Raw genomic sequence first — 70,085 nt, 5'->3', positions numbered from 1 at the left:
CCTCGCACCGCGCCGTCGACTCGAGCGGGCCCCTGCGGCCATTGAACGGGGCGCCCTCCGGACCGGGGCCTGGCTCGTACGTCGGGGAGTAGAACATAGCGTTGGGGTTGAAGCCGCCATGAGGCAGCGCATCCTCGTACCACGGCGACAAGTTTGGCGTCACGCACACGGGAATGGCGGAGGGGCCGTCGTTGTAGAACCCGGATGTCAACGGGGACAACACTCCCAGAATGTACGACGGCATATTCGTACTTCATGGGCTCGCGTTGGTGGCAGCAATACACCCGGCCAGCGCGTGCTGGTGCTGGCACGCCGCCAACGCCTTCTTCTCCAGCTGCGCCGCCCTCCGTCCGCTCCACCGTCGACAACTTCCGGCGCAAACAGTCTTGATGCCACTGATCATCGGTCCAGCCTTCCGGCTTTTTCTTCGGAGCCAGCGCCTTCCGCGGCTTCGCGAAGGGAGCCTTCGCCCCTTTCGTCCCATTACCCGACGGCTTCTTGGTCCCTTTCTTGCTATTTTTTTGGGGGCAGTCGGTGGCGCCATGGATGGGGAGAGGTTGACAGCGGGAGGAACAACGTAGCAACGGCGGGAGGGAGAAATGAATCGGCCGGTGGGATAGGTCAAATGTGTTGGGATGGCAGAAATGCGCGGCGGGAGAGGAGCGATGTGGCGGGAGAGGCGTGATTTGGCGGGAACGGTGGATGAATTTTCTCTGTGCCGCTGACGCGTCGGGCCCGCGTCGTTTCGTTTCGCTTTTCGGTGTGTCCGGCGTCCCTGGAGCGTCTCCTGTGTAGCTGGGACGGGATCAGGGCGCCGGACACCGTATCGGACCATACCGGACAAAAATGAACTTTGGGGGACACGGCTGAAAACATTTATTTGTCCGATGCGCCCGCAGGGGAGACGCTTTGAGGGACGCTCTTACTTACCACATTACTATATTCTGAAAGTGTTCAATGTATGTGTGGCCACGGAAACATAATGATCGGCCTGATAGCTGGTTGACACTGCTGACATGACTTGCAATGTGCTCTGTTCTGCGTGATTCATCTGCCATTCACTGTTTAAACCCGTCTTCAGTTGCACTCATTCCCGCACCTATGACTTGATTCTACAGAGAAACGGTCTACAGAACATGAAACGTTATAGCTGCTAGGTGGATGCAATTCCATTTGGAATTTGCAGTAACCTTTTCGTTTCTTGCTGGAATAGGTCCTTGGTTTGCGAAATGTGCTTTTGGCTTCCGAGGTCCAGTGCTCTTGTCATTTTTTAAAAATTAAAAGGCATTATTGCAAGTTTTAAGAAATCTGAAAATAATTTTGGAAATTGCCAGTGATACATCTCACAATCATGAAAAATCTCAACATAATTTTTTTTTTGCAAGATAAAAATAACAAAATCTGATATATTTTGGACATTTAAAAATGTAATACTCAGATCTACACTTTTATAATTTTTATGTAGCTTAGAATATAAAGTATTTGAAATTGATAATTTGCACGTTTGTGGGATATAATATTGACTATTTGTGGATTTTTTTCAGATTTTTTAAACTCAATTGTGTGTTTATAGTAAGTTATATAAAAAGTAAAAACATTGTGCTTGCCCTCGAGACTGTGTATTTTTGTATCCCAAGCTACATGCAACTTTTTCTCCAAAATTTGAAAATGACATGTCTATAAAAAAATGCAAAACCCTAGATATAGGCCCTATGGTAAAATTCGAACTGAAAATAACTCATATTCGAGGTCATACAAAAATAAAAAATCTAACAGATTTTAAGATTTGAAAATTTTACACTATTCACTACTATTGTGTTCAGATTTGGTTATTTTTCTGTTGCCCAAAATATAAAGTATTTTGAGTTAAAAATATACCCGTTGGTAGAACATAAGATTTCTTATGTCTATTACTTTCTGATTTTTTTGGCACTTTAAAACAAATGGAGATTTGGTGCACATGGACACTAGTAATCACTTTTTTTAAAAATTAAAAACAATTTTTTGATTTTTAAAAAATTCTGAAAAATATCTACACATTGACAATATTGTACCCCACAAACATGCAATATATCAATTTTAAATACTTTATATTCTGACCTACATAAAAATGGCAAAAGTGTGGGTCTGAGTAGTATATTTTCAAATCTTCAAAACATATCAGATTTTGTCATTTTTATCTAGCACTAAACAAAAAACAATTTCAGGTTAAGATTTTATATGATTTTGAGATGTATCATTGATAATCTCCAAAATTATTTTCACATTTGAAATAACATATAAAAATATCTTTTATTTTTTTAAAATGACGCGAGCCAAAAAAACTCTTTAATTTTGAGCCTAGTAAGCTCCAAAATACTAAAATACGGTCTAGTTCTCCACTTCTAGCTCCACATACAGTGTACACAAAAGAAAGGGCAGTTATGCGTCCCCGATACGGTTGTCTCCACACCGGGGTGGGTCCGGCGTTGTCACGTACTCACGTGACGCCCGGTATGGCGGCCTCCCACCTGGCGCGCCGTGAGAGGCCTGCAAGTGGGCCAGCCCACGAGGTGGCACGGCACCCCATCGATCTTATCCCCAGCCGGGCCCACTCTCCCCACCCATCGCTTGCGATCCCCGCAAGGAGACAACCCCGTCCTGGCCCCACGTGCATCCGCACAGGCGTCCATGGACCAGGTCCACGGGGCACGGACCCCCACGGTGCAACGCCCGAGGCCCTATAAATAAGCTCCGGCCCTTATCGCTCCCACTCTTCTCCTTCGCTCCAGATCCGAAAACTTGGGGTAGACTGGTAGTTGGCTAGCTGCTCGGATCGATCCGTCCACCTCAGTGGCACTTCGGTAATTAGCATGGGCCTCCTCGACAAGCTCTGGGACGACACCGTCGCCGGCCCGCAGCCCGACTCCGGCCTCGGCCGCCTCCGCAAGCTCGCCGGCCGCCCCGCCGCAGTCAAGATCAACGGTGACCGTCGCCGCTCAAGAACAGTCAACATATTTGGCCTCGCCAGATGTTTGTCCCGCGGATCTGACTAGATTTTGGTTTTTGTCACGTTCAGATGTGGCTCAGGACGCCGCGACTGTCATCCCGCCGACGACGCCGGCCGGCGGCGAGGACGCGCCGATGAAGGTCACGCGCAGCATCATGATCAAGCGCCCGGCGGGGTACCCCTCGTCGCCCAGGAGCGCGGCCAGCACGCCGCCGGCCTCGCCGCTAGGGTCCACCCCGCCCATCTCCCCGTTCTCCATGTCCCCTTTCGCCGGCGGCGGTGAGTTCCACAATGCTCCCACCCACCTTCTCGCATTAACTTTTTTTATGGGTAAGGGTAGTTCGGTCATTTTCCTGGTCGCGTCCATGTGTGTGACGGGGAACGCCCTGCTGGGTAGCTTTCGCATTATGTGGCTTTTGTCCTGGAGCTCGGAAGCGTCTAGATGGGGCTGGGGACATTTTGGTCATTTCTGGCCAGGCAAGTGCTTGGACCCCCACGTCTCTATCGTGGGTTCATGGCTGGATATCGTCGCGTTGATTATTTGGCAAGTTACCATTTTTACGGTGCCTTCGAAATGTAGCAGCCAGCAGCAACCGGATAAGCGTAGCTATCACTAAGGTTGCCTTCCAAGAGGAAATAGAGACGCGTTTCTATTTGTTGAAGAATAAAAAATGGATACGTTTTGATCTGTATTACGTATGGACCTGCTTGATCTAGTATGGTTGTTAATTGGTTGTGTGCATGAAATGGTCAATAGAGTGTGTTGGCCTAACTGAAGCTAGCTCCCTGGCCCCACTTTGATAACGAAGACATAATCAAGGCAAGACCATAGATCCACCCATACTGAATCCAATCTGTCACCAAGACCAGAACATAGATCCACCAATACTGTTTCCAATTTGCCACCAAGTCTCCAGACTGGACACAAGAGTTCATACTTTTCAGGAACATGTCATGAAAAATCTGATACAGAGATGACTCCATCGTGAATCTGACACAAGAGTTCACACTTTTCAGTTAATTGACTTGATGCATATGTTCTGGTTATACAGAGATGACTCCTTCAAAAAAAAGACTTGATGCATATGTTAGTGTCGTATGTTCTGGTTATACCTTGGCTTACAGGAAAGATTCTTTATGGATTAATAATTTATGAAAACACATACTACTTTGTTGTGGAACCAGATTCTAGTGCCTTATTTGTAGTTCCAGCACTTGAGGCTTAATTTATTAATGATTCAAGTTAGACAGTGATGGGATTGTAGATGAATTCAAAAACAAGGATACTTGTAATATAATGATTGTTTCGCTCTCCAAGTCCACAACTTCATTCTGACTTAGTTCGATATTTTACTTAACACTTCATGAAGCCGTCTCATACACCTCTCCTGTATTGGCAGAATAATTGCATGGAAAAACATGGCTATCTGGCTACCTTGCTATTAGTATATCCATTCATTTATAATGCTATATTCTACAGACATCTCTTGTGGTTTATTAATTGCTCTTGCCTAAACTCGGGGACCGAATTTATAGGTGGTCGCTTCAGAAGGAAATCATCTTCGGACGCATACGAGAGGGCAACACCACCAGGACCATCGACCAGCCACCCTCCCCCGTTTGAAGTGTGACCGCCCGGCGTGCTCATGCTCGTTTTTGCTCCTCGACCGGCATCTACTAAACTGAACGCAAGGCAGAGGTGAATGAAGGGAGGACATATCATAACTGGAGAAATCAAGAAAACGTGAGGGTCTGCCTTACCTCTACTGTGATAATATGTAGATATGTGTGTAGTGTTTTCCTTCTACCATATATGCAGTGCGTGCGGGTATGGTTATGTGTAGAGAAGGTGCTGAAAGTTGTTGCTAGTGTGCTATGTTAGCATGTACCTAGGTCACTTATGGGCTGCGTAGAGCTAGCTTTGGCACATAGCTCCTCGTTTGTGTTTTGTCTACTACTGTTGCGTGCGGGGCTCGTCTCGTCGTTGCTTCGGGTTTGTTTGTGGACCGTGGAGGATGTTGTTATGTAAAGCAGGGGGTGTCTAGTGAGGTACGAGTGTAGTATGTGTAATTTTGTTTGATGGGGTTATCTAGTTTCACAGTGTATTATCTTTGTGTGTTTGCCTGAACTTTTCTGTATTATCTGCGTGTGTTTGCCTTGACCATAAACTGCTACTAGTTTTTTCTCTGAAGTTACTCCCTGCTTTCCTTTATACTAGCCGTCTATTTATTGAATGAATTGATGTAAACAGTAAAGGCATATGATGATTTAATCCCATACCGCACTGAAAAAACATCAGCTGGCGGGAGTATTCCTGGCTGGAGAAACTGGTTTCTCTGCTAAATGCAGTCTACTGCTGCCGTTTAGTCTGAAATAGAGATTTCTGCAGATTCTGCAAATGTGAGAAAAATTTAGTAAAACTTTTGGATAGTCACTAGATCATATAAATGTGATGAGGTGTGCTCCGGTGTCCCCCCAGATGTGTTGCCCTCTCGTAGTCACCTGTCTGCGAGTTTGCTCTGCAGCTAAGGCACATGAATCTTCTGAAGCCATTCTGCTCCGACACTTGGAACCAGATGGACCTGGCAGTTGGACATTGCAACATGAGGTGATCTAGGGTCTCTGCATGTTGATCGCAGAGGAGACATCGTGCAGGACCAGACAATCCCTTTCTGCTTAGTCGGTCTCCAGTCCAACAGGGGCAACCAGAAGAACAGCTTCTCTTTCAAGGGAGCCCAGCAACCCCAAAGAAGATCTCCATACTCTGCTTGAATCGAGCGCCCATGAAAAAGTCCCTGTAAGCTGACTTAGCTGAATAGATCCCATTTGCTGTCAGTTTCCATGGAAAACGATCAGGTTCATCAGTAAGTTGTGGAGCAGCATGAACGGCCTGCGACGGATGAATAAATTGCACGATTGCCGGGACTATGAGCATGCCTTGAATTTTGCTAATCCAGCAGTCATGTGGCCTTGCTTGTGCAACGGTCATTGGGAGGGCGCCTTGTGGTTTGATGAAGGGAATTAGATCAGGAACAAAGTCTTTGGCACTCTGCCCATCAAGCCATCTATCGTGCCAAAAACAGTGAGCTCACCTTTACCTATCGAGCATCCAGTAGCAGTCAAGAACATCTCCTCGGCACCTGGGGATAACACTGAGACTACTCCATGCCCTCAACGGACTCGCTTTTTATAGTCATCGCCAGCGTATATGGAGATCATCATTCAGATCTTTGATTGTCTTGATAACCCATGGAGGAAGGCAAACACATATCTTGTTGATTGTCTTGATAACCTATTGGCCACCTAATTTATCATTGGTTTTCTCAGAATCTACTTGAAAACATATACTCGCTCCACCTCGAAAAAGATATCACAAATTTGTTTAATTTAGATGTATCTATGTACTATTTAGTGTCTAGATATATTCAAATTTAGACAATCTTCGGTATGTTTTTGGGGATGGAGGGAGTACCATGAAACTTGCATCTATGAAGCTTGGGCAAAAAAATTAAGCTCGTGATTAGGAGGCAAATGGGGCGAGCATTAATTCTGAATGTTGCCACCTCTTCCTTTTTAGGAAGTGAGTGATAATCCCGAATTTCAGATAGAACAAGGGGTAACTCCCGTGTTGCATTTTATCAAAGAGGCATGATATCATCTTCAATACCAATCCATTTTTTTTGTTAAACTGCACGAAAAACTATCTGGCCCCTAAGCCTAATTATGCTCCGTTAGAGAAATCGCTTTTGGTTCTTTGTGAAGTCGGCAACCCTCACATGAGTCACATCTACCATGGAGTACAAATCTCGTCATTTAATCATTCTTCACAAAAATAATCAGGATAACATTTTACACTGTGTAAGGATATTGAACGTTTAGGTGAAGAACGTAACTAGGTTTTTTCATACTTTTGGTAACATGCATCATACATCAACGGTTGAATTTAGGCGTGACCAGGATGCCCAATTTTCATGCTTGCACCTAGGGCATGTACATTAGTTTAGACGGCCACCGTATGTAATTCGCATTCATGTCCTTTACAGACTCCGCTAAAGAACCCTGGTTTGTCTATGTAGCTTCTACAATTCCAGGCAACTCATTCTTCAGCAGTTAATCAATCACGATTAAAAGGGCAGAAGTAGAGCAAAGCTAATCAATTATCCGTCGCATCTTCTTCCTGAAAAGATGCAGCAGGACTCCCAGATCAAACAAACTAACAAACACCATAGCTAGAGAAAGGACTGGAACGGAGAGGACCTTGATCTGCTTCGCAACAGCGGAGGAGCACTTGCTCCATAATCCGCTATGGCACCGAGCAGGTCGTGTCATCGTCCGTTAGCCGCCACTGCCGTGAATGGATTGATACACACTCCTTGCAAATCAGCAAAGTTTACCCCTTCGCTCGTGAGGGCCTCACGCGTTTAGGTTTCCTCGGCCTCCCGTTGGTGGCCGCCTCCGATCTGGCCGTTTATGTGGCCTTAGGGTTATGGAGGTGCGGCGGATCATGGCTCTCGTCGGCGAGAGAGCTCCGTTTTCCAGTTTTAGGGTCTTCGTTCCCCGTAATTAGGGTTTTTATTTGTAGGGGCGACCCTCAGGTGGTGGTGGCGGCGCCTCTGTGCTCAAATTCTTTATTTCTTTCCATATGCTTTTATTGTTGTGAAGATGATCTTGGATATATTCTCAAACTACCATAGGAAAGTATTTCCTAAATATCAGTTGTTCTTGGACAACTGGTAATATATTATATGGTATATTTTTGGATCATCTTTACATTTGGCTCGCGTGCTCAATTGATTTATTTCTTGCCAAGAATTTATTTTGTGGGTCTGACTCCCATGCGTTTTCCTTTGATTCTTATGGACCCTTTTTGTTTTACTTCAACCTTCTTAGTGTTTTGATACATATCGGTAGAGTGATGATCCCACCTGTTGTGCATTTTGTACTCAAATGCAAAATTCTAAATAGTGCACTAATTTTGGAGGATTAATAATGTCTCCCCGGGTTAAACCCCATCTAGACGGTGGTGTCGAAAAGCTTGTGGATAAGGTGTGGTCTTCGAGGATTTCGTCTGGCTGTTCGGATCGTCAAGGAGCTTCATCGGCAGGTCATCCTATACTTCTTCGTCTCCGGGACGAATGTGGTCTTTTCGGCCCATTCGGCGACTTCCCGTCCGGAACCAACAATGTCAGGCCGACTTAGGGAGGAGCGGCAGCGGCGGCGCGCCATCGACACGGTCTGGAGGTTGAAGATGAATGGTTTCTCAAGGATCTCATTGCAATTTTCGTTTTTCTTGGGCTGCTTTGTACTGTTCGATGTTTCTTTTAATGATAGTGTCCTATTCACAAAAAAATGGTAGAATAAAGTTAATACAACGGAATTGGCATGAATAGTTGATTTGCCGGCTAAAAGTTTTGTTTTGCTCCGCCCCCTCTGGTTTTGGTCACTCTACGCCACTGGTTGGACAAACCAGAGGTGATTTGTGGTTGGACCAACGAACTCCCAACGACCAGTTTCCGCAGAAGACGGCAATCCGACCCACGACAAGCGACGCCCTCCACGCAACGCGGATAGTCCGTCGTTAGGCAGATATTTTCACGGGATTAGACCATCTTTATTTCTACCAACGGACTGTGTCATTATTTGTTTTCTGCCTCTCCCACGATCAGCAAATTTTCTATGTGGACTATATTACAAACGGCTGAGTAGGTACCGTTGTACAACTGACACTGGTGAAAACCGTTTCGAATCGGTTAGTGGAAATAGTTCATTTGTTTTTACAAATCTAATCTTCACTTTCAATTTAGTCGCAGAATTATTATAGGGAATGCTGCTTTACTTTGGAATTTATGAAAAACAAAAAACTATGCTTGTTTTCAAAGGAAAATGCCTAATAACCCTACTAATGTTATTTTCTCAATGTGTTATCATATCTTCTGAAGGATTGGAACATTATACAGAAAGAAAAAATTAGAAGAACCGTGGTGCATGTTTCTGATCGGATTGGATGGAGGTGTTCGGAAGAAGTAAATGAATGAGCACCTGTGACCAGAAGAATCTGCGACAGTTGAAGGACTTCAACTATGTGTCCACAGAAAACTTGTTGGTACCAAGTGTGTGAGGTTTGATAGTTGTTTGTCCGCTTCCTGGAGTTTGTAATAAGATCAGATCAATGAAGTCCTTAGTTGTCTCGAGATGGTGTTCTAAGTGGAGTTAACGGTTTAGATGGTTTCGCTTGAGGGTTTCGATGGTAGAGGTTCTCTTTTATTAATACTTTTTCGTTTTGCTTTCCGACGTAACCAAACTTCAATTTCTTCAATAAAATTGGGGGCCATGTGGCCCCTACAATAAAAAAAACTTTCAATTTAATAGAAAAATGAAGTAAACTCACACCATGCTAAACCGTGATCCCGTTTTCCCCCACCCCTACCTGCACCATTGGCCTTGCACACTTACTTTAGGGTGCGTTTGGTAGCCTGCAGATGAGTTATTTGCATGGGCTGGGTCTTGGAATGAGCCGTTTGGTTGCCTGTAGACCGCCACGTTCTTGATGGAACCGGGTTTTAAAGCACCCCCGGGACAGGTCCTGGAGGAACGTCCGGAATGGCAGTTTCTCTCGGGTCAGGCCCGTCGCGGCCAGAAGGCTGCACCCGTGGGGAAGGGAGGCGGAAACACCGCGTCCCTTCGGGAACACGTGCCATAATTAGGCTCACCGCTCCCCTCTCCTTCCTCCCACTCGTGACCGCACTCTCACCTCCCCCAAACTGTCACATCACCTAGCGGTTCCCCTCCCGCCGACCAATTCGCCAGACCGCCGCACGGAGGAGCACCGGTACCGGAGGAGGAGACGTCCGCGAGCAGCACCATGACATCAGCCGCAACCTGCTCAGCAGTCTTCATCGGCATCTCGAGTTCGCCCGCGACCTCGAACTCGTCCTCGGTCGGAACAATGGCGGTAACGACCTCTCCTTCTCACCTTCGTACTCGTTCTGCCAGAACATGCCATGATCGGGCATTTGCGACGACATTCACATTAGATCTGCTAGGGTTTCCATTAGGCTAGGGTTCGGATTGATGTTTGCAAAGGTGTTCATCCCCATTGGTTGTTGTTCTTGTCCAGTTCTTGCTGCTCATGGTCTCGATTTGCTTAGATCTGTTACTCTAATCTCCAATCGTGGTAGATCCTTCCTACATCGGACTGTGGATTGCTGAAACTGCCAAATTTTACTGTGCATGCAGCGAGGGGAAGGGTTTTTTGTGCTCGGGTTTAGCATGTTCAGATTGTTGTGCGGAATGAGTTGCGCTAGTTTGTTCTAGATTGTGTTGTTTCTGATTAAACTAGTCCGATGATTGTAACCGGAAATCATGCTGTGAGGAGATGATCGATCAGAACCTATGGCATGACTGAACATGACCATGCCATTGGTTCTGATCAAACATCTCCTCCATATGTCCTCATTGTATGTGGCCTATGCTATCTTGCTTTCCATGTTTGTACTTCTTCAGTTCTGCAATAGCCAATGATTTAACTATGGCACAACGGAAGGCAGGGTGCTGCCCTCAAACTTAGTCATGTGTGCTTTGTTTTCTACAAGGAAGAATCACATGTTTTCAATGTTCGTTTTCATCTATATACTTGTGAGCAGGCACACCTCTAATGCCATTTGTTCTTGTGGCAGACTGAGAAGCTCAAGCTAGCGTCACCTGAGACCCGTGAGGAGGGACCTTCGAAGAAGCGAAGGGTGGCTAATGTCGACCACTTCCAGCCGGACGTAGGTCCGGACCAGTTCCTGCACATCGTCTTCAGGCCCACCTTCAGCCGGCTTCAGATCCCTCAAGATTTCGTCAGGTGGTTCGGACAAATCCCTTCGAACATCATCGTCCCACCCACACTGGCTGCAACTGGAGGATGACTATGGCGAGATAAGGTGATGACGCATACATCGACCAGAGGTGGGCGGGCTTTGCCGTCGCTTATCAGCTGCAGGTAGGCCAGTTCCTCATCTTCAAGAAGGTGTCCTCTTTCGAGTACAGTGTGGTCATCTTCGACCACACCTGCACTGAGGTGAAGACCATGTGTCGTTACCATGGCGATGCCACCAGGTGTGTCATCTTCGAAAGTCATATCTGAATCTTACCTGATTATGTGTCGTTGCTACCATGTCTGTGTCTAGTTGTTGTTTCTGTCGTGTGTTGAACTATGATCGTCTCTGTTGTGTCGTGAACTATGATCGTCCTGTATTGTGAACTATGTCCGTGTTGAACTATGATCAGTGCTAAGTTTGCCTGAACTGTGATTGTGTTCTTTCTTCTGTTGTTGATCGCTGATAACCTCACCATTGAAGGGAAGAGGTAAGCAGAAGCAGATTATGGGTTGCAACCAAAGAACATGGACGCTGTTCTAGGCTACTAGTAGGCCTGAAAACCGACGGCAGAGTTTAAATCTCGGCGGGATCAAAAAAACTCTATGTAGGCCACCAAACAACGTGGCTTTTTGGCCCATGGCCCGTCTGCGATGCGCAGGAGATTTCTTCCCACTATGCCAGTGATGCAGAAAACTCATGCAGGCTACCAAACGCGCCCTTAACCATTGTGCTGGTCGGTCGCGCATGGGCTTTGTGAAGTGCGAGCATCACTCTCGCTAGCCGCTTGCAAGCTTGTTTGTTCCCACAAACCCAAGCACAACCCAACATCTCAATTTCTGAACGCATGCGCAGCCGCGTGAGCTTATACGGTGTATGTATCATGAGGCGATTTACACAAAAATAACCCTTTGTGGAAAAAAGGCACGAAATGACCCTCTGGCTAAACTATTTCACGCCTCTAACTCTTTTGTGTGGCATCCTTGCGAAGGACGTCGCACCTATCTATGTAGCGCTCGTGGAAGCGACGGCACATATTGTCGACTGGCGGCTCGAGCCGCCACGTATGACAGAATGTTTGGCATTCTTGCGAAAGGAGCCACACAGAAGTGTGTGGCGCCTTTGTGAAGGGCGTCACACAGAAGAGTGTGGCGTCCTTGCGAAAGGAGCCACACAAAAGGGTTAGAAGCGTGAAATAGTTTAACCGGAAGGTCATTTCGTGCAATTCTTACATAAAAATGTTATTTTTGTGTAAATCGCCGTATCATGATGAAGCATGTTCAACCGATGCATACTTGAATCATATTTTTGCCAATATGGGAAGCCTGAAAAATTGAAATTATAGCTAACCTTAGCCACTGAATGGCAGTACAATTATTCGCTAGAAAAAAAAAGGAAAGAAAGGGTATACTTTTTTTTGAGGAAACATTTTAAACATAAGGCTCAAAGAGCCCGATTTTGAATTAATAAAGCCCTCAACCGGCCAGGATTACAACACGCCTCGAGCACACACACACGCACACCACTAGGGTTACCAGCTTTACAATGCCAGCACAGGGCAGAGCAAAACGACTCCTACACAAGAAGAGAACGACTACACTAAACAAAGAACTTGAGGCTTTGGGGTCGTCGTCTCGAACAAACGAAGAACAGAGGAAGCCGCCGGCGAACACCACCGGAATCCCCACCAACTGACTACCGAAGTGCAAACGCCAGGCACATGTGACCACATAATGGGAAGCAAGAGAACGCCGAAGTCTCAGAAGCAACGCCTCCAGGAAGGGGAGTGACACCATGGTGACACCGTTGCTCGATCCATCAAGGGTCAAGGTTTTCACATAGAGACATACAGCCGTGATGGGGCCAGAGCAGAGGCTCAGTGAAGACGCCTCCAAGGAGGAAAATGGCGCCCACGGGCGTCACCGTCATCGGCTCCGGATAAACCGGCCATGGCTTTCGCCCGAGCCGTCGACTACAAACCCACCCCAGCCACTCCACGAGCGGGGACATCAATGCCCACCCACCGTGATACCACAACACCGGAGAAGCACCGGAAGCCCGAAAGTTGGGACCTTTTCCTCGCAGGACCAAAGAGAGCCGTATGCGGGACGAGTGGAGGTTAGGACAGCGCAGCCACTCGGCGACGCCGGTGAGAGCAGCCATGGGAGAGAAGAGGAGGACCGAGGGAGCCCCTGCTCCGGTCCTGGCGGCAGCGAGTCACCCTAGACTGCGCTGGCACAACCCTTCTTCCCAAACCCTCCCAAGCCAGCGCACAAGGAAGCAGCCGCGCCGCCGGACATCACAAGAACCCAACACAACAGCACCGTTGGTCCAAGCCGGCCGAACCTACCTCCCATCGGCCCCAGATCTGACCATCTGCGCACGCCGAGGTGGCCTCTCCAGCAGCAGGCCGAGCCACACCGGTCGGATCTCGGATGGAGCCGCCAGATCCGCCGTCGTCCTCGCTCCCCTGCCGGCGCCCACGGCCAGGCCGGCCAGCAGCCACCCCCTGGGAAGGACAAACGTACACCACACGCAGGGACCCTTACCGCCGGAGCGGCCCGTAGAAGCCGACAAGACGCAGCCGACGCCCGTGAGGAGGCGACCGCGCCGCCGAGCTCCGCCGCCTCGACCTCGAGGAAGCGCCTCGCCACGGCGCGCCGGCCCGCCGCACAAGGTGCCGTCGCTTCCTCGTAGAGGATGTCCACCGCCCACGGGAGAGGCCCCGCGCCACCTCCACACGAGCAAGATCCAGGAGCCCGCCACCGCCGGCACCGCCAGGGCTTTGCCCGGCGGCTGACGCCGCCGGCGGCGGCGGGGGGAGTGGGGAGGAGGGAGCTGGGGCTAGGGTTTGGGGAATCGCCCGCCCGTCGCCCGCGGGGAGCGATAGGTCGGGCCGAATCGTTTCAGTTTGGGCACCTGTCGAGAGAGTGCTCTTTTTGAGGAAACATAAAGGGCACAAGAAATTTAGAAATATTAACCAAAAGCATTAACCTATCTCACAAGAATAGCTAGTAGTTATAAGAAATAAACATATGTGCAAAACGGAGGCTCACACTAGGTTATTCGGAACACTTGGTATTGAATAGGACACTACGGACTACAGATTGTTCACTAAGAATTGTCTAGTATTATGTGATCATTCGATGTGGAAGATGTGCTACACCCATCTCCCATGCATATGTCGCTTACTTAGTACCTGGAATCCAAATAAAAAGCAAGAATGAGTACAGAAATACTCAGCAAGTACATATGGAACCGTAAGAACAACAATCAATGAGCATCATTAGAATTTCACCGAGAAACACTAGATTTGTTTGAAACGGGAATATGGGTTTTGGCAGTACTGGCTCAGAATTTACCAGCGTGTTGGCTCGGAGTTTACCAACCTGCGGCAGAGCTGGCTCGGAATTTACCAACCTGCAGTAGTATTGGTTCGGAATTTACCAACCTACGACCCTGAAATTTTTGAATGAAATACCGAATCGGAGGAAGAACCAATCAAGAACCAAAGCGCACCGGAAATACAATCAATAGCACAACCAAGAATTAAGAAGCGAGGTTCGTCATGCACTTGCCTTAACCACGACGCTCGATGGAAGAATTAAGATCGGCACCGAGAATCCCACACCTGTGGAAGAAACCGCGCTCAGATTTACAATACCACGATAATGTAAACAGCAGTACCTTTAAGTCATATGTGTTTATCGTGCCACCGTGAGTTAATTACTAGGACTTATGCACGTATTCTTATTTATAGGCAGAACGGGTTGCAAAAATAAATTTTGAGCAGCAGGCAACCACAACTACTATAGACTATGCCAACTCGAGAGTGCATTATCAGAACCCGGCGGCATGTGAACTCGTCGGAACTCCAAATTTTATTGGTCCATGTAAGAAGTAGGCCCAATCTGGTGGCAGTGTATTTCTATTGTTAATTTGAGTATTGATTGATAGGTACAGTAGATGGAGCCCATGGTGTATTAATTCTCTGCCGTGAGCATGTGACCCTCGTCCTCTCCCTCTCCCACCTACCTCTCTCTCTCACCGCCCGCCCATGGAGCTCGGGACTGGCACACCTTTGGCTAGTACCTGCGCAACCACCACTCGGCCCTGCTCCGTGCTCGCTCCGCCAGGCCAGGGGCAGCCTCGACGCGCTCGTCGGCCGCCTTCGAGGAACATGGTGGGAGGCCCGAGGCTAACCACTTCGGCGCGCGCCGTGCAACTATACTTCCGCGCGACTCTCAGGCCAAGGCCGACCGTGTCCCGCTGCATGCGGTCGCCGCAAGCACGCACACCATGGTCGCCACGTCGTCGCCGCGCCATTTGCGAGCACGCCTGCGCGCGTCAGAGTGTCAGACACGGCGCCCCTCCCGGCGCGCCCGCCAGGACCGCCATGGCCGCGCCTTTCACGAGCACGCCCGCGCTCTTCCGTCGCGCGGCCGACGCGTCGTCGTCGCTGCGCCGTTTGCGAGCATTCCCGCGACGCACGCCATGGCCGCCGCGTCGTCGCCGTCGCCGCCACGCCGTTTGCGAGCACGCCCGCGCGCGTACGCCACGTCAGCATCCGCCACGCCGCCCCTCCCGCGCGCTTCCGCCACGCAGGCACGTCCGCCACACCGGCGCACCCACCACGGCCGTGGGAGGAGCCCTGCTGCCGCGGTCGGCGTCGCTGTGCCTCCGCGAGGTCCTCCTCGTGCTGCAGCGATTCAAGGCCGTCGTGGTCGACTGCGCCACGCGCAGCCGCATGCGCCTGCTGCTGCAGTCCGACGAGGTCGCGGCCCGGGTGCGCGAGCTGCAGCGCGACCTCGCCACGGTCCTCGACATCATCCCCCTCGCCGAGATCGGGCTCAACGACGACGTGGACGACCTGCTCGGGCTCACCGGCCGGTGGACTCCAAGCAGGCGGATCTTGACGAAGTCGACGACGCCGCCGAGCCTCCCGCGCCGCCCTCGACCTGATGCGCGACCAGGTGGTGTCCTCCAGCGGGAAACATAGGACCGCGAGTCCATCACGCATTCACAGTTTATCACGCATTAACTGCGGGGCCACAGATGGTACTACGTATTCTAGTTCGTATTCACAGTTTTGATTAAAACTAGGCTTGTTTCTCGGCTGGTCCACAAAGTACACAGACCAATAGGAGGCCGAGTTCTGGCCGGAGCAAATGCCTGCCGGTTCAACAGCGAGTTTTCCATGCCAACTCCATGGTTTGTGCGTGCGTAACGTATTCTAGACAGGACAATCATCAAGGAATTTTAAGTGTAGACTATCATGTTCAGTTAGGAATATAACTAATTACAACTTCTTTGCATTGATTAGCACTACTAGCTTTGTAAACCAAAGACCATTATGAATCACGAATCTACTAGGAAGTTTGCGGCGCGGCGCACGCCGCGCCCGTGTTGCCTACGTTGCGGCATTCTTTTAAAAAAACAGCGTTTTTTCATGTTTAAGAGTGCGGGATTCCTTTTCAAAAACAGTTGAAGAAACATCTAACACTTGACCGCGCTCTTGGTATCAAAATCGTTGATTATAATTTTGTAGAAATAATACAATATTTGAGTTGTTGAAGTACTGCGAAAGTGCCAGTGAAATAGGTGGCGGATGGTGGAGTGCTTTTGTTTCTAGATCGCTGGTTAAAATATTGTAGAAACAAAACAATATCTGGGTTGCTGACTACCGCAGAAGTGCCAGTAAAATAGGTGGTGGATGGTGGAATGCTTTTGTTTTCGGTGTTGTTACAAAAGGAAATGGTGGTATTTTTTCGGCTGGAAGAGGCAACGGGTGATAAAGTAAATATATCTTTCTAAAGTTACCGTAAAAGAAGGTCATCCCAGGTGAAATGCGGCTGATAGTGGTGTAAGTATACTTGTTCGATGTTACTGAAGAAAAACACAACATTATTTGCCCACATAAAAGAGGGGGCGGATGTTTTTTTTTGAATCACCGTTGAAGAATTATGCACTACTAAAGAAATATCGGCCGATAATTATTGTCCAAAACCACGGTTAAGGCTGAAGGTTCATGTAAAAATTACTACCCTTGTGCGTCGTTGCAAATGACCAGCGGAGAAATACGCGGCCTTAAATAATTATTAATAGTAGGTAGTTAATCTCGTGTTTCATAGTTGACATCAAAAACACAAAAAGAACGTAGCAAAAGCCGACATAGTAGTCGTTGATTGGAAGAAAATAATGCCTATGCTATGCCACATGTTGGAGCGCTGAGGGGGCTCCATTCTCGCTGTCATTAGCACGCCGAATAATATACAAATAGAAAACCGGAAAATGAAGACACTGTATATGGCACTTTAGATACTCCCTCCGTTCTGAAATAGTCTACATTTTAGCTCCAAAATTTGTTCTGAAATACTCTACATTCTAGCTGTTAGTCAACAACAACACTGAAAACGAAGTGATTTTGCTCTCTTTATTGGATGTTGTTATTTTCAATGTAGCTTGAATTGGTTGTTCACATATCTAAGTAGTACTAATAAATGCAATACTAGTTTGTCACATTTTTTTCTAGAATGTAGACTAAATCAGAACGGAGGGAATATGCAACAATCTTAAAATTTTATAACAAAGATTTACGGTCAAAATATTACAGCGGAAAAATCACTGTTAGAAAATTACTGCTGAAAAAATATAATGGACCGCTGCCAAAAAATTGTGGATTAATGCACCGCCAAAAAACTGTCGAAAAATTATGCAAAACATCAAATAATTACAATGCAGTAATTAGAATTAGCCATAGTTACATGGTGTTACCATTCACGATTAGAGCCCATTACAGCATATCGGTAATATCCATCAGCAGAATTTACTGTATCGCATATACTGTTCATCGTGCACTATAGCATGCCGGTACTGTTCATTGCGTTTACTGTTCAGGCCCCAAATGAACAGTGTGTTGGAAGCCTGAGAGATCAGCAAACCAGGTTAGCTTTTATATATACTAGATTTAAATGTGCGCCTTAGCGCACGATCTCGTAAAACTCGTGTCGATGTAAACTCTATATAACGGACAGAGTATAGAACCATGAAATATCTTATAGATGCAAACACTCAATGACTATGTCAAGAGCAACAGAAATAAAAAAGGAACAACAAAAGCATTATCTACAAATGGTCTTCGGAGGCCACGTCGGAGGAAAACTCTGATTGTTTTAGTTGGGTTAATACATTATCTCTCTTCTTGTGTCCTTTAATCTCTTACTGCAACTCAACCTTGGATTTTCCAAACTGTTCGGTCAGGCCTCAAATGCTCTTCTGTAAGTCATCATTAGATTACTCGCACTTTGCTTTTCTATCTTTGTCTCAAGGTTCCTGGTGAAAGCGTGAGACTGTTGTAACTCTGACAGAGCTGTATCCTTCTCTTCATGTAGTGTTACAATTTTCTCAAGCAACATCTGCTCCTTGATTCCTCCCATCTCTTATTAAGCTAGCATTGCTATTCTTCATGTCTTCATCAGCAAGCTGCTCCTCAATTCTAAGATTCTCAATGGAAACCACATACTGCTGCAACTCTGAGAGGGTTTTATTCTTCTTGTCTTGAAATGCTACAATTTCAGCATGTAAACTAACCATTGCCTCTTCGCATCGTTTCTTCGAGTCAGAGTTACTCTTCTGCAGATCTTCATTGGCAGGCTGTAGAATATAGTTGTTTTCTCTTTGCTGCTCTAACTCACATTCAAGGCTCTTGACTGAAGCATTTGACTTTTATAAACAATAAAGGGCGTGTTCCTTCTATTCTTGTAACAGAATGATCTACTCTTGCATATTAGTCTTAGCATCTTCCAGCTGCCTATCCAAGCTAGAATTTTTCTCCTGTAAAATACTCTGAGAATGAAAATGACAAATGAAAATTAGACATGGAAAGACAGAAAGAATCAATTATGTTTTTATTTCCAGCGCACCATGATGATGCCATAAAAATCGGTGCCTCACATTTTCTCTTGTTTTAGATTTGCTTCTATTGAAGGGTCGTGATTTTGTACAGTAGTAAAAATAGTTGCAGGCTATTCTGAATGAAGTCAAGGAAAAACAAAATGCTACTAAATGATGATTGTGTGGTTAGTGTCAAGTACAGAGAATGCATCAAAAGATTGCATAGATGATGTCCAATAGGACATGGGCGAGCTTTTAAAAGAAAAAGGTCAGCCAAGAACAATGCATATGCCCGTATGGTATTATAATGTGTAATCTTTTTAGACTTCAGATTTTATGCATAATCTAAAAAAACATGCATCTGAATGAACAAGTCGATGGTACAAATATTTAAATAAATATAAGCAAAGACTAAAACTTGGAAAAGAGCAACACAATGTCCATATAGTTATGGGTTTTACTGATATCCAAAAAAGTTTATATGATGGTATCTGTTGAAGGTAACTTCATTTGAAATCTCACTTATTCCCACAAATCTGATATCCCTAGATGATGATGTAAGTTCCTTTTAACATTACCAATAACAGAACCAGAAAGGAAGGAAAGCTCGACGTATTCCCAAACATTAAATATTTGAGAAAAAAGGATGCATCTTACACAAACTATTGTACCTTGTTCAGATCAACCAGCAGAAGACAACAACGCATTATTTTCTCCAGAAACAGAACTATAGCTAACCCCAAATAAATAATAGTGGGGAAATTAAAAACACATTGATACCCTTTGATCCTCGTCATCTCAGTCTTTGATAAGATGTAAGAACAACTTGCAGAAAGATAAATCCTATGCTTAGGATATCCTGACAGGCTAATTCAGTCTAATACTAAAATATGTACATCATAAATTGATCTACACTGTAACTCTGACAGAGTGAGGCTTAGACTGTTCTGGGTCACCTGAATCTCGGATGCATAGAGAGTATGCATGAGTTCAGATCTTAATCCTTGGCGCACGATCCCGTGGCTCTCGCACCAGTTTCTATTGTGTGAATAATTCATTTGGATCGAGAAGATTCTTTCTCATCATAATCTGATTGTGTGAGTTGTATGAGACAACATAATACACATATAGATAAACACAAAAAGGAAGAGCAATTCAATGGCATTGTGCAATGGCAGTATGAAAAAGCATGCTATATTTAGGTAATATTGCTGCAATGCTCATCTGCAACATTATTATAGTGAATCAATTGTTGTCAATGGAGCACGTCACCTATGCCTATTTGTAAGATATAATATATCATAATGACACATGTTACACCATAAAACAATTTAAAATGTATTAGGGAAGTAATGATGCATGGTCCGTTCCTTTCCCTGCTGCAAGATCTGCAAAATAAAAGCAATGAACAGATAAACTTCAGTTACAGCTTGCATGCACGTTATAGAAATTGTCTTAACTTGCTTATATCTTGTCCTAGAAGAAAGAACACTCCTTGCAACAGAAAAGAATATGAAGATTTCTCTATTTAGACCATCTGCGAAAGTAAAACTAATTATATGACTTGATCATGAATCAGAATAGCTAGCAAAGACATCACAGGCATAGCTAAGCGCTAACAAAGGACAAAAATGACATCGGTCAAGTTATACTCAACACTGTAGAACCAGAAACCTTACTCCATGACAGATAAAGGTTTCGATAAGTTGGTCCAATGAAATTCTTCCTTTTTTGGCAATACATTTTTAGTGAGTAACCATTAAATTCAATAATTTTTTGCCAATACCTCATGGCACACAGTTCGAATATGGGTCTTATATGTGTGAACAGAGAGTAAAATTTATCAATAGGATTAATTTAATTGCCTTGATTGACAGTTACAGGGAGGTAGAACATCTATTGGTGAGCGCAATACCGGTCCTCCTTAAAACAAAAAATTCACCGGCTGTTGGGCAGTAACGGAGGGGCATAGATCCAAATGAGGCATTTTCATACTCCAAGTGTGCCACTGAAGGTATCAATTATCTTCCTTAAAAATTGTAGTTTCTGCCTCCTGTAAATAGACATGGACGAAATGTCATGAAGAGCAAGTATTTGCACTTGACAAAGAAAGCATTCAAAAAAACAGAACGACTTGATTATGTCTTAGTGCACACAATCTGAACCTCTTCTAACCTGCAGGTAGTAACAAAGTGCATAAAGCCATAAGCCTTTGCCTTGAGTTGTTGAGATGAAGTGCTCAACCCGGAATACAAACCTTCGGACTAACACATGCATCAAGTAACTCATTTCCTAGCTGCAAGTACTGGGTCTAGTTTGTATAGAGTGGAGATGCAGGTAATTTCACCAAACTAATTTTCTAATTACATCTCATTGCATCGCAAATCCTAAAAACAACGGTAAATCACTATGGATCTGGGAACTAAAATCACTGTGCATATGCATAACAAAATGGAAAGAAGCATTCAAAGTATAACTTAAATCCAATAGTTTCATCGAGCTTATGGTTCTGTCTTTGTATCTCCACATCTACAGCTAGCTTATCTCCTTATCTAAGGCAAAGAGAGGGGAAAACGCTCAAATAAAATACACTGATGTACAAGAAGGGAGAGGACTATAGGACTAAAGTAGGGGTGTTGAAAAACAGAAAAATAGTTATATCCATTAGTAATCAACCAAACACTTGTCAGGGACATAAGAAGCAAACACAATTGTACTATATACTAACGAGAGTTGCCGCTACCTGAAGATTAAATAAAGAGGCAGTCCAATATAAAGTTGTGATCCCACAAGATTAGAATTTAAGGCTAGATTAGGTAAAATTAAGCAGTAAATGTGTAAATCATATAACCTAAAGGAGAGGAATATTGATACGACTGCATGCCAAAAGTACATAAATACATTATTTCTAATTCTTTCTACACGAAGGCAACTGCTATGATATATTTTGGAGTGGATATGTTGGAGAGCTTGCAATTAGTCACAACAACGAGCTGATTTCCTACCTGGGACACACTTCACAAAGGAGGACATTCTTGTCATTGACAATGTCCCAAATGTCAAATCAGGTCTAATATAGAACTTAGAACTGACAGAGGTGTCTCACTTTCATGGGAAAGCGAGGTGAAGCCATGACATGGGCTAATTTGAAACAACTCAATTCTGATATTTTCCTATCTCTGCTCAACCAGAAAATCAAATAGATGGATAATAAGCTATATTTAAGAGGAAACCTTATTCTAACACATCTTCGAACAAGCAAAGTTGGCTTCATGTAATTAATTAAAATATCTAGGCAACTACTAAGAGAGATAGCTATCTCACTATTGACAGTCGTAGCTTGTCATATTACAGAAGCAAGGTTAAAGACTGTGATCAACGGGGGGTGATTTATCTATGCTATAGTATACGGATTAGCAAACCAGGTCCTATTTCAGCATAGACATTTTTTTGGCAAATCCCCTTGATCGAGGCAACCTTTGCACTAAAAAATCTTTCTAAAAAAAATGGGGAGCAGGTAATGTGCTTTCTTTCATAGATCAAATAGCTATGTGCTTCTTTTTGCGGGAAGGACACGCACCTGATAGACTGTAGCGCCTCCCACACACCGTAAAGGAACAACTGCATTAGTGTAACACGTCGACAACCTGCAAAATAAATGTGTTGCAAGCTGTAGCCAAGCCAGAGTAAGTAGGAGAAAGAATGGTGCCCAGCACCAACAAACCTACCCGAGAAAGGCAAATGAGATTTATGTAACTGAAGTCGAAACCTTACCATTCTCTTCCAATCATGGATGTTGGACTGTATCCATGGATCAACAATAACCCTCTATGATATCGAGATCTCTCTTAGACTGATAATTGAGTGCACTTCATCAGGAAACAAAACCTTGTAAATAATCTTTTAGATTGCATCAACAAAAGGAGTTACAGGGCATGTCAATTAGAAGAGAGGTCTTACACTGACTTATAACTGTTATCAGGTTCTAGAGTGCAAAGCGCTGCGAGACAGGCAGACCAACCATCACACGCCTTTATATGGAAGAACTAAGAGGATCCATCACTTTACATGTGTGAATTCCACCACTTGAATGCAGGGCCTAACAAAGTAACAATTTGAAGCCAAAAGTTACACTCGTCAGGCCAACTATTGACCATACGTGATGAAACTCTAACTATGCAGCAGATTAATATCTTAAATTAATATTAATAAATCTCCAGGTATAGTTCAATTTTCATGTCAGCATGTACATTAGCAGATCTAAACTCGGCTTGACAACGTGTAGGAAACCCCAGTCTTCATTTCCTCAAAACATCAACATACATTGTAATATTACATTGATGATATGCACATGGATAGTAAGCATTGTATGAATACCTTGTCGTTTCCAAATCCAAGGCCTGTAAGCTTCTGCATTAGTTGTTGGAGGGCCATTAAGTGATGTTGTCTCGCCTGTATGCTCTTGACATAAAATTTATAGATATGAGTATATTGCCATGAGATGTAATTTCTAAAATATTCATTAGAAAATAAGCCCATCAGATTCATAAGAGACACAAATGCATCAACTCCATAATATAAGAAAGTGCTCAATTTTAATTATTTGGTGTGTTCGCCATATCTGAAAATAACCAGATACATCCTATTCTTACCTAAGGATAACATGCGCGCAGATGTCTAAATACACTGCTGGCCCTACTCTTAACCAGCACAAAAGGTATTTGGAGTACCTGCTGCCACCATAATAAAATTGACTATAATTGCATATAAAGCCCCATAACCAAGCGAACGCACAAAAATGGTGTCGTAAAGAAAGGGAGGCTATATGCCAACTATTGGTTAAAAGAAGCATACAAACAACCTTCACCAAAAAAAATGACGGGCAACCATCTCAGAAAAGAGTGGAGTACCAATTATGTGCACACAAGCAAATCAAGGGAAGTAGTCAAATAAATGGAGCAGAAGTAAGATGAGTTCCACAAAAATGCAGACCTAATAGTTTGCTGAAGCACCTTCCCATCATAATATACATAAAACTTCATCCAAGCTTTGAACTGTTATTGAAGATCTGTAAACAAACATTCCTGTTATGTGTCTCCACCATGTTATGGTCTATAAGTTCTGAAAACATTGTAGCAATTTAGAGAATATAAGAAAGAGGATGGATACCTTGCGTGCACAAAACATTTCCACAATAGTCGAAGGGGGGAAATCTCTAGAAAACAGAAGCTGCACATCAAAGAAAATAATTCGAATTAAAGAGAGGGCATAAATGCTTTGTCAGACCATCTTTACACAAAAAAACTCAGATAATTTCTCGCCTTTGGTCATTACATGGACATGTTTCTTTGCTCAATCATTCATGTGCTCCATGCCTAGCAGAACCAAACAACAAAGAACAATACGTTGATCGGTCAGTAAAATCGGATAGAAGAAACCAACTTAAGCGCATATAAATCTCTCTCCTTAACGTCATGGTACCTTAACTACAAAACTGCAACCAGCTAGATGCATCTAAGGTATTACCAACATTAGTCTTAGCTAGGATTTTCGTCAAACACTTTGCAAGCGCACGTAAAAATAGATTTGGACAAACCAAGATTATATGTTCTAGGGGCTATGTCTCCACTTTTAGCTCAGCCTCGAGGATAGACAGATCTAGGAGAGAAGAGAAATAACCTGTAGGTCTCCAAAAAAATGAAGATGCAAAGGAGGGCCGGCTGTTGTGTTGTTGGCCGGCGTCTTTCCGGCCAAACCGAAGCCAAGCACTGCTGAGTTACGTCTCATCCGCGAGCTGCTGTGGGGGCACGATCTCGGCGGCAAGGGGGAGGAGGGCGGCGGTGGAGGCTGAGCCCCCATCGGTCTTCACCTTTCCTGCTAGCTTCCACACGTCGTGCTCCATCTCCTCCAGCCAAATTGCCTTGCTGCTCGTAGCATCTCTTTCTTTGAGCCATGGAGAAGATCAGTAGCTGGGCGCGAGCGGCAGCGATGGCGGCGGCGGCGGCCGAGCAGGATGGGCATGGGGAGGACACGAAGGGGAGGGGATTGGACGCTCGGGGCTGGGCATCGATTGGGTGCACAGGGTGGATGGAGATAAGGTTGGGTGCTGCGGGGAGATATTTTTGGGTCGTCCCACTCCCGTTACGACGCGTGTACCCAATCGCTACGACGAAGCGAGCATCGCCCAGCCCTCACGCGCCTGGTGGCATGGCGTGGATAGCCTCTTTGTGCCCCGTGGGGGTGCAGCAATTATACCTTTAGATAGTAGAGTAAAGTCTGAAATAAACCTCGGACTTGTAGAGGGTGTTGAGATCAAACCCTGAACTCTAAATCCCGGAAATCAGCACCTTGAACTCCTCTTTCCCGGCCTAAAGTGGCATTTTGATCGTTCCCAAACGGTGGGATCTCTCCTTGGTCTCATCTCCCTCCATGACATCCTTGGCCCACATGTCATATCTATCTTCTTCATCTCCTTTCTTTCCGAATCATCTTTCTTTTCCTCTCTGCTTTTCTCTTTAATCCCAAGCAGCATTCGTGCACCCTTCTGCCACCATGTCTCCATCCCCTCCCTCTCTCCATGACAGCTCACCCGCGAGGGCACGCGCACCGATTCCGAGCAGCAGCATGGCAGCCCGTGTAGAACAGCGGCGAGGCTTCCGATCTGAGCAATAGTTTAGGCAGCGGTCCATACCGCGCAACGGCAACGGCGCCCGCGTCGAGACCAGCGGCTGCGGTGGCTGTGTCTCCCATCCAGAGTAGAGATGCACACATACTGAAATACTAAATCAAGCACTAGAGATCTCGCTGGCTTGCTTCAGGCGAGTCCTTTTTTTACTTGTTCTTGATGCGAGTCGTTATGTGCAATCTGCTCACTAAGAATGAATTGGTTAAATACTGGATGTGAATCAACTACGGAGTAGTTAGCTTCTTGTCCTTCCAGCAGTTTGCTGCGCGTACGTGTTTCTCGGCCTGGGTTCGCACAGCACGTGCGAGCACAGATGCACGGCCCTCCGCCTCCGCTGGCGTCGTAGTGCACCTCGTCAGCAGCTCCAGGATTCGAAGTTTCTGAGTAGGCACAAGTACCACTGGCAGACTTTGCTTCCAACGCCGGCGGCGTTGAACTGCGAGGAGAACGCGGTGACATCGGCCGCGAGCTCCCCCGACTGTTGGCCTGGATGTGGAGGCAGCGCCCATTTGAGCAGCGAGCTGCGCACGCGGTAGCTGTCCTCCTGTCAGTCACCGAGCTTGCCGAGCACGTCGTCGTTGCCGGGCTCACCGCGCATATCTTCGTCGCCGAGCAGCCTCCTGCCGCCCTTGATAGAGCTGCTACCGTTGAACTGGAAAGCAGCGAGCTAGTACAACACCTCCTAGTGACCACCAACCGCCATCGTTGAGCACTTGAGCCTGTGTTGTGTTTGCTAAAATGCTCGGCCGATGGAGAGAACGGCCGGAGAGTTTCCTCTCAGATTTGTCAAGTCATTAATACTCAGTACCAGCGTTTACCTTGCCACGTCAGCAAATCCCGATGGATACAGCGGTCTCACAAATAATGACCGGGAAAGACAAGTTCGGGGTGTTGATTTCCGGGATTTGAAGTTCAGGGTTTAATTTGCACACCCCCTACAAGTTTAAGGTTTATTACAAACTTTACTCTAGATAGTATAATACGTGAATCACACCATCGATTGAGTTGGCCACTCGAATGAATGCGCGGGACGGATTCATTAGTTCTGGCCTTTTCCACTGGGCTACAATTGAGTGACATCCAAAGGCCGGCAATCCGGCACGGCGTGGCTGTTGTGGACACCGTTATGCAATCATTGTGCTGAAGCACTACTGCACCACGAACGTACTAGGGCAACAATGGTGCTGAAAAAGTCGATCAAAATAAAAAAAATCTGGACAGCGACGATCAATCCCGTCTCGGTGGAGCTAACACTTGCCGACATCGGTTTTGCCAAATTTAAACACATTGTTTTGTCACTCTCGGAAGCACTCGTTCTGCATTTTGGTGGTGCCATGACCGGGTCCAAAAGGCAGGGAAAATCTAGCATCACATTCACACATGGCATAGCATTCCGCGGATTTAACTTACAAGCACACGACTGATATCACCTGATCAAGCAGGGCACTTCAACAACTCTCGGGTCGAGCTTGGCTATAAGTACCGCGCTTATCCGTGTTGTCGTAGCACCAAGCAAATAGATCGAGCTAGCGGGCGAGCAAACAAGAACATTAGCAGCTTACTCTCTGATCGCGTTCTGCTCCGTCTCCGGCCCAACAGCAATGGCGTCTAAGGCCGCCTTCCTTCTCGCCATCGCCACGCTCGCGGCGGCGTGCGCCGTGTCGTCCGGGCAGACCAAGTTCGGCAAGCTCGTCATCACCGGCGTCGTTCCCTGCAACACCGGGACCCTCATCGACGTCGCCACTTCTCCGGCGTTTCCAGGTAGCGACGCGTGCGCGCGTATCCAGCTAACCTCTATAGAATGTGCACGGCCTGTATACTGACACTACCACCCTGGGTTCGTGCGTGCGTCTCGCGCAGACGCGAACGTGGAGCTGCGGTGCGGCGGCAACGTGGTGGCCGGCGCCAAGACTAGAAGCAACGGCTCGTTCGCGATGGAGGCGGACATGACCAACGCGCTGGCGGCTCTCGTCGGCGGCTGCGAGCTCGTGGTGGACACGCCGCTGGTCAAGTGCGACGGGAAGCTGCCGGCGGCGGGGGCGCTCGTGTCCTACCTGCAGGGACCGCTCGCCAGGCTGCTCAGCGGCGTCTTCCAGCTCGCCCCCGCCGGCTTCTCTTTCCAGATGAGCTGATCGACGGCCATCCACGGATGGGCGTAGCCTGACAACGCCTAAGTAATGCGTGCATGAGGAATGGGAAGGACTTCGTCACCTCTTATGTAGCAAATGGTTGCAACTATGAAAATTGTGTACCAATAGTAGCAGCGTATGGAATAAAGAGCCCAAACCATGAATGAATTAAGAGCAACTCTATCGAACCCCATCCAACCAGCATCCACATAATAACCGTCACTTTGCAGTTTTGGAGGTACAAAAGAACCGGTCCAGATACTGCATCGAGCCCATATCCGAAAATATTTTTCCAGGCTATCCAGTTTCGTGCGGCGGAAACCCCAATTACATGGGTTCGCGAGGCCTACCGAGCGCGAACTGGATCCGCTGAAGTCAGTTGGCGCGAAGGAAATTTCACCCCAACCGTCACCTTACGGTGGCCGTAGTCACCGGAATCCGACCAAATCTCGTGGAATTACCGGAACCATAGCTCGCACGGCCATCGACTGGCAGGGGTGAAATCGGGCGACGGGCATGGGCTGGCGTACGAGCTCGCGCTGCCGGAATCGAAGCTCGCACGACCGGAATTTGGCGGCAGGCAAGGGAGGGCGAGCTCCGCGGGGCCGGCGGCGGCTCGCGGGAGGGACTGGCCGGTGTGGGGGCGGTGATACGTCTCCGACGTATCGATAATTTCTTATGTTCCATGCCACATTATTGATGATATCTACATGTTTTATGCATACTTTATGTCATATTTATGCATTTTCCGGCACTAACCTATTAACGAGATGCCGAAGAGCCGAGCTGTCGTTTTCTGCTGTTTTTGGTTTCAGAAATCCTAGTAAGGAAATATTCTCGGAATTGGACGAAATCAACGCCCAGGGGCCTATTTTTGCACGAAGCTTCCAGAAGACCGGAGGACTTACGAAGTGGGGCCACGAGGTGGCGACACAACAGGGCGGCGCGGCCCTGGTGTGTGGGCCCCTCGTGACGCCCCTTTACCTGCCCTTCCGCCTACATATAGTCTTCGTCGCGAAACCCCCAGTACCGAGAGCCACGATACGGAAAACCTTCCAGAGACGCCGCCGCCGCCAATCCCATCTCGGGGGATTCAAGAGATCGCCTCCGACACCTCGCCGGAGAGGGGAATCATCTCCCGGAGGACTCTTCACCGCCATGGTCGCCTCCGGAGTGATGAGTGAGTAGTTCACCCCTGGACTATGGGTCCATAGCAAGTAGCTAGATGGTCGTCTTCTCCTTATGTGCTTCATTGTCGGATCTTGTGAGCTGCCTAACATGATCAAGATCATCTATCCGTAATGCTATATGTTGTGTTTGTTGGGATCCGATGGATAGAGAATACTATGTTATGTTGATTATCAATCTATTATCTATGTGTTGTTTATGATCTTGCATGCTCTCCGTTATTAGTAGAGGCTCGGCCAAGTTTTTACTCTTAACTCCAAGAGGGAGTATTTATGCTCGATAGTGGGTTCATGCCTCCATTAAATGCGGGACGAAGTGACGTAAAGTTCTAAGGTTGTGGATGTGATGTTGCCACTAGGGATAAAACATTGATGCTATGTCCGAGGATGTAGTTATTGATTACATTACGCACCATACTTAATGCAATTGTCCGTTGTTTGCAACTTAATACCGGAAGGGGTTCGGATGATAACCTCGAAGGTGGACTTTTTAGGCATAGATGCATGCTGGATAGCGGTCTATGTACTTTGTCGTAATGCCCAATTAAATCTCACTATACTCATCATATCATGTATGTGCATGGTCATGCCCTCTCTATTTGTCAATTGCCCAACGGTAATTTGTTCACCCAACATGCTATGTATCTTATGGGAGAGACACCTCTAGTGAACTCGTGGACCCCGGTCCATTCTTTTACATCGAATACAATCTACTGCAATACTTGTTCTACTGTTTTCTGCAAACAATCATCATCCACACTATACATCTAATCCTTTGTTACAGCAAGCCGGTGAGATTGACAACCTCACTGTTTCGTTGGGGCAAAGTACTTTGGTTGTGTTGTGCATGTTCCACGTTGGCGCCGGAATCCCTGGTGTTGCGCCGCACTACATCCCGCCGCCATCAACCATCGACGTGCTTCTTGACTCCTACTGGTTCTGTCACATCCCGAAATTTTCTAAATTTTGGAATGTGAAAATAAAATAAAGCGAGTGTTTGTTTGTTTGTTTGTCATAGTTGAAATTTCACAAGGATTTAAAACTTTTGTGTTTATTAAAATGTATTTCCAAAAACAGAGTTTTCATAAACCTTGGTTTTCAAATATTTGCCAACGATACCCTATTTTTTTCGAGGTTTTGAAACTTATAAAATTATTATTTTGAGAAACATTAAACCCTAAAAAAGGCACTATAGCCACATAGACATGTATGTCAAACTTTGATTTTATAAAGTTTATACTTTTCTAAATTTGGTCTCATGTTGAAGTATTTTTCATAACGAATACAACGGTACCTCATTTGCATTTTTTTCGATTATTTTTGAGCCTCCAAATATGTATTTTCATTTTCTGGTTTAAAAAAAAGGAGGAAAAAAAACAAACCGCACCAGCCCCCGGCCCACTCCGCAGCCCAGCTCGCCCCGGCCTCAGCCCACCCAGCACCTCAGCCCACAAGAGCCGAACCCAGCTGTGCGCACGCTCGTCTCCTTCCTCTCGTTCACGTACAGAGCGTCTAACGTCCCCATGGCAGTATACTTCCCTTCCTCCTCCCATCAATTCTAGCGACCGTTTCTTCTCGAGTGCAATACGGAAGTTACTCCTATTTAGATGGGCGTTCCATTCAGCCAATTAATTTCCCACTTTATGGTCTTAATCCCCCAAACTGTCCAGGTGCACCGAATGCCACCGACCGGCATTACCATCCCGATCTCCCTCCACAGCTCATACCAACACAAACCAAGATGTCCTCCGTGTGCCCCTTGTCCTCCTCCACCACTTCTCTTCACAAAGTTCGTACTGAGATGCCTTGTACAACACACACCGACCATGCCAACATCAGCCACAAACTCGAGTTCATCGCTAGGTTACGTCGCTCTCGGTGATCATCTCGTCAAATCCTTGCACCAGAAAACGTTTCTCGTCAAGGGATACCTTCAGGACATGGTCGTACATGATGTTGTCGCTGTTGGCCACGATATCATCGGAGTTCATCGTACCGGTATGTTACCTATGTGAAACTATAGCTTGATTCCTTTTACCAGCCGACTCCTCTCACCTTTGCCTGTCTCCAGGACATGTTGGCGCAATCACTCGTCACCGTATACCGTGCAGCCGTAGTTCCACCCACGGGCCAGCCGCCATGACGCCATTAGCGAATACCGTTGTGTCGCACCCACCTCCGTTCACCTGTAGCAGCCACGCGGAGATGAGAACGACGCAGCCCAGCACTCCCTTGAGGTCTCCATGAATCCCTTCTTCCAGTGGACCACCTCGCCGTGGCAGAACATCACCGAAGAAGCTGAGATCAATCGCGTCCGAACCGCCCTGCCGTCACACCGTCTACGTCAACCACGTCTCTGCCTCTGTAAGCCACCGTAGATAGAGTTCAGTTTATACTAGAGTTTAGCAGATCCATCGTATGGCGTTAGATTTAAATCTGAAGATCCGAATTAGCTCACTTAACTGAACCGTGCCATGCGACCGATGGATTGATTCGTGTCAGGCAGTTTGTGCTAGCTAATTCATGGGCAAAAACTTCAAAATTCCAAATCTTTAGATTTAGAGCTCCGTTTTAGATGTTAGTTTTTGCGTTGATTTTGTAATACATTTCTCTACAACTTTCATGTAGAAAGTTTTTCCATCCGAGAAACTTTCTCGGACAACTTTTCGGACACCATTATAATTTTAACCACGAATTGTAAAATTCATAACTTGAGTTCTACACGTCAATTTTCGACAAACTTTATATTGTTGGAATCAGTAAAATGCCTAGATCATTCTGGATATTTTGCATATCGGGTTCGCACGATTTATTTTCGCGGTATTTTTATGGTCCACAATATAGTTCTTCCACTATGCAAATTATTTAGACACATTCATCATGTTCCATGATCACATCTATACACAACATATTATCTTAGTCCATATTATTCAAATATCAATTGAGTTATTTGAGTAAATTTTCATATCACTAGTTCCTATCTAATCTTTTTCCTTGTGCCATTGGTGAGTGTTGTCACACTCTCCATAATGGTATGTTGCTTTACGCCATATGAGACTCATATGATTCTATCACATGGATCATTCCAATTATTCATTCTTTTGTAGCAAACAACCCATGACCATATGCATGTCAATCTTTTCCTCCTATGCATTTGACTTGGATACTCTTTTCTTTCTAAGTATTGGACTTAGTAAAATTGATCTATACCAAATGTATCTAGAGTGATATATATTTCCTTTCCAAGTATTTGACTCATCTATTCCATCTCCCAAAGCCATACCTTGCAAGCCAAACCTCATGCCACACCTTAGTACCATAGAGCGTTTCCAAATTTTTTTGTCTTGATTGTATTATGTTGTTATGAATTGTGTGTTTATGTTGTGCTATTTTTTTTATCTTATAGTTCGTATGGAGAGCGACGTGTTTTGTTGAAAGAGAAGTGAACGCTCTTCGACTACCAAAAAGGCAAGAGACACACACCAAAAGTCCCAGTTTTAACTCTTGCACTGTAGTGTTTTTTTTATAGTAGACATGTCTAGGGTTTATGCTTTATGCCTGCTAATAAATCCTAGTAGTTTAGCTACACCACTCCTAGACTCCTTTAGCCGCCATTAAATTTAGTTGTTACCTGCTATGCCATGGAAAATGTTTTGATAGAGGTTAAGGAAAAACAACTAAGTTTAATGAATTACCTGGGTGAATGGTGGAGTTATGGAGAGGGTGGCTGTATCAGGGGGCAAGACCACGGCGCTAGTGCACACTTGCGGAAAGTCACCCAGGCTTAAAGAGATTGTAGACAAACCTTGCTCATTAGCTTCACGTACAACCACATGCTACTATGGCTCGGCTTGACAAAGTATGTTGTATGAACCCGGATCCTAGGGGCCAGGTGGTGGTAGAGGGATACTGTAGGTGGAACGGGGCCCTTAGGGAATGGTTCGGGTGATTACACACAGAAGGTCTCGGCCATGGTCTGCACCTGTCCTCTGAGCAAAATGTGCATCGAGGTAGAAGGATTGACCTGGCCATGTGGGTAAAGGTGTACAACCTCTCGAGAGTGTAAAATCTAAGTACTTAGCCGTGTCCCCGGTTATGGACAATTTGAGCGAACTGACAAGTCCTTGTTCGAAGATCTCCTCATCCCAATTTCTTAAATAAAATTTGATGGGTGAACAAGGGTAGGAAGGTACATTGGGGCTTTACCAATGCTACTGTTAATTTGGTACATTGGGGTTTTACCAATGTTACTGCTAATTAGACTGAAAGAAAATGTTTTGATAAATTATAGGGAAAAATTGGCTTTATGCAAATTATGCCTGAGCTCTACCAGCCAAATGTACACTTAAGTGTTGGGTTGCCATTTGAGTCCACTATAGTGTCATCTTGCCAATACATTCAAAGTATTGACCATTCGTGGCTGTAACGTTTCATGTTGCAGATGTTTTTAAAAGACGAGTGAGTTACGATGGTTAGGGTTACGAGTCTATCCTCAACATGCTCGCCTGTGGCACATGAAGACGAAGGACTCCATGCTGTCTATGTTTGTTCGTTGTGAAACTCTGATGATATGCTAGCCTTGTGCTATGCAATTTGTAATACATTATGTAATTTTTGGATCATACGATGTAATAAAGACCTTTGTTTCTTGGTATTACATCTTGTACTGTGTGTGCTAGCGATTGATCCAGGGACTAGCACAGATACACACAGAGATCGGCACCCTAAAAAGGTGAGGTCGCTACAGATGGTATCAGAGCATTGTGTTGACCGTAGGATCGTGACCCTAGGTTTGGATTAGAAATAGGAAGACCCTAGAATGAGAAAACTACATTATCCTATTTTACTAAAGTGAAGTTTGCATTTTGAACTTCTTGTATTCTCTCCTACTTCACCTTCAAAAGTATTTCCTTTTACCTTAGATGGCCTACAATATAAAAGCCTAAAGGAAGGACTGATGATGACCATGTCACTCAAGCGTGAAGACTGATGATTCACATTATATTTTTCGACTCCACAAGAAATGTTGCATAGAAAACCAAACGGGGAACTTTAAGAAATACTCCGATGCAGACTACACAACTCCCAAAGATACATCGAGAAAGATGTAGTGGAAACTTGAAACATTCAAGATAGAAATAGATTAGACCACCATTAGTTTTCTTTTATTCACCGACGATGTCGTAATAACGTATTGATCATACCAAATTGTGGTATGACCGTACTAGTTTGTTTGTATTTTAACCATGTTGCTTGATGCTTGTTAGATGATTGTTGTTTGCTGAATTGCTTTGATCTGCTGTGTTTGGGTAGGAATTCTCCCTTAGAATCTTTCTATCTATTCTCATCTATACCTAACCCAGAGAATGTTTTCTCTGCAACTCTCCATGAAGACAACATTAGTGAAACCAACCTTGATGTTTCCTATCAAGATGAAGAAGCGTAGAATGTGAGATACGCAAAACCCTATTTAAGGATCGATAGAAATGTTTTCAAAACAATTCAATAATGGGGATTGAAAAATTGATTCAATTTCCCATGGAAGTTTTTGTCAAACTTGTGAGGTTGACCAAGAGTTAGAATACGAGATATACCAAACTGAAAACAAGGAAATGATTGTGTGCGACATGGATTGGCCCCCATGATGACTACTCATATTGTTCGCTCTTGTTATGAGGAATGGTAAATCTAGAGAGACGTACCTACAAGAGAGACGTCGTGGTTAAGCCTGAACCATAGGGTGAATAGATATTATGACCTTATAGTAGGCAAGTGATGCCAAGCGTAGGACTACAACGAGATCGAAGATCCAACCACTAGTTTAGAGTTGTGGAAGGATGTCGAAGACACCAAGAAGGAAAAGATGAAGGATGACATGAAGTTTACACATCTTGGTCTCCTGATTTACCCAAAGAGTGACACATTAGTATCAAAAGTAGTTCAAGAACCAACCATTTGGATTAGAAGCCCTACTATGAAGGAAACCTATTCGACACACCTTGGAGAGATATATTGTTCACTATATGTGAATAAACATTCGCCTATTGGATATTAACCCAGAAACCATAGATGTTTTTCACAAGATGACCTATTGTCAAGCCATATCCTCGGATGTGCCATGTCATATCCAAGATGACTTAGCCCAAACCCAAGACCGAAGACTACCTACAAAAGTTCCTTTTAAGGGTGGTAGAAGCCGTACCCTTGGATTTAGGATATACACCAGATGCCACATGAGATGGTACTTGGATAAGGTATCACAAGGAATTTTCCCATGAGTATACTCAAGTAAAAGATAATACCCATGGGATGAGTATCCTCATATGAATGGATACAGTGGTTGGTATGACTGTATATGGTTTAGTGTAAAGCTTTCAAAGCTCAAGGTTAACTTCTGAAATCTCCTCGGAGATGTTCGAAAAAGAAGCAATAGTGGATATGAACCTACCACAAGACCTGAACCCAAACCTTTTCTTTCTAGCCTCTTCAAATCTCGGGGACGAGATTTCTTTTAAGGGTGGTAGTCTGTCACATCCCGAAATTTTCTAAATTTTGGAATGTGAAAATAAAATAAAGCGAGTGTTTGTTTGTTTGTTTGTCATAGTTGAAATTTCACAAGGATTTAAAACTTTTGTGTTTATTAAAATGTATTTCCAAAAACAGAGTTTTCATAAACCTTGGTTTTCAAATATTTGCCAACGATACCCTATTTGTTTCGAGGTTTTGAAACTTATAAAATTATTATTTTGAGAAACATTAAACCCTAAAAAAGGCACTATAGCCACATAGACATGTATGTCAAACTTTGATTTTATAAAGTTTATACTTTAATTCTAAATTTGGTCTCATGTTGAAGTATTTTTCATAACGAATACAACGGTACCTCATTTGCATTTTTTTCGATTATTTTTGAGCCTCCAAATATGTATTTTCATTTTCTGGTTTAAAAAAAAGGAGGAAAAAAAACAAACCGCACCAGCCCCGGCCCACTCCGCAGCCCACGCTCGCCCCGGCCTCAGCCCACCCAGCACCTCAGCCCACAAGAGCCGAACCCAGCTGTGCGCACGCTCGTCTCCTTCCTCTCGTTCACGTACGGAGCGTCTAACGTCCCCATGGCAGTATACTTCCCTTCCTCCTCCCATCAATTCTAGCGACCGTTTCTTCTCGAGTGCAATACGGAAGTTACTCCTATTTAGATGGGCGTTCCATTCAGCCAATTAATTTCCCACTTTATGGTCTTAATCCCCCAAACTGTCCAGGTGCACCGAATGCCACCGACCGGCATTACCATCCCGATCTCCCTCCACAGCTCATACCAACACAAACCAAGATGTCCTCCGTGTGCCCCTTGTCCTCCTCCACCACTTCTCTTCACAAAGTTCGTACTGAGATGCCTTGTACAACACACCGACCATGCCAACATCAGCCACAAACTCGAGTTCATCGCTAGGTTACGTCGCTCTCGGTGATCATCTCGTCAAATCCTTGCACCAGAAAACGTTTCTCGTCAAGGGATACCTTCAGGACATGGTCGTACATGATGTTGTCGCTGTTGGCCACGATATCATCGGAGTTCATCGTACCGGTATGTTACCTATGTGAAACTATAGCTTGATTCCTTTTACCAGCCGACTCCTCTCACCTTTGCCTGTCTCCGGGACATGTTGGCGCAATCACTCGTCACCGTATACCGTGCAGCATGTAGTTCCACCCACGGGCCAGCCGCCATAACGCCATTAGCGAATACCGTTGTGTCGCACCCACCTCCGTTCACCCGTAGCAGCCACGCGGAGATGAGAACGACGCAGCCCAAGCACTCCCTTGAGGTCTCCATGAATCCCTTCTTCCAGTGGACCACCTCGCCGTGGCAGAACATCACCGAAGAAGCTGAGATCAATCGCGTCCGAACCGCCCTGCCGTCACACCGTCTACGTCAACCACGTCTCTGCCTCTGTAAGCCATCGCTGTCTTGTTCGTAGATAGAGTTCAGTTTATACTAGAGTTTAGCAGATCCATCGTATGGCGTTAGATTTAAATCTGAAGATCCGAATTATCTCACTTAACTGAACCGTGCCATGCGACCGATGGATTGATTCGTGTCAGGCAGTTTGTGCTAGCTAATTCATGGGTAAAAACTTCAAAATTCCAAATCTTTAGATTTAGAGCTCCGTTTTAGATGTTAGTTTTTGCGTTGATTTTGCAATACATTTCTCTACAACTTTCATGTAGAAAGTTTTTCCATCCGAGAAGCTTTCTCGGACAACTTTTCGGACACCATTATAATTTTAACCACGAATTGTAAAATTCATAACTTGAGTTCTACACGTCAATTTTCGACAAACTTTATATTGTTGGAATCAGTAAAATGCCTAGATCATTCTGGATATTTTGCATATCGGGTTCGCACGATTTATTTTCGCGGTATTTTTATGGTCCACAATATAGTTCTTCCACTATGCAAATTATTTAGACACATTCATCATGTTCCATGATCACATCTATACGCAACATATTATCTTAGTCCATATTATTCAAATATCAATTGGGTTATTTGAGTAAATTTTCATATCACTAGTTCCTATCTAATCTTTTTCCTTGTGCCATTGGTGAGTGTTGTCACACTCTCCATAATGGTATGTTGCTTTACGCCATATGAGACTCATATGATTCTATCACATGGATCATTCCAATTATCCATTCTTTTGTAGCAAACAACCCATGACCATATGCATGTCAATCTTTTCCTCCTATGCATTTGACTTGGATACTCTTTTCTTTCTAAGTATTGGACTTAGTAAAATTGATCTATACCAAATGTATCTAGAGTGATATATTTCCTTTCCAAGTATTTGACTCATCTATTCCATCTCCCAAAGCCATACCTTGCAAGCCAAACCTCATGCCACACCTGATGACCCACAAGTATAGGGGATCGCGATAGTCTTCGAGGGAAGTAAAACCCAATTTATTGATTCGACACAAGGGAAGGTAAAGAATACTTATAAGCCTTAACAACTGAGTTGTCAATTCAGCTGCACCTGGAAAAACACTAGCAACAAGGGTGATGTGAAAGCAGCAGTGATATGAGAGCAATAGTAACAGTAACACACGAGTAGTAATAGCGATATGAGAGCAATGGCACCAGAAGATAGTTGATACTACTTCCAATGACATGTAGAACAGGTATATGATGATGAAAGATGGACCGGGGTTCCCGGCTATCTACACTAGTGGCAACTCTCCAATAACAAGTGTTGGGTGAACAAATTACAGTCGGGCAATTGATAGGATTGAAATAGCATTAAGACAGAATATCAAGATCATTAATCATGTAGGCATGTTTTCCAATTATAGTCGTACGTGCTCGCAATGAGAAACTTGCACAACATCTTTTGTCCTACCAGTAGGTGGCAGGCCAGGGCCTCAAGGGAAACTACTTGGATATTAAGGTACTCCTTTTAATAGAGCACCGGAGCAAAGCATTAACACACCGTGAAAACATGTGATCCTCACATCACTACCATCCCTCCGGTTGTCCCAATTTCGTCACTTCGGGGCCATTGGTTCCGGACAGCGACATGTGCATACAACTTGTAGATACAATCTAAGAAATAAGTATAGAGCTTAAATCTAAGATCATGGCACTCGGGCCCTAGTGACAAGCATTAAGCATAACAAGATTGCAGCAACAATAACTTCATAAACTTTGTAGATAGACAATCATAACGTAACAATCCATCGGATCCCGACAAACACAACACCGATTACATCGAGATGAATCTCAATCATGTAAGGCAGCTCATGAGATCATTGTATTGAAGTACATGGGGGAGAGAATACCAACTAGCTACAGCTAGAACCCGTAGTTCATGGGGGAACTACTCACGGAGCATGATGGAGGTGATGGCGTTGATGGAGATGGCTTCCGGGGGCACTTCCCCGTCCCGGCAGGGTGCCGGGACAGAGACTTCTGTCCCCCGAATTGGAGTTTCGCGATGGTGGCGGCGCCCCTGGAGTCTTTCTGGAGTTTCGTCAAGTCGTCTTGCGTTTTTAGGTCGAAAGGGATTTTATAGGCGAAGAGGCGGCGCAGGGGGGCACCTGGGGGCGCCACACCACAGGCCGGCGCGGGCCCGAGTCGGCCGCGCCGCCTTATGGTGTGGTGGCCCTCCGGCCCCTCTCCGACTCTTCTTCGGTGTTCCGGATGCTTCCGGGAAAAATAGGAGATTTGGTCTTCGTTTCGTCGAATTCGAGAATATTGCACGAACAGCCTTTCTGGAACCAAAACCGCAGAAACATGAACCGGCACTCGTGGCATCTTGTTAATAGGTTAGTTCCGGAAAATGCATGAAATCATCATAAAGTGCAAGCAAAACATGTAAGTATTATCATAAAACAAGCATGGAACGACGGAAATTATGGATACGTCGGGGACGTATCGGCATCCCCAAGCTTAGTTCCTGCTCGTCCCGAGCAGTAAACGATAAAAACAATAATTTCTGTAGTGACATGCTACTTACATAACCTTGATCATACTATTACAAAGCATATGAAATGAATGAAGTGACTCAAGGCAATGATCTATAGTTGCTAACAAGTAGATAACATATAGCAAAACTTTTCATGAATAATACCTTCAAGACGAGTATCAAAAGTCTTGCATAAGAGTTAACTCATAAAGCAATAAATTCAAAGTAAAAGCATCGAAGCAACACAAAGGAAGATATAAGTTTCAGTGATTGCTTTCAACTTTCAACATGCATATCTCATGGATAATTGTCAACATAAAGTAATATGATGAATGCAAATATGCAAGTATGTAAGAATCAATGCACAAGCTTAACACAAGTGTTTGCTTCTAAGATGGAAGGAAGTAGGTAAACCGACTCAACATAAAGTAAAAGAATGGCCCTTTGCAGAGGGAAGCATTGATTGCTGTATTTGTGCTAGAGCTTTGGTTTTGAAAACATATAGAGAGCATAAAGGTAAAGTTTTGAGAGGTGTTTGTTGTTGTCAACGAATGGTAGCGGGTACTCTAACCCCCTTGACAGACAAACCTTCAAGAGCGGCTCCCATGAATTATTTTTATTTTTGGGTGGCACTCCTTCCAACCTTTCTTTCACAAACCATGGCTAACCGAATCCTCGGGTGCCCGCCAACAATCTCATACCATGAAGGAGTGCCCTTTTATTTTAGTTTTATTATGATGACACTCCTCCCCACCTTTGCTTACACAAGCCATGGCTAACCGAATCCTTCGGGTGCCGTCCAACAATCACATACCATGGAGGAGTGTCTATTTTTGTTACTTAATTTGGGACTGGGAATCCCATTGCCGACTCTTTTTGCAAAATTATTGGATAAGCGGATGAAGCCACTAGTCCATTGGTGAAAGTTGCCCAACAAGATTGAAAGATAAACACCACATACTTCCTCATGAGCTATAAAACATTGACACAAATTGAGAAGCATTTTGAATTGTTTAAAGGTAGCACTCAAGCAATTTACTTTGGAATGGCAGGAAATACCACATAGTAGGTAGGTATGGTGGACACAAATGGCATAGTTTTTGGCTCAAGGTTTTGGATGCACGAGAAGTAATCCCTCTCAGTACAAGGCTTAGGCTAGCAAGGTTGTTTGAAGCAAACACAAGTATGAACCGGTACAGCAAAACTTACATAAGAACATATTGCAAGCATTATAATACTCTACACTGTCTTCCTTGTTGCTCAAACACTTTTACCAGAAAATATCTAGACCTTAAGAGAGACCAATTATGCAAACCAATTTCAACAAGCTCTACAGTAGTTCTCCACTAATAGGCTTAGACTACATGAAAAAACTTAATCATGATCTACTGGAGAGCTTAAAACAATTGCCAAGTGTCAAATTATCCAAGACATATGAGGCATTTTCTTTTCCCAACCAAATAAAGATAAATATTGTAGCTTCCAACTTTTATTCATTGAACATTAAAAGTAAAACGAAGAACAAGTGTTCATATGAAAAAGCGGAGCGTGTCTCTCTCCCAAACATGGATTGCTAGGATCCGATCTTATTCAAACAAAAACAAAACGAAAATAAACACACATACGCTCCAAGTGAAGAACATAAGATGTGACCGAATAAAAATATAGTTTCAGGGGAGGAACCTGATAAGTTGATGAAGAAGGGGATGCCTTGGGCATCCCCAAGCTTAGACGCTTGAGTCTTCTTGAAATATGCAGGGATGAACCACGGGGACATCCCCAAGCTTAGACTTTTCACTCTTCTTGATCATATATCATCCTCCTCTCTTGACCCTTGAAAACTTCCTTCACACCAAACTTCTCATAAACTTCATTAGAGGGGTTAGTACTCAATTTTTTTTTGAATCCACCTTGGTCCTGTAGTGGCACATTGCAAGAACTCAATAAAACATTAGCTACAGCCCTCTACGTCTAGAAAACCTCGCTTAAAGTCCACAAGAGACAATGCAAAAAACAGAGACAGAATCTGCCAAAACAGAACAGCCAGTAAAGATGAATTTTAAATAAATACTTCCGTTGCTCAAATCAGAAAACTCAAAACTAATGAAAGTTGCGTACATATCTGAGGAACACGCACGTAAATTGGCATATTTTTCTGTGTTACCTACAGGGAAAACAGCCCAGATTCGTGACAGATAGAAATCTGTTTCTGCGCAGAAATCCAAATCTAGTATCAACCTTCGATTAGAGGCTTCACTTGGCACAACAAAACACAAAACTAAGATAAGGAGAGGTTGCTACAGTAGTAAACAACTTCCAAGACACAAATATAAAACAAAGTACTGTAGCATAATAACACATGGGTTATCTCCCAAAAAGTTGCTTTCTTTATAGCCATTAAGATGGGCTCAGCAGTTTTAATGATGCACTCCCAAGAAACAGTATTTGAAGCAAAAGAGAGCATCAAGAGGCAAATCCAAAACAAGTTTAAGCCTAACATGCTTCCTATGCATAGGAATCTTGTACACAAATAAATTCATGAAGAACAAAGTGACAAGCATAAGAAGATAAAACAAGAATAACTTCAAAAATTTCAGCATATAGAGAGGTGTATTAGTACCATGAAAATTTCTACAACCATATTTTCCTCTCTCATAATAATTTTCAGTAGCTTCATGAACAAACTCAACAATATAACTATCACATGCAGCATACTTTTCATGATTTCCAAACACATAAGTTTTATCAAGTTCAAGAATAGTGGAATTAAAACTTTCAAACTTACTTTTATTAATAATATAACAAGGTAGTTGATCAATCTCAATAGATATGGGACTCATAGAATAAGTCAAGAACTCTCCAATCCCATTTTCATTAGTAGTACAATTAATATTATCAAGTAACATAGGACCATCATCTAGAGCTTTATCATAGACATTTGCCAAACAAAATTCTTTAGTACCATGCATTTCGACATCAGGCACAAACAAAGCATTATCATAAGATTTATCAAAGTAGCATGGATTATCATAGATAACAGTAGCATAATCATTCTCACAAGTATTACTCATAGGTACTATTTCAAGAGAATCCACGGAACATAACATTCAACCTCTTCCGGTAAGCATGGAGGACAATCAAATAGTGTAAGAGATAAAGAGTTACTCTCATTAGAAGGTTGACATGGGTAGCTAATCCATTCTTCCTCCTTTTGTTCGTCGCTCTCCTCTTCTTTTTCATCCAATGAGCTTTCGGGTTCATCAATTTCCTCCTCTTTTTCATCCAATGAGCTTTCGGGTTCATCAATTTCTTCTTCCACCGGTTCCTCGCAAATTGTGAGTGCATTCTTGTGCATTAATGTGTCTCTCTTTATAATCAAGGATATAAGGATTCCTACTGTAGCATTCTATGCAAGAATTAAGGATAGTAGAGACATAATCTTTAAGGTCTTTACAAACAACACAAGTTTCATAATTCTCAACCATGAAGGATTCTATCTCGGAGGCTCCCATAAATAAGACAAATTGTTCTACCTCTTCGAACCCATAATGAATATAGCAATTCTGATTATAGCTCTTAATAAAAAATTCCTCACTAAAACCACATTGAAATTTAAGATGTTTAGTATCCTGTTGAGAGCAACAGTTTATATCATGGCGTTTAAGCAAGATTTCAGCAATTGTATTCAGTTTTTCTATCATAGCACTCATTATTTTACCCGTTCTTGATTCTCTATAATTATTATAGCATTCTATAAGCTCCAAGTAGGTTGTTGGTTCTCCCATAACAGCAGTTTTTAATTTTTTGGTTTTTCAAATTTTTATGGATTTTTGGGTATATGAGACAAATAAAACAAGACAAAAATAAACTAGACAAAAGTAAACTAAGCACAAATAAACTAGACAAAAGTAAACTAAGCAAAACAAAATAAAACAAAATAAAAACAGAGAGAGAGGTAGAGTGTACTCTCCAGGTGAACTTATGAGTAGAGCTATGCCTCCCCGGCAACGGCGCCAGAAAACAGTCTTGATGACCCACAAGTATAGGGGATCACGATAGTCTTCGAGGGAAGTAAAACCCAATTTATTGATTCGACACAAGGGGAGGTAAAGAATACTTATAAGCCTTAACAACTGAGTTGTCAATTCAGCTGCACCTGGAAAAGCACTAGCAACAAGGGTGATGTGAAAGCAGCAGTGATATGAGAGCAATAGTAACAAGAATACGTGCAGCCAGTAATAGCGATATGAGAGCAATGGCACCGTAAGATAGTTGATACTACTTCCAATGACATGTAGAACAGGTATATGATGATGAAAGATGGACCGGGGTTCCTAGCCTATCTACACTAGTGGCAACTCTCCAATAACAAGTGTTGGGTGAACAAATTACGATCGGGCAATTGATAGGATTGAAATAGCATTAAGACGTAATATCAAGATCATTAATCATGTAGGCATGTTTTCCAATTATAGTCGTACGTGCTCGCAATGAGAAACTTGCACAACATCTTTTGTCCTACCAACCGGTGGCAGCCGGGCCTCAAGGGAAACTACTGGATATTAAGGTACTCCTTTTAATAGAGCACCGGAGCAAAGCATTAACACACCGTGAAAACATGTGATCCTCACATCACTACCATCCCCTCCGGTTGTCCCAATTTCTGTCACTTCGGGGCCATTGGTTCCGGACAGCGACATGTGCATACAACTTGTAGATACAATCTAAGCAATAAGTATAGAGCTTAAATCTAAGATCATGGCACTCGGGCCCTAGTGACAAGCATTAAGCATAACAAGATTGCAGCAACAATAACTTCATAAACTTTGTAGATAGACAATCATAACGTAACAATCCATCGGATCCCGACAAAAACAACACCGATTACATCAGATGAATCTCAATCATGTAAGGCAGCTCATGAGATCATTGTATTGAAGTACATGGGGGAGAGAATACCAACTAGCTACAGCTAGAACCCGTAGTCCATGGGGGAACTACTCACGGAGCATGATGGAGGCGATGGCGTTGATGGAGATGGCTTCCGGGGCACTTCCCCGTCCCGGCAGGTGCCGGGACAGAGACTTCGTCCCCGAATTGGAGTTTCGCGATGGTGGCGGCGCCCCGGAGTCTTTCTCGGAGTTTCGTCAAGTCGTCTTGCGTTTTTAGGTCGAAAGGGATTTTATAGGCGAAGAGGCGGCGCGAGGGGGCACTCGGGGTGCCACACCACGGCCGGCGCGGGCCCGGGTCAGGCCGCGCCGCCTTATGGTGTGGTGGCCCTCCGGCCCCTCTCCGACTCTTCTTCGGTGTTCCGGATGCTTCCGGGAAAAATAGGAGATTTGGTCTTCGTTTCGTCGAATTCCGAGAATATTGCCCGAACGAGCCTTTCCGGAACCAAAAACAGCGAGAAAACAGAACCGACACTGTGGCATCTTGTTAATAGGTTAGTTTCGGAAAATGCATGAAATCATCATAAAGTGCAAGCAAAACATGTAAGTATTGTCATAAAACAAGCATGGAACGACAGAAATTATGGATACGTCGGGGACGTATCAACACCTTAGTACCATAGAGCGTTTCCAATTTTTTGTCTTGATTGTATTATGTTGTTATGAATTGTGTGTTTATGTTGTGCTATTTTTTTTTATCTTATAGTTCGTATGGAGAGCGACGTGTTTTGTTGAAAGAGAAGTGAACGCTCTTCGACTACCAAAAAGGCAAGAGACACACACCAAAAGTCCCAGTTTTAACTCTTGCACTGTAGTGTTTTTTTTATAGTAGACATGTCTAGGGTTTATGCTTTATGCCTGCTAATAAATCCTCGTAGTTTAGCTACACCACTCCTAGACTCCTTTAGCCGCCATTAAATTTAGTTGTTACCTGCTATGCCATGGAAAATGTTTTGATAGAGGTTAAGGAAAAACAACTAAGTTTAATGAATTACCTGGATGAAACTATCAACGAATGACATGATGCGAGATGCAAACAGGTGTATGGATGGCATATTCATGTTCAGCACATTTTTCTGATCAAATTTCATATATAACACTTTTAATTTCGAGTTATATTTTAGGAGATGTGAATTTTGCAAGTTTAAACAATTTCTTGTAAAAAGAAAAGGAGGAGGAATAACCGAGTGGGACGGTGGGCCGGATCCGGCCTGGTTCTGCGTCGGGAAGAATCGGGCCGGAACCCGGCCCGCAAGCGGCGGCGGATAGGAGCCGGGCGCACGGGGAGACGAGACCGGGTCGGAGGATCTGGGCCGAGGCCCGTCATGCCCGGATCTGATTCAACAATCAGAGAATAAAAAGAGGTGTCAATTGACAGATGTGAGATTTGATCCTGTGATCTGGTGCCCCAGGGAGCAAGGCGATTACCACTGGGCTGCTGCTGGTGATCGTATGATAGAAATTGAACCAGAGATCTCTTGATCGGAAGTAAGGATACAAACCAGATAGGCTATTGTCACAAGTTGTTCACTTAGGCGAGAGGTAGAACTTGACGCAGCAGAAGTCGGAGCTATGGGTGAAGTCGTCCATGGTGGGCAAGCTCAGGTCGAGCACGAACTTCACGCTCCAGGACGAACCGGGACGGAGCAAGGGCGTCGAAGGTGCGCCTGGACGCGGGGGAGGCGATGGAGGTGACGAGAAGGCCGGAGAGGAACCATGGGCGACGGAATTGAGGATTATCTCGCCGGAGACGGAGGAGGAATCGGCGACCGTGCGCTTGATACAAAGCGCCTCAGGTCGATTCCTTGGTTGCAGATGATGTGGATGACGAAGCGCATCATCTGGTACCCTCGGATGGTCGCGGGGTGGTCTGTAGCGGCGGAACGACGGCGAGGTTGGCGCGGTGGTGGTTCTCTGTGTAGGGTTCGCTCACGCGAGAAGAAGGTAAGGATGGTGGGAGGTGGCGGCGCGATAGGAGGAAGGAGGCTAGGGTTTCTCAGACGCTGGTGGGGATTAAAAAGCGAGGGAAAAAGGAGGCGCGGCGTGGGAGGGGTCCATGGCGCGATGTTGACAGGGAGAAGAGGAGCACGCCACTTCTCGTGCTCTATCGATGGAAGAAGACGACAACACACTCGAAGGGGTATGCGGGCCTGAGAGGAAGAGAGAGGGAGTGGGCCGAAGGTGGACTGAAGAAAGGAAGGAGAGAGCTGGGCCACCGGGGGAAAAAGAAAAAGGCCAGTGAAGAGCTGGGCCTGTTTAGAGGTTAGGGCTTTATTAAATGAAAAATAAGAGAGGGTTTAATAAAACCATATGAGAGGAAAAACATAAATAATTTTTATTAAAAAATAATGTTTATTTGATAAAATCTTGTGGATGATGTGATGCATATGCCATGATGATGCACAAAAGAAAAACGAACAAACAAATCTAATATGGGTATTTTCCTGGGTCGCTACAATCGACACCACTAACAAGGAATCTCGCCCCGAGATTCCACGTCAAGCCAAGGGGGAGTTGGTTAAACTATCGAGTCTTCTTGTACCATGTTGACAACACCCGACCTCGAGGTGGAACCTTCTTCTGGCGAAGTGTTGATCTTCTCGACACCACTAACAAGGAGTCTTGCTCTCGCTTGGGCGGTCGACACCACCAACAAGAAGTCGTTGATCCGATGTTGATGATGAGCTTCCGTCGGGATCCTCCGAAGATCGGACCTAATAGGATAAAGGCATAGATCGTCCAACCCACGTGGATACCTAAGACTCGGAAAAACTCAGATAAGAGAGAAGACTCAAAACTCGCATAGGTAAGATGAGAAAGAAGAGAGGTAAGGAGAAAAACAGAGCTAGTCAGAACTATCCAACGAGTTTTCAGAAAATAGTTTTGACACTAGACACAACAACGTCCGTTGGCAAGGTTATCCTAGAGGCTGGACTAGTGGGGTACCGTCAACCTGAGGCTCTGATACCAACTTGTGACGCCCCGGAACCGGTACCATGAGGATCCCAGCGAACCCGCCGAAATCCGCACGATATCGATTCAGAGACGCCCTCCGACACGACGTGCGCGACGAATCACACACGTGATGCCAGAGGAATTAACAAGAGCGGTAACATTACAACAGGATTACAATATATTACAACAACGACTCCAACGAGTCAAGATACAAATATACAATACAAAGATCCGAATCATACAGAAGATCGAATACATCCGAGTACGGACAAGATACAAATTGGACTAAGAGTCCTGAAGATAACCAGTGGCGTCCATAACCCCGCCCGTGCCAAGCCGGAAGGGTAACCTTGCTAGCGTCGTCTTCATCGAACATATCTTCATACCTGCCCGGTTATATCCCGTAGAAGCAGCAATAAGTACGGGTTCGTACTTAACAAGACTTCAAGACGTATAAGCATTCGTCAACCAGTCGTCCTTTGTACTTGAGGCACACAGGGGACTTAGAGGACGCAAGAGGAACGTCATAGGAAATATGGTGGGGTTAAGCGGCAGCGCGCAAGCACTAAAAACCTATAGAGACACTCTACCACATTCGTCTAATCAGAGAAGATGAGAGAGCGCATAAACTAACAGTTCTATACTCTGCAAACATAACCCAACCAATGTGTTCCCCCCTCGCCAGGAGGTACTTACAAAGGCACTCACACGGTTGTCAAATTTTAACCATTTATTATTAGAGTTGTGCTAACTTACTACACAAATTATTATGATTGAAACAACATGTGTAAGTTTTCTATGGTCGAGTCATACAGCTCCAAGTCGTCCATAACCGCGGACACGGCTTATCGATAAGATTGTAACCCTGCAGGGGTGCCCAAATGTGCCCACACGCACGATCAACCCACTTACGACAGGTGGATATCACGATACGCACTCTCCTTCACCACAACAATGTCCAGGAAGCCACCTAACTAAGTTAAACCCGAATCGTAGTCCGGCCGACTCTCCGAGACGGACCTAGCCGTTGCGAGAACGGCTAAGAGGATCGAGCCCACTAGAGGATGACCTCTTAACAATGCGGACCGCACCTACGAGCGTGCAAGAGACAACGGGGTTACAAGGCAACATGGCTTCCCCAAAAGTAACATCATATCATCTGACCACAAAGAAACAAGCTTGCACGCCCGAGAGAAACAAAACAAACATTCAAACTAATTGTGGCCACTGGACAAGGCTGTAGATTCCGGCAGTGGTCGAGGGGAGACCCGGTAAGCATACCCACGTGTGGTTAGAGCGCTCATTCTCGGAACAGATAACAAGAACTCGGGGTCCTAAGATATTTAGGAAACACAAGTGAGCCGTCATAAAACGATCAGCTGACCCACCGATGCCTCCGCTAAACAAATATCAACAACTAAAGTAACTATGATTCTTCCCAACATACAACCCGATAAGATAACAGTAACGGTAACGAGATAAAACAGCACTAGCATGCACTACGACTCGCAAGGCAGACTCGATAACCAAACAATAGCCGTGGGAGGTGATGGTGGCAATATGGGCTGCTTATGGTAACAAGTGGAAAGGACACGTGACAAGAACGCAACTTAAGAATAGCATGAGGGAGAAGGCAAAATAAAATAGTTGAGCGACTCCTGCAGGGACAGGAGTATAGGGGAAATGCTTGCCTGTTAAAGCTTGACGAGGGACATCCGGAGAACTTGTCGTATCTCACAACACCACTTCGCGATCCTATCCGGGAAGAAGCAAAGCGCTACAAAAACAACGGATGCACCACTTACTACTACGAAAGAAGAATCGGCATGATCATGATATGATATGCATGACATGGCAGATATGGTGCGATGCAACTTAACCATATTAATCGGAGTCGGAACCCCGGACAAACAAATTAGAGTTGGAGTTGCATTTTCTACCGGCAAAGTTAAGTGGTTGTTAGCATGACTTAGCATGGCAAGGGTGCGCTACTTCAATATTAAACGGAGCGGGGAAAACCTATTTGGAATTCCAAAATACTTCGCATATTATGTGAGGTGGATATTTGAAACTATCAACGAATGACATGATGCGAGATGCAAACAGGTGTATGGATGGCATATTCATGTTCAGCACATTTTTCTGATCAAATTTCATATATAACACTTTTAATTTCGAGTTATATTTTAGGAGATGTGAATTTTGCAAGTTTAAACAATTTCTTGTAAAAAGAAAAGGAGGAGGAATAACCAGAGTGGGACGGTGGGCCGGATCTGGCCTGGTTCTGCGTCGGGAAGAACTGGGCCGGAACCTGGCCTGCAAGCGGCGGCGGATAGGAGCCGGGCGCACGGGGAGACAGGCTGGGTCGGAGGATCTGGGCCGAGGCCCGTCATGCCCGGATCTGATTCAACAATCAGAGAATAAAAAGAGGTGTCAATTGACAGATGTGAGCTTTGATCCTGTGATCTGGTGCCCCAGGGAGCAAGGCGATTACCACTGGGCTGCTGCTGGTGATGTTGATTACGAAAAGGCTCCACCGAAATTGAAGAATATCTCAGCGCCAGATCTGAACCAAAAACAAGAAAAGGGCGTGGCTAAAATGCGTATGTGTCAGGACAGTGACTTGTTGAGGTGATACTCCTTCAGTAATCGGGCGGCTCAGGAAGATTCCGACAAGATCCAACGGTCCTTGGTGATCGTGTTTAATTTGTGTTTTTCCCGCCTTAATTGCTATTAGCAGTTTGTAATCAAGTTTACCTAAACTAAGCGTGACCCTGTCCTGGTATATAAAGGGCAGGGGTGGGTGGCTGGGAGGCACGCTAAGAAATATGAAACCCTATTTTTCCTGTTTATCGTCTTCCTCCCTTCGTCGATGAGCGCCGCCGGAGCGTCTCCATCCTATCTTGTGCCAAAACCAAGTCGGCCGAGAACCGTCTCCTGACAAGGTGGTATCAGAGCAAATCGGCTCTCGGACCTGAGGCTAAGCAACGGCGAAGCCCTCCCTCCCTCCCAAATCATCCACCCTCCCACCCACCTTCCTTCTGTACCATGGCAAGCAGGCCCAGATCCAGGAACTCGTCCCGATCTCGTAATTCCTCAAGGGATCGAAGCAACGACGACGCTCCCATCCTCGGATCGGCGTCGACAACGGACGCGGAGCTCGCCGCGCTCCGAGCACAGCAACGCCGTGAGCGGGATGCGCGATCCGTGGGGAGGCGCCTCCGCAACTACCAGGGCTGAATCCACGGCCTCCATCAACCTCGCTCACAAACCGGATGGAGAACATGGTCGTGTTGATGGAGCGGATGCGGACAAGCATCGACCGGCATCGTCGCAGCCCGAAGGTACGCCCCAACCCGATACCGGCCAAGCTCCCACCTTTGTGACACCTCCTCCACGCTCAAGCTCGCACCTTTCCCCCATCCCCGAGCTTCCTACGCCACAGCCCACCCCACCAGCCTCCGCCACAAATCCACCAGACCTCCGCCACAAATCCACCACCTTTCCCACCAAACTTGGGTCGACTCACGCCGGCGCAGCTTGCCCCTACCACCGAGCACACAAGATGTCCGTCAGAAAGCAGTGAGCACGGAGAGCGAGCCCATCGTGTCCATGGGAGCAGGCTCATCTTCTCGCCACCACCAGATGCAGTGCACCAACCCGTCCACACAACCCCAGTATTACCAACCCACGCCTGCCACACATCCACAGCCACCACCACAAAACCCCACCACCACCCAAAACCCACAAATTTCTCCCCACATCAGTCAATCACACCCTCCATACAGCCAATCAACCCAACAAACCATGCCTTATAATCACAATCATTCCCAACACCAACCTTTTCCCTCACACCGTTTCCAACAGCAACACATAGCCAGTGACTTGCACCTGCGTACACCACATGTGGAGCTACCAATCTTCACAGGAGATGCACCACGAGCTTGGTTACTTGAGTGTGAAGATGTGTTCAACCTCGTGGAAATTCCAGTGGCCAGCAGAGTCAAATGGGGATTAGCACATATCAGGGGTCAAGCAAAGACATGGATCAGTAGCTCTGGCATTCATTTGCGATCACCGACATGGCCGTAACTTAGTCAAGTGTTAATTGACCGCTTTCCGGATACTATAGCGAATGATCCAATGGACCAACTCCAGCTTGCTCAAGCAAACTACAACGGTCAATGCATACATCGACCAATATGAGTTATGGATGCAACGGATGAAACGAGAACGCAGCTATCTACCACGGGATTTCTTTGTGGACAGAGTTTACCGAGTGGGCTCAAAGATAGCATCAAACACTTGGTCCAATGTCAAAAACCCGAAACTCTACTATCTCGCTTATTGGTATGCAAGAAAGTATGTGCAAGCTTACCTCCCGAATGTCAAGAAGCAAGCCCCAGCTGCAGTAATTCCTAGGCCTTTTCCTCAACGACAAAACCGAGAGACCAGCCATTCCTAGAGACAACGAAACGAGTACAAAACAACAACAGGGGCCCTAGGATGTGTTGGTACTGCAATGAAAATTTTTTCCTGGGTCATAGATGTCCACGGATGCGAGAGAACACTCAATATGATTGCCCTCCAAGGTTATGAAGAAGAGGAGGAGCGAGGATCAACCTGCACAAATGTTGATTGATCCACCACCACCAGCCATACAACGAGTAGCGATAAGGCCCGAACAAGTGCTCGAACAACAACTCTGAGCATCAACGGATACCAGCTCAACAAGAGGAATTAGCTATGTGCATCTCAGCTGCGGCTTATACGAGCTCCCCTAGTGATTCAACTATATCTTTACTTCCGAACTTCCACAAGGCACGAGCAAGTGGCACTTGCCGATACAGAAGTACAAGCACATTTATGGATTTGTCCTTTGCCAAAGCACATAATATACCTCCGACAGACTACTCGAGAAAGAACAAGAAAGGTAGCGAGGAGGAGGCACCCGGCTTCGGTTTCATGGCATACAAGTGCAAGTTTACTCGTCCAAGGCACAACCTTCATGACAGGATTTCGGAATCCTCGAGTTGCAAGGGGCTGACATCATATTGGGAGTGGATTGGTTCAAGCAACACAACCCTGTTACTTTTGATTTCATTGGCAGACAGCTTACTATTGGAGTACAAGGGAAACTTCTCACCTTCAAGGATCACCTTCTACCTACTGACAAGCTGCTAATTTCTTCGGATACATGCAACAAGCTGTTGTCTCAAGGGGCTACTGGGTATTTCTTGCTATACACTGAAGGGGACAAACAGCAAGATAGACAGAGCGTAAGCTATACCAGTTTCTGATGCCATTGGCCAACTACTACATCAATTCAGAGACATATTTGAATTGCCAAAGGGACTGCCTCCTCAACGTGAACATGACCACACAATTCCATTGCTGCCTGGCTCCAAACCACCAAACATTCGGCCTTACAGAATGTCTCACAGCCAAAAAACTACTGTAGAGCAGATTATCCAGGAAATGCTCCAGAACAGAGAAATCAGGTTGAGCTCTAGCCCATATTCCTCACCTATATTGCTAGTGAAAAAGAAGGATAAATCTTGGAGATCGTATATCGACTTCGGGGGCCCGAATGAGCAAACTATCAAGAACAAATTTCCTATACCTGTCATTGAAGATTTACCTGGATGAATTACATGGGGCACAACTCGTTCTCTAAGTTTGATTTGCGCTCCGGGTATCACCGGATCGGAATGCATGAGGCGAGATATCCACAAAACTGCATTCTCCACTCATTTGGGACACTATGAATATCTCGGTAATGCCCTTTGGACTATGCAATGCCCCAGCAACTTTCCAACAGCTCATGAACACCATCTTTGCTCCATATCTAAGGAAATTTGTGTTGGTTTTCTTTGATGATGTATTGGTTTATAGCAAAAATATGGAAGAGCACAAGAAACATTTGGAAATTGTGATGCAAACATTTCAAGACAACCAGCTTAAGGCTAAACTATCCAAGTGCAGATTTGAACAGACCCAAGTGGAATATTTGGGACACATCATATCCGGCAAAGGAGTGGCAACCGATCCTTCCAAGATCCAAGACATCATGGACTGGAAAACACCACAAACTATAAAGCAATTGAGAGGATTCTTAGGGTTGATCGGATACTACAGGAGATTCATACCACACTATGCTCTCATCCGCCAACCCCTTCACAAGGCTTTGAAGAAAAATTCCTTTGCATGGGAGGAAGAACAGACAACTAGCTTTTGACAAACTCAAACAAGTCATGTCTCAACCTCCCTTGCTGGCTTTACCAAATTTCTCCATGCCCTTCACTTTGGAAACTGATGCTTGTGATACTGGCTTAGGAGCTGTCCTCATGCAACAAGCACGCCCTTTAGCATATTTCAGTCGTGCTCTAGGTCCAAAAAATGCAGCTCTGTCTCGTCTATGAAAAGGAGGCATCGGCTATCATGGAAACTCGAAGAAATGGAGGCACTATTTTCCGGGCAACAAGCTTATTATCGAAATGCATCGGTGCAGCCTCAAATACATTACAAGTCAACGGTACTGTTGGAAGGAATTCAACACAAACCGATGCTCAAACTATTGGAATTTGATTATTCCATCCAATACAAAAAGGGGTCGGAAAATACTGCTGCGATGCCCTTTCCAGGAAAAACCAACCTCCGTAAACTGTTGAGGAACAAGAAAAATGCCAAGCTTTAGCTATGGCTGTCCCTTCCCGGACACATGACATTACCGCCTCCTATTGTAGTGATGAAGTGGCCTCCAAACTCCTTCAAGAGGTAACAATTGCTCCAACCAGCCATGCAAATTATTCTGTTCAATCTGGCATCCTTAGATACAAAGGAAGAGTATACATTGGCATAACAACTGATCTGAAGAAGAGAGTGTTTGATTCTTTCCACTCTTCCATATTTGGAGGGCATTCTGGAGCAAGAGTAACCTATCATAAACTCAAACATAGCTTTTACTGGCCCAAGATGAAACAGTATGTAGCAGAGCAAATTGCAGTCTGTCCTGTGTGCCAAATCTCAAAAACGTGAAAAGGTCCAAGACTCGGCTTATTGGAACCACCGAATATTCCTCAGAAGAAGTGGTCTGAGGTGAGTTTGGACTTTGTAGAAGGATTACCTATGTCAAAAGGAAAAAATGTGATATTGGTGGTAGTGGACAGACTCACTAAATATGCCCACTTTCTCCCTCTGTCTCACCCTTATGCTGTCCAAACAGTGGCTGACATATTCATCAACAACATCATCAAGCTACATGGTCCTCCAACAGTGATCACTTCTGACAGAGACACCATATTTCTGAGCAAACTGTGGAAGGAAATATTTGCTGCATTAAAAATCTCTCTGCATTTCTCTACTGCTTATCATCCTGAATCTGATGGGCAAACTGAGAGAGTCAATCAGTGTCTAGAGCAGTACCTCAGATGCATGGTCTTTCAGCGAGCCCAAGAAATGGATTGACTATCTCCCAAGCAGCTGAATTCTGGTACAACTGTAGTTATCATACTGCAATCAAGATGTCACCTTTTGAGGCATTGTATGAGTATGCTCCTCCTCTATTGACTGAGCTGCCTGCACCCGCCTCTATGACACCTGCTGCACAAACAACCCTCCTGGACAAAGAAAAAATGCTGCTGACTCTGCAACATAACTTGGCTCAAGCTCAAAAGTCTATGAAGAAGTATGCTGACTTGCATAGGACACCAAGGTCTTTTGATCTGGGGGACATGGTCTACTTAAAGATGATGCCACAGAGAGAAACAGCACTGGGAGCAGGCAACCCTTTGAAGCTGGCTTCCAAGTGGTATGGACCCTACAAAGTGATACAGCTAGTAGGAAACAGAGCCTACAAATTGCAGCTACCAGAAGGCACCTTACTACATGATGTTTTTCATGTCAGCCAGCTCAAAAAGCACCTCGGCCCTAATGCTATTCCTTCCAAGAACTTGCCCTTGGTAACACCAGCAGGCAAGGTTAAGTACTATCCTGTGGCTCTGTTGCAACGACGCCAAGTCCCTCGCAGTGCTGGTGAATATGATGTTGCGGTGCCTCAATGGCTCATCCAATGGGAAGGAATGTCAGCTGATGAAGCCACGTGGGAAGATGCCGACTTCATCACCAAGACATTCCCTGAATTCAAGCCCTGAGGTCTTGTCTCAAGGGGGGAGCATTGTCAGGACAGTGACTTGTTGAGGTGATACTCCTTCGCACTCGAGCGGCTCGAGAAGATTCCGACAAGATCCAACGGTCCTTGGTGATCGTGTTTAATTTGTGTTTTTCCCGCCTTAATTGCTATTAGCAGTTTGTAATCAAGTTTACCTAAACTAAGCGTGACCCCGTCCCGGTATATAAAGGGCAGGGGTGGGTGGCTGGGAGGCACGCTAAGAAATATGAAACCCTATTTTTCCTGTTTATCGTCTTCCTCCCTTCGTCGATGAGCGCCGCCGGAGCGTCTCCATCCTATCTTGTGCCAAAACCAAGTCAGCGAGAACCGTCTCCTGACAGTATGATAGAAATTGAACCAGAGATCTCTTGATCGGAAGTAAGGATACAAACCAGATAGGCTATTGTCACAAGTTGTTCACTTAGGCGAGAGGTAGAACTTGACGCAGCAGAAGTCGGAGCTATGGGTGAAGTCGTCCATGGTGGGCAAGCTCAGGTCGAGCACGAACTTCACGCTCCAGGACAAACCGGGACGGAGCAAGGGCATCGAAGGTGCGCCTGGACGCGGGGGAGGCGATGGAGGTGACGAGAAGGCCGGAGAGGAACCATGGGCGACGGAATTGAGGATTATCTCGCCGGAGACGGAGGAGGAATCGGCGACCGTGCGCTTGATACAAAGCGCCTCAGGTCGATTCCTTGGTTGCAGATGATGTGGATGACGAAGCGCATCATCTGGTACCCTCGGATGGTCGCGGGGTGGTCTGTAGCGGCGGAACGACGGCGAGGTTGGCGCGGTGGTGGTTCTCTGTGTAGGGTTCGCTCACAGAGAAGAAGGTAAGGATGGTGGGAGGTGGCGGCGCGATAGGAGGAAGGAGGCTAGGGTTTCTCAGACGCTGGTGGGGATTAAAAAGCGAGGGAAAAAGGAGGCGCGGCGTGGGAGGGGTCCATGGCGCGAGGTTGACGAGGAGAAGAGGAGCACGCCACTTCTCGTGCTCTATCGATGGAAGAAGACGACAACACACTCGAAGGGGTATGCGGGCCTGAGAGGAAGAGAGAGGGAGTGGGCCGAAGGTGGACCGAAGAAAGGAAGGAGAGAGCCGGGCCACGGGGGAAAAAGAAAAAGGCCAGTGAAGAGCTGGGCCTGTTTAGAGGTTAGGGCTTTATTAAATGAAAAATAAGAGAGGGTTTAATAAAACCATATGAGAGGAAAAACATAAATGATTTTTATTTAAAAATAATGTTTATTTGATAAAATCTTGTGGATGATGTGATGCATATGCCATGATGATGCACAAAAGAAAAACGAACAAACAAATCTAATATGGGTATTTTCCTGGGTCCCTCTCCACCTCAAGAAGCAAACACTTGTGTGAACTGTGCATTGATTCTTACATACTTGCATATTGCACTTGTTATATTACTTTACATTGACAATATCCATGAGATATACATGTTATAAGTTGAAAGCAACCGCTGAAACTTAATCTTCCTTTGTGTTGCTTCAATACCTTACTTTGATTTATTGCTTTATGAGTTAACTCTTATGCAAGACTTATTGATGCTTGTCTTGAAAGTACTATCCATGAAAAGTCTTTGCTTTATGATTCGTTTGTTTACTCATGTCATTACCATTGTTTTGATCGCTGCATTCATTACATATGCTTACAATAGTATGATCAAGGTTATGATGGCATGTCACTCCAGAAATTATCTTTGTTATCGTTTACTGCTCGGGACGAGCGAGAACTAAGCTTGGGGATGCCGATACGTCTTCGACGTATCGATAATTTCTTATGTTCCATGCCACATTATTGATGATATCTACATGTTTTATGCATACTTTATGTCATATTTATGCATTTTCCGGCACTAACCTATTAACGAGATGCCGAAGAGCCGATTCTTGTTTTCGGCTGTTTTTGGTTTCAGAAATCCTAGTAAGGAAATATTCTCGGAATTGGACGAAATCAACGCCCAGGGTCCTATTTTTGCACGAAGCTTCCAGAAGACCGGAGGACTTACGAAGTGGGGCCACGAGGTGGCGACACAACAGGGCGGCGCGGCCTGGGCCCTGGCCGCGCGGCCCCGGTGTGTGGGCCCTCGTGACGCCCCCTTACCTGCCCTTCCGCCTACATATAGTCTTCGTCGCGAAACCCCCGGCACCGAGAGCCACAATACGGAAAACCTTCCGGAGACACCGCCGCCGCCAATCCCATCTCGGGGGATTCGGGAGATCGCCTCCGAGCACTCGCCGGAGAGGGGAATCATCTCCCGGAGGACTCTTCACCGCCATGGTCGCCTCCGGAGTGATGAGTGAGTAGTTCACCCCTGGACTATGGGTCCATGGCAGTAGCTAGATGGTCGTCTTCTCCTTATGTGCTTCATTGTCGGATCTTGTGAGCTGCCTAACATGATCAAGATCATCTATCTGTAATGCTATATGTTGTGTTTGTTGGGATCCGATGGATAGAGAATACTATGTTATGTTGATTATCAATCTATTACCTATGTGTTGTTTATGATCTTGCATGCTCTCCGTTATTAGTGGAGGCTGCGGCCAAGTTTTTACTCTTAACTCCAAGAGGGAGTATTTATGCTCGATAGTGGGTTCATGCCTCCATTAAATCCGGGACGATGACGGAAAGTTCTAAGGTTGTGGATGTGCTCGTTGCCACTAGGGATAAAACATTGATGCTATGTCCGAGGATGTAGTTATTGATTACATTACGCACCATACTTAATGCAATTGTCTCGTTGTTTGCAACTTAATACTCGGAAGGGGTTCGGATGATAACTCCGAAGGTGGACTTTTTAGGCATAGATGCATGCTTGGATAGCGGTCTATGTACTTTGTCGTAATGCCCAATTAAATCTCACTATACTCATCATATCATGTATGTGCATGGTCATGCCCTCTCTATTTGTCAATTGCCCAACTGTAATTTGTTCACCCAACATGCTATTTATCTTATGGGAGAGACACCTCTAGTGAACTGTGGACCCCGGTCCATTCTTTTACATCGAATACAATCTACTGCAATACTTGTTCTACTTTTTCCTGCAAACAATCATCATCCACACTATACATCTAATCCTTTGTTACAGCAAGCCGGTGAGATTGACAATCTCACTGTTTCGTTGGGGCAAAGTACTTTGGTTGTGTTGTGTAGGTTCCACGTTGGCGCCGGAATCCCTGGTGTTGCGCCGCACTACATCCCGCCGCCATCAACCTTCGACGTGCTTCTTGACTCCTACTGGTTCGATAAACCTTGGTTTCTTACTGAGGGAAACTTGCTGCTGTACGCATCACACCTTCCACTTGGGGTTCCCAACGGGCGTGTGCTTTACGCGTCATCAGGCGGCGAGCTGGCGGTAGGCGCAGGCGTGGGCGCGGGCGAGCTAACTCCTGCAAAGTACACTAACTAAAAACAACAAAAGCATCAACGCCCACAAAACCATTATGTTCCTACTCGTGCAACCAATCTATGCATAGACACGGCTCTGATACCACTGTTGGGATTCGTAGCATAGAAAAAAAAAATTCCTACCGCAAGAACGAATAACAAGCCAAGATCTAATCTAGTAGATGGTAGCAACGAGATGTATGTGGGACTAACCCTCGAAGATTCCAAAGCCTACGAGATTAGATCTCGTGGTTGATGTAGTCGACCACTTGCCGCTTTTAAAAGCGCGTAGAAGATCTTGACGGTGCCACAGTCGGGCAGCACCTCCGTACTCGGCCACACGTTCGGTGTTGATGACGACGTCCTTCTCCCCGTTCCAACGGGCAGCGGAAGTACTAGATCCTCCTCGGAATCCCGCCAGCACGACGGCGTGGTGACGGTGGTGGTGGAGATCTCCGGCAGCGCTTCGCCGTAAGCACCGCGGGAGAAGAAGGAGGAGGGAGTAGCTAGGGTTTGGGAGAGAGGGGGGCTTGGGGCGCCGGCCAGGGAGCCCCTTGGTGGTGCGGCCAAGTGTAGCCAGCCCCCTCCCTCTCCCTCTCTTTATATAGGTGGAACTCCCAAGGGTTTTCCCAAAATCCGAATAAGAGTCCAACTCAAAAACTTCCATATGGGTGAAAGCTAGGGGAAGTGGGATTCTTCCCTTTCCTTCTCCCTTGGCCGGCCATGGAGGTGGAGTCCACCATGGACTCCATCTTCCCCTTTGGCTGGCCGGCTAGGGTTGGTGGAATCCATCCGGGGCTCCACCTTCCATGGTGATTTCTTTCGGAAGGTTCTAGAACACTCTAGCGCCTTCCATAAATGCACCGGATCATTTCCAAACTTGGAAAGTGACTTCCTATATATGAATCTTATTCTCCGGACCATTCCGGAACTCCTCGTGATGTCCTGGATCCCATCCGAGACTCCGAACAACATTCGAACTCCATTCCATATTCCTTATCTACTTAAAACGACATCAAACCTTAAGTGTGTCACCCTACGGTTCGAGAACTATGCGGACATGATCGAGACTCCTCTCCGATCAATAACTAATAGCGGGACCTGGAGATCCATAATAGCTCCCACATATTCAACGATGACTTCGTGATCGAATGAACCATTTACATAAAATACCGATTCCATTTGTCACGCGATACTTTACTTGTCCGAGGTTCGATCATCTGTATCTCCATACCTAGTTCAACCTCGTTACCGACAAGTACTCTTTACTCGTACCGTGGTATGTCATCTCTTGTGACCTAGTCACATGCTTGCAAGCTAATCAGACGATATTCCACCGAGAGGGTCCAGAGTATATCTATCCGTCATCGGGATGGAAAAATCCCACTCTTGATCCATATGCCTCAACTCACACTTTCCGAATACTTAATCCCATCTTTATCACCACCCATTTACGCAATGGCGTTTGATGTAATCAAAGCATCCTTCCGGTGCAAGTGATTTACATGATCTCATGGTCGAAGGACTAGGTAACTATGTATCGAAAGCTTATAGCAAGTTGAACTTAATGACTTGATCTCATGCTACGCTTACTATGGGTGTGTCCATCATATCATTCACCTAATGATATGATCTTGTTATTAATAACATCCTATGTTCATGATCAGGAAACCGTGATCATCTATTAATCAACAAGCTAGTTAAATGAGAGGCTTACTAGGGACTCTGGTTGTTTACACAACACACATGTATCAATGTTTCCGGTTAATACAATTATAGCATGGAGTGTAAACATTTATCATGAATACTAAGATATAACAATAAATATTTTATTATTGCCTCTCGGGCATATCTCCAACAGTCTCTCACTTGCACTAGATTCAATAATCTAGTTTACATTTGTAAAGATATAACACCTTGGCCTTCTGGTGCTTATCATGTTTTGCTCACGGGAGAGGTTTCAGTCAACGAATCTGACAAGCTCAGAAACGTATGTATTTTGCAATTCATTTGCGTCTCAACGCATCACTCATTTTCCAAATGAGTCGGCATTAATCATATATGTTCAGTCTTCTGGTGGAACCTTAATTCCGCGGTCTAAAATATATCACTAATATTATCACACACAATATAGCTTCAAAGTTCTGACACTATCGGAACTACACCAAGTTCTCAAAGAACTCCTCGAATTAAACATCCTCAGTCATTGTCAAAACAATGACATACTCTGCCTTCATTTGTAGAATCTGTCACAATATTTAGAACTCATCTAAATCTAGCATAGACTTCTTCTAGCTCATTGTGCTACCTTTTAAACAACACTTAGCCTAATTGAGATTGAAATTTTTTTATATGTGACCAAACTAATATCGGTGCAACACCTTACAACGATTTGTTTGTCATTACCCCATACAAAACTATATATATACCCTTGGTTCTTCTAAAGCACTCAGGGATATTCTTACTGTTGTCCAATGATCATTACGTGAATCATTCTGGTATATGCTCTTAACACTTTAGAGCACAGGACATCTGATTTGTACATATTATTCGTGATCTAAAATCACTCATGTGTTTTTACTCATCGAGTGTCAAATACACTCAAGTCTTGTTAAACCTTCACATGAAAAAGAACACCTTCTCAATATTTTTATATTGAACTACTTCAATATTCATTCTATGTACTTTAACTTAAACTTATTATGTGTTTCAATCTATCTTCATAGATCTTGACACTAAATATATTTCAGTCCATATCCTTTCATTGAAGTTAATTCTCAATGAAACCTTTTTAATCACATCAAGTATATAATTACATCATTTATAATCAATGATATTTCATACACATATAATATTATAACTATGTCTCAGCGCTCCCACTTAATTTCTTGCAAATGCAAGCATCTTCATCGTTTCTGATAAAATCAAAACTATTTGAATATTTCATCCGGTAAAGATTCCAACTCCGTGATACTTACTTCATCCAGTGAAGTTTGTATACCTATCTAGTATTCCACGGACTAGCAAAACTCTTGGTTTGTATCTAGTATACATCCTTCATACACACTTCTGGTAAGGAATGTATTCCTGCCATCCTACTATCATATCTCATAAAAGAAATATGTAGCGATTACTAGAATAATCCACATAGACTATAAGCATCGCTATGGAAGATCTAATCTTATCATAGTCAACTCTTTGAACTTTGTCGTAAACAAATTTTCGATAAGTCAAACTTCTTCAAGGATATTCCATCCAAGTCCATCAATTTTATAGATCCATTTACTTCCAAAAAGTATTCACCTATCTTGGATTTCATGGCACATAGCCATTTTAACGGAGTTAGGGTCCATCATAACTTCTTTGTATGTAGTCGGTTTATCATTGTTAAAAATCAATCCTTTGTTCACAAATCATTTATTTGATCACAAAGTAAACCACATCTACAAGGTTCAATAGGTATTTTGATCTCCATGACTATAACACTTTGTAGACATGGGAGCCAAGATCGTTGTGGCTGCTTCCGGAACCAGTTTCGATGTTTCGCTACTCTGATCATCATGCTCAGGTTCATCAACCTTATCAAGTTCCATTGTCCTCCCACTCAAATACTTCGCTAGAAACAATTTCTTAGAAATGAGCAAGTAACATCGACAAACACTTTTGTCTTTGACTTCATAGTGGAAAGAATTCCCAATTTGTTCTCTGGGATAACCAACAAAGACATTCATCCGATTTTGGTTGTAAACTCATTTACTTATGCTATGCATACCAAAATTTAAAAAAGGACTATTAGGGTTTATACCCATGCCATAACTCATATGGTGTCATTTCAACGGATTTATGATGACGCTCTATTTAGTGTAAAAGCGGTAGTCTCTAAAGCATAATCTACAAAAAATATAATGGCATCATATTATTTTATCTCATCATTAATCCAACAAGGTTTGGATACGTCTCTCGGATACTCCATCATCACTATGATACTCCAAGAAACGTGAGTTGTAGAACAATTTCATAACTCTCTTAGATGTTCGCTAAAACTCTTAATTTAAATATTTCCACCATGATCCAATCATAGATATTTGACTTTTCTATTACGATGATTTCCACTTCATACTGAAATTTATTTGAATCCATTAAAATGTTTCAAACTTCTTCCTTATTGAATAAATATATTCACATATATATACTCAATTCATTGTTGGAAGTTTTCATGAAGTAGAAGAATCTCCCGCTGACAACTATGCCCAGTGAACCACATACATCATCATGTATGTTTCCACTAAGTTAGTTGCCCGTTCAACTCTTGGCCTATGAACGGTATTTCAGTCATTCTCTTTAGAAAAGATTTGCAAGCGCCAAACGATTTAAAAATCAAATGACTCCAAAAATCCATTTGCATGGAGTTCCTTCATGCGTTCCTTTCTAACATGACCTAAATGGCGGTTCCACTAATAAGTGGAATTCATATCATTTGCCTTATGGCATTTTAGCGTCAGTGTTATGCATGTGTGCTTCACCATAAAGATTTATAATAACTTATCCATCGTACATGGAACACTGTCATAATTTGAACAAGTCTTTGTTTTCATTTGACCAGAACAAAATAACAATTATGAAGTTCTTTATTATAAATCTGAAGGGCTAGGTAGAATGCCAACGACGAACATAATAACAGTTTATTTTGTCCAGACGTGCATTATTACCATATTCCTTATCAGTCACTTAGGCCATTGTATTCTTGTATTGCGTTGTGTTGTATGACATCTCATACCAACCAATATGGTACAAATACCCAAGAACTTCATTGTGTGACCAAACAAGGAATACATTCATAACATGTATATCATCTATATACACCCGAGCTAGACTTTGTAGTCTTTTCTTTCTTTCTGCCAAAATCTTTTGTAGTTTCTCTTTTAGCTTTCCTCATTCTTAGAAAACACTTCACCTTCAATAACTTCTAGGTCCATTGGTCGAATACTAATAACCTTGAGGTTCTTACTTTAAAGTTGATCATCACATGACAAGTGTTCCAGATTTCACTATTAGTAACCTTTTAATGTGATGAACAATTTCACTCATAATTTTTATCCATCAAATCATGACGACTTTTTGAGACCATGTCTGTACATGCTAGGCTCGTAAAGTAAACTTAGTATTCGCATGTGCAAATCTGGCTTGCATCTGTTGTATGCACACGTAGAATCTATAACACCCGATCATCACGTGATGCTTCGAAACGACGAGTCTTAGCAACGGTGCATACTAAGGACTATCACTTCATGGATATGCGAATATCGTTAGTGCCCAATAAGTTGGAGGATCGGGACGCCTAGCGTCTTCAACCTTCGTACATTCCCATAAAACTTATGAGTTTATGTAGTCTCACTAGATTGTATTCTATCATCTTGCAACAAGGTCTTAGATATCACATATATCTCATACCTCGCTTATTTCTGAAAACAAAATTTCCAGCTCCTTACTTTTGAAACAGATTTGATCTTCAAGTTTCATGGAGACAAGAAGATTTTAGGGACTAATTGAAACCATTGCTCTTTGAATCAGCAATGTGAGGTTTACTAAAAGTTTGCAATAGGACTTAATCATTTCTTGATTCTTTAACAATATGGTACCAGTCCGTAAAGTTTCTTGTCAGACTTAACAGTATTTCTATCTCAATTACAAGACTAGCGCACGGTAGATAATAGACGCCAATTCTACAAATTTAATTCAAAATACTATTCAGACTATGTTCATGATAATTAGTTCATGTTTTAATCTAATTACTAATGAACTCCCACTTAATACAACATCCCTCATAGTTGTTTGGTGGCACACGATCCATATTCACTACACCAAAACCGATCATCACGTGAGATGATGTAACTTCAATGGTGAACATCAACATGTTGATCATATCATCCATATGACTCGTGTTCAACCTTTCGGTTTCCTGTGTTCCGAGGCCATGTCTGTACATGCTAGGCTCGTCAAGCAAACCCAAGTATTTTCGCGTGTGCAACATGGCTTACACCCATTGTATGTGAACGTAGAATCTATCACATCCGATCATCACGAGATGCTTCAAAACGACGAACTGTAGCAACGGTGCATACGAGGGGAGAACACTTTATTTTCTTTATATTAATGTGAGGGATCATCTTATAATGCTACCGTCGCGATCTAAGCAAGATAAGATGCATAAAGGATTAACATCACATGCAATTCATAATGTGATATGATATGGCCCTTTTATCTCGCGCCTTTGATCTTCATCTCCCACTACAAGAAAAGTTCTGATAGACAACGTCTCAAAATCGTCCGCTAAGGGGTATTTTTCGTCGCCTATGGGCCTAACCCGACGATATGGGTTCTGTTGTGGAAACTGCGTTAGGCAAAGTCCAACGACGTTTTTTTCGGTCCACGCGGTTGGGCGCCCTTCCGCCACGGAAAATCGGACCGTTGCGCAAGTGTTTCCGGGAGCCCGTTGACTGCTGACGTCATGCAAACTGACACGTGCGCACGCCGTTAACCGGCAGTTAACGGCCTTAACCGGCCGAAACCCCGTGGTAGATGGTAGGCCCACACGAGGCTCCGCTACGTCTTAAGCGGGCCGGGCCAGCCGACATAGTTTGACCTGGTCAACTATATAGCCGGGCTGGTCCATTAGTTACGTGGGCCGGGCCTAACCTCTAAGGTTGATCGGTCAAAACTTAAATGGGCCGGCCCATTTAACATGTGGGGTCCACCTCACGAGCAAGTGGGCCGGCCCAAGAAGCAAGTGGGCCGGGCCAAAACACAGGTGGGTCCCACTTTCCTGTTAAAGGGTCGGCCCATTTAGTGTGTGGGGTCCACCGTATAGCAAGTGGGCCGGGCCAAAAACACATGTGGGTCCCACTTTCCAGCTAAAGGGTCGGCCCATTTAGTATGTGGGGTCCACCATATAGCAAGTGGGCCGGCCCAACAAGATAGTGGGCCGGGCCAAAAACACAGTGTGGGTCCCACTTTCCTGTTAAAGGGCCGGCCCATTTGGTGTGTGGGGTCCACCATATAGCAAGTGGGCCGGCCCAACAAGATAGTGGGCCGGCCAAAAGCACATGTGGGTCCCACACCTTCCTGTTAAAAGGCCGGCCCATTTAGTATGTGGGGTCCACCATATAGCAAGTGGGCCGGCCCAACAAGATAGTGGGCCGGGCCAAAAACACAGATGGGTCCCACTTTCCAGTTAAAAGGCCGGCCCATTTAGTATGTGGGGTCCACCATATAGCAAGTGGGCCGGCCCAACAAGATAGTGGGCCGGGCCAAAAACACATGTGGGTCCCACCTTCCTGTTAAAGGGCCGGCCCATTTACCATGTGGGACCACCATATAGCAAATGGGCTGGCCCAACAAGATAGTGGGCCGGCCCAATAAGCATGTGGATCCCACTATCGTGTAACCGGGCCGGCCTACTAAAGAAGTGGGCCGGCCCAAAATGAAAGTGGGTCCCACACTACCGTAAGTGGGCCGGCCCAATCTGTTGTAGTGCCCTACTTGTTTGACTAGTCAACTTGCATTAAATTTCATGAGCCTAAAATCTGATATCAATGATACACACAATTACATACACAAAATAAAACAAGTAGGAAAATTACAAGGCAATTCATGTGCCCAAATAAAAAAATTACATAGAATCATTGAGGACTTCTATTAGCATCACCAATAACACGTTGACATTTGGCAATCGCCTTGATTGAATCTTGTGTACTCTTTGTCAACATATCAGCTACAGATCTTAAAGCAGCAATACCATGTCTTTTATAAAGTACAGCCTTGAGATATTTACTGTTTGATGAAAGCAATGGTCTAGGTTGACTCGCTATGAGAAGATGCATCGAAGAAATATCGAAGTTTTTGTGGGCCTCACTTCTAATGAAGATTGCTTCATCACAACCGCATTCCGATAATAATGCAAAAAGAGTTAAACGATGAACTATGCAAACATTTATTATGCAATGTAGATATAAGATAATAACAAGTTGCATAAATAAGACAATGTATGGAACTTGTACTAAGCACAAACTTACATCATAATGTTGCACAGGGTCGCTACGAGATCCTTTTTGGCGACTATCTTCTAATGATGACTCGCTTCATTAAAACCGCATTCTGGTAACATTGCAAACATAGTTACAACAATTAACTATTCAAACATGTATTACGCAATGTAGAGATCGGATAACAGCATGTAGCGTAAATAAGCACAAGATAAGATAAGATGCATGTACTAAGCACATACCGGCTCGTCGCAGGTCCTTCTCTTGCGTGCACTAGTCGTGGTCAACATGCCCGTCATTTTAGGTTCAGCCATCAAGTGAAATGCTAATCCTCCTGCTCCATTGTCCTTAATCCGTGTTTAGATATCACATTTAAGACCAAGTCACCTGGTTTCAAATAACAAAAAACTTGAGCTGCCAAATGAATAAGCCAATATTTACCGGATATCAGATTAAAACCAACTAGATGTTGCTTTGCATGAGATACGAATTTCAGACATTCAGATTTAGAGTAGGGTAATGCCAAGGTTTTCCACATAAAGTAAACTGGCATTAAGAATGACCAAATGTCGGGTTCAAATCACCTTCGCAGTTTCTCCAAGACAAGCATATCAAATAGGCAGAAACATAGTAAAGCATGAATGGCATTGCTATGGCAGGGTTCCAAGTGTTAATATCTTGCATAAGGAACAATGCATATAGGTTATAGATAATAACGGAAGTAAACTGCCAAAATTACCAACCAAGAACTCAGATTCCAACCTTTCCTAGCGTCCCCGCTGTTAATGTTGGATGTTCTAATAAGTGGTTCGCATGATCAATCCCTAGGAAAAATAACATTGACAAGTCGGCCTACGATAATACAAAGACCAGACATGCACGCAGCGAATAACTATATAAGCTAAAGACGAGGTATAAGAGCAAGCAGATTGGAAATGCACATAGCATGATTATAAAAGCAAGTGTGAGAATAGCGGTACACGAGAAAACAACTAGCGACTAGCGGTGAGCTAATGACGTGGTATAAGAACAAGCAGATTGGAAATGCCCATAGCATGACTATAAAAGAAGTGCGACAATAGCATGCAGTACAAAAACTGTTGGCAGCAAATGAATGGGTATAAGGCTATAAATATGTGGATGCACATAGGTGTCAGTAGAATGAACAGGATGGTAGCAACCGGATAATGCTTTTGTACTCGTACAATATTTAAACAAACTTCATGCGAAGCAACACATCAAGAAAGTTAACGGCATATGAGATCCGCAAATAACTACACAAAACATGGCGAAAGAAACACCGCGATCTAACGGGCCAGCGTACTAACCAAGCCGCGGCGGGGTGGACGGGGCGGCAACTTGCATTCCAGCGGCGGCGAACGCGGGAGACGATGAATCGACCCTGTTTCAGTAGAAGCGGGCGTTAGTGAAGCAGATCTGGTTGGCTGGCAAGGGATTCGGTGAAGTTGATACAGCCGCTGCGCCGAGGTAGTCGGTGGCGAGGTCGGCGGTGAAGCAGATCCGTCGGTGGCGAGGTCGGCGGTGAAGCAGATCCGTCGGTGACGAGGGCGGCGGGGGAGCGGATCAGGTGGGTGGACAGCCAACACGATCAAGGCTACGCTGTGGAGGAGTATGCCGGCGGCGAAGCAGATCTAGTACTGTAGAGAGTCAGAGCTTTGGAGTGTGAGAGTATTTTTGAGCTAATGGGGCGAATGGTTGGTGGGTGGGTGTGGGCCTGTGGGGAGGGTTCGGGATCTAGGCAAGATATTTCATTGTTACCGAATGAGCCCTCCATGGTCGGTGGGTTGTAGCTTCCGGACCAGGGTTAAAAGGGTAAAACTGGTCACGGGATTTTCGAATGGATGCGGCGGGATGATTTGGCGCGCGGCCGAAATTTTCGGTTTCAAGCTACGAGCGTAACGACAAAAATAATGTTCTTCCCCAGGGAGCTCTCATTTCTTCCTCTTCTCTTTCTCTCTCGAGTCTCTCCCACTCCCCGGCTCCTCTCCCCCTTCTCTCCGGCGGCCTCGCCGGCCGGAGACGAGGCCGACTTCTCTCCGTATATTGTACACCCTCCGAACTAAATTAATTGATTCAACTTTCCTTAGACGTGTATGTATCTAGAGTAAAAACATGTGTGGATACATCCATATTTAGATAAGCAAAGTTGAGTCAGCCTAATTTGGATCCGAGGGAGTTAGTGTTGTTGTAAGCTTAGATCCGAGTGTTTCCCATGAGCAGTAATGGCGCAATGGAGTCGGGGATCTCGTCATCGGCTTCGGATCCGGCCTATGGTGAATCTGGCGGATCTTGCCGGCCAAACCCCGATCTGGTGCCATCAATGTGATGGCGCTAACGGTGAGGCTTGCTTTGGTCGGTGCTTCGGATCCGGCCAATGGGGAAGTCAAGTCGCTAAAGTTCACAAGCTCGGGGCATACGACGGCGTCATCCGTCTTGCCCGTGCACATCTTGGCCTTTCAGCCGGCCCTTCTCGAGCCAATATGCCGTTGCCGAGGCCCTTCTTCTCCTTCGTCCCGGCGACTACCGGCGACACCGTCCCAAGTGGTGCGTCCCCGGCGACGGAGTTGCTCGGAAAGGATGCGGAGCAGAGATTTGATGTGCGGTCGAGAAGGACTCGATTGATTTTCTTCTATATGTTTTGGGGTCCTTTTTGTAAAGTTGCAGGTTCTATTAGTTATTGTCTAGTACTTTTGGTCCTCTATGTAATTTTTTGGACTAGTTTCCATTGGCACTGATAAACTTGAATTTTGACAAGTTCACAGGAAAAAAATTCCTTTGCACATATGGCCTATCATGTATAAACATTCTTGAGATTTAAACTATATGTAATGTGCCATGCATTAACCCTAAACCATATATATGTAACTAACCCTAGCTGATCAAACCCTACTTAATTAAAACAAATAACCCTAAACTATACGCATGCACTTTATGCGCAAAGGCGCGGGTGCCTCTAATAATGTGTGTGCGCACTCGATCGATGATCCCTAAACCTTATACAACCCGGAAACCCTAATCCCTAATCCCTAAACCCTAAACACCCTAAACACTAAACCCTATACCCTAAACCCTAACCCTAACCCTAAACCCTAATTAAACCCTATATATAGGCCAACGACACTTAATTGTGCATCAAGCAGGCCGGGGTGCCTCGCGGTCCTCTAATTAAATTAAATGTGCCATGCATTAACCCTAAACCATATATATGTAACTAACCATAGCTAATCAACCCTACTTAATGAAAACACATAACCCTAAAGTATACTAGCTATAACCCGATCTAATAAAAACATGCTCTATATATAGCAGCTAGCTAGCAAACCGTAGATTAACACCA

General features: G+C 44.8%; 2 protein-coding genes and 1 long non-coding RNA gene across 17 annotated transcripts; 2 read left to right on the top strand and 1 right to left on the bottom strand.

The window, feature by feature from the left end:
* The first annotated feature begins 2,796 nt into the window (after nt 1–2,796).
* Nucleotides 2,797–5,117, top strand: LOC124702421 (dormancy-associated protein homolog 3-like). Its single transcript, XM_047234562.1, has 3 exons — nt 2,797–2,964; nt 3,059–3,268; nt 4,526–5,117. Exons 1-3 carry the CDS (start codon nt 2,853–2,855, stop codon nt 4,618–4,620), a joined length of 417 nt encoding a protein of 138 aa, XP_047090518.1. The 5' UTR covers nt 2,797–2,852; the 3' UTR covers nt 4,621–5,117.
* Nucleotides 5,118–19,921: 14,804 nt separating this feature from the next.
* LOC124702419 lies at nt 19,922–24,818 on the bottom strand. Of its 15 annotated transcripts, none has more exons than XR_007002460.1 (9): nt 24,076–24,414; nt 23,911–23,970; nt 23,734–23,809; nt 23,394–23,471; nt 23,119–23,202; nt 22,702–22,840; nt 22,516–22,610; nt 22,322–22,411; nt 19,922–20,794 (listed from the first exon to the last, which is right to left on the bottom strand). It is a non-coding gene; the product is annotated as an uncharacterized LOC124702419 (long non-coding RNA). The 15 variants fall into 15 exon arrangements; XR_007002458.1 differs by having other exon boundaries at nt 22,322–22,388; XR_007002466.1 differs by lacking the exon at nt 24,076–24,414 and adding an exon at nt 24,421–24,809 and having other exon boundaries at nt 22,322–22,610; nt 23,734–23,825.
* A 2,209-nt stretch (nt 24,819–27,027) lies between these two features.
* LOC124695596 (phylloplanin-like) lies at nt 27,028–27,558 on the top strand. Its single transcript, XM_047228423.1, has 2 exons — nt 27,028–27,187; nt 27,287–27,558. Exons 1-2 carry the CDS (start codon nt 27,028–27,030, stop codon nt 27,556–27,558), a joined length of 432 nt encoding a protein of 143 aa, XP_047084379.1.
* The last annotated feature ends 42,527 nt before the right edge of the window (nt 27,559–70,085 follow it).

The sequence above is a fragment of the Lolium rigidum genome, chromosome 3 (genome assembly GCF_022539505.1).
Source record: "Lolium rigidum isolate FL_2022 chromosome 3, APGP_CSIRO_Lrig_0.1, whole genome shotgun sequence".
Classification (NCBI taxonomy): domain Eukaryota; kingdom Viridiplantae; phylum Streptophyta; class Magnoliopsida; order Poales; family Poaceae; genus Lolium; species Lolium rigidum.
Note: the sequence above shows the minus strand (reverse complement) of the source record. Positions and strands in the feature narration are given on the sequence as shown.

Excerpts from the sequence above, each read along its gene's own strand:
- LOC124702421 (XM_047234562.1), top strand. The coding sequence starts at position 2,853 with ATGGGCCTCCTCGACAAGCTCTGGGACGACACCGTCGCCGGCCCGCAG. Across the intron at positions 2,965-3,058 it reads CGCCGCAGTCAAGATCAACG|ATGTGGCTCAGGACGCCGCG; the intron begins GTGACCGTCGCC and ends TGTCACGTTCAG. Across the intron at positions 3,269-4,525 it reads GTCCCCTTTCGCCGGCGGCG|GTGGTCGCTTCAGAAGGAAA; the intron begins GTGAGTTCCACA and ends CCGAATTTATAG.
- LOC124695596 (XM_047228423.1), top strand. The coding sequence starts at position 27,028 with ATGGCGTCTAAGGCCGCCTTCCTTCTCGCCATCGCCACGCTCGCGGCG. Across the intron at positions 27,188-27,286 it reads CACTTCTCCGGCGTTTCCAG|ACGCGAACGTGGAGCTGCGG; the intron begins GTAGCGACGCGT and ends CGTCTCGCGCAG.